At 41.6% G+C, this 70,732-nt stretch overlaps 5 protein-coding genes across 6 annotated transcripts in view; 3 read left to right on the forward strand and 2 right to left on the reverse strand.

Annotated features, from left to right (window-relative positions):
• Nucleotides 1-1,162: 1,162 nt before the first annotated feature.
• tctn2 (tectonic family member 2) lies at nt 1,163-6,219 on the reverse strand. Of its 2 annotated transcripts, none has more exons than XM_071533084.1 (18): nt 6,115-6,219; nt 5,792-5,905; nt 5,457-5,527; nt 5,086-5,287; nt 4,885-4,985; nt 4,568-4,767; nt 4,325-4,445; nt 4,068-4,215; nt 3,845-3,928; nt 3,568-3,690; nt 3,386-3,460; nt 3,177-3,275; nt 2,886-3,003; nt 2,701-2,804; nt 2,361-2,508; nt 2,042-2,185; nt 1,829-1,917; nt 1,163-1,474 (listed from the first exon to the last, which is right to left on the reverse strand). In XM_071533084.1, exons 1-18 carry the CDS (start codon nt 6,188-6,190, stop codon nt 1,353-1,355), a joined length of 2,139 nt encoding a protein of 712 aa, XP_071389185.1. In that variant the 5' UTR covers nt 6,191-6,219; the 3' UTR covers nt 1,163-1,352. The 2 variants fall into 2 exon arrangements, with proteins under 2 accessions (XP_071389185.1, XP_071389184.1); XM_071533083.1 differs by having other exon boundaries at nt 3,386-3,463.
• A 778-nt stretch (nt 6,220-6,997) lies between these two features.
• On the forward strand, nt 6,998-20,733 carry LOC139655630 (tRNA (32-2'-O)-methyltransferase regulator THADA). Its single transcript, XM_071533076.1, has 31 exons — nt 6,998-7,119; nt 7,232-7,412; nt 7,495-7,581; nt 7,834-7,861; nt 7,953-8,101; nt 8,207-8,329; nt 8,439-8,559; nt 9,544-9,689; nt 9,793-9,877; nt 9,959-10,095; nt 10,341-10,538; nt 10,629-11,358; nt 11,722-11,874; nt 12,031-12,140; nt 12,264-12,424; nt 12,509-12,678; nt 12,784-12,948; nt 13,064-13,212; nt 13,372-13,509; nt 13,600-13,704; nt 13,811-14,011; nt 14,133-14,283; nt 14,442-14,694; nt 15,050-15,286; nt 15,365-15,603; nt 15,656-15,846; nt 16,821-17,071; nt 17,202-17,380; nt 17,458-17,734; nt 17,823-18,025; nt 18,169-20,733. Exons 1-31 carry the CDS (start codon nt 6,998-7,000, stop codon nt 18,414-18,416), a joined length of 5,688 nt encoding a protein of 1,895 aa, XP_071389177.1. The 3' UTR covers nt 18,417-20,733.
• Nucleotides 20,734-22,465: 1,732 nt separating this feature from the next.
• On the forward strand, nt 22,466-29,172 carry pik3ip1 (phosphoinositide-3-kinase interacting protein 1). The gene is made up of 6 exons (XM_071533072.1): nt 22,466-22,677; nt 22,917-23,045; nt 23,549-23,665; nt 24,938-25,126; nt 25,283-25,361; nt 27,373-29,172. The coding sequence occupies exons 1-6, from the start codon at nt 22,566-22,568 to the stop codon at nt 27,587-27,589; spliced, it is 843 nt and encodes a 280-aa protein (XP_071389173.1). The 5' UTR covers nt 22,466-22,565; the 3' UTR covers nt 27,590-29,172.
• A 1,077-nt stretch (nt 29,173-30,249) lies between these two features.
• limk2 (LIM domain kinase 2) lies at nt 30,250-49,017 on the reverse strand. Its single transcript, XM_071533065.1, has 16 exons — nt 48,775-49,017; nt 48,324-48,420; nt 42,070-42,205; nt 38,564-38,673; nt 37,885-38,073; nt 37,418-37,523; nt 36,551-36,765; nt 35,599-35,785; nt 35,360-35,446; nt 34,847-34,978; nt 34,202-34,258; nt 33,822-33,887; nt 33,130-33,304; nt 32,980-33,035; nt 32,699-32,856; nt 30,250-31,821 (listed from the first exon to the last, which is right to left on the reverse strand). Exons 1-16 carry the CDS (start codon nt 48,788-48,790, stop codon nt 31,608-31,610), a joined length of 2,001 nt encoding a protein of 666 aa, XP_071389166.1. The 5' UTR covers nt 48,791-49,017; the 3' UTR covers nt 30,250-31,607.
• Nucleotides 49,018-68,943: 19,926 nt separating this feature from the next.
• Nucleotides 68,944-70,732, forward strand: part of LOC139655624 (sodium- and chloride-dependent GABA transporter 1) — an 11,438-nt gene continuing 9,649 nt past the window's right edge. Inside the window, exons 1-3 of the mRNA XM_071533071.1 lie at nt 68,944-69,110; nt 69,363-69,495; nt 70,252-70,386. Coding sequence (XP_071389172.1) covers nt 68,959-69,110; nt 69,363-69,495; nt 70,252-70,386 — 420 coding nt within the window. The 5' untranslated portion in view covers nt 68,944-68,958. The remainder of the gene's footprint in view (nt 69,111-69,362; nt 69,496-70,251; nt 70,387-70,732) is intronic.

Here is a 70,732-nt window from a genome sequence, read left to right on the forward strand (position 1 = left end):
AAAAATGACTTACTTGGGGCGGAAGTAACAAACATTACTCAGGTAAATTATAAATGGGAGGAATTAACACAAATTATTCAGGTAAATGATAAATCACTGAGCTATTTAATCCAATCTCCTCTGAATTTATCAAGTCACTTGACAATTTATCGCTGTCTTTTTGAGTTCACATGCAATTTCATCAGTGTTTTTCAATTCACATTCATTTTCATCACCTCTAAATTTATCAGTTAATTTTTCTTACTTCCACCCTTCTGAGGCTCACCTTAAATGATAAATGGCAATGTTGAATGATAGAAAGTGGTGATAAATGATGAAAATGGCTAATTTTTTTATCAAACCGCCACCATTTTAATCAAATCACTTGCCACTTGCATTTTAATCACTCTTGTTTTCAATTCACAAGCATTTTCATCACATCTAGTTTTATCATTTCATTTTTGTTACCTCCACCCCTCATAAATAGCCACTGAGCTAGCTAATCATCTCTACTGTGAAAATGGAGAAGATAAGTTCTATCGAAGTTATACTGGCCACTGATAGAGATCCATAAAGGTCAAAGAATCAAAGATTTAATTTAAATGGCGCAAAATTATTATTGCTTTTGCAACACCATTCAGATTAGGTTTAGGTTTAGCCTTTTGGGTGCCGCATACACAGCGGTCTCAACTGTAGCTTCCTATGGTTTAATCTGTAGGAGTTGTGGAGTCGTAATCATGGCCACTAGTAAGAAGGCGTGTCCACATAGTCCAGAGTACATGTGGGCGTGCTTTATGACCATATAAGGCAAAATGGGCTGGCTTTTCCTGCTGTTGTGGGTGTCATCTTGGCTCCTGCTCCACCCTTTTACTCTACTGTGCAACCTCTGGCTCCAAAAATACATGTTGGGGCCCACAAATCCCTCTACCTGGGCTTCAAACAGGCCAACAGAACGTCAAAGGGGGCGTCACAGTCACCCTGTCCATTGTTTTCTACAGTATATGGTTCGGGCACATTCATTTTTCTGATGTTTCGGAGGAAAAGTTTAGCAAGTTACCCATGGTGCCATCCCTCATCTGTAAGACGATGTTGAGGGCTTGAGCCTAAAAATTGACATCATAGACGAAAGACTTTTTATTACAAAATGGTCCACCACAATTATTTACCTAATCATTATTTACACTCTCACAATAAACATGTTAAACATTCTTATAAAAAATATCCACTGGAAAAATTGTAAGTACATTTCAGTGACATTTAAATACATCATTTTCAGTCAAGGTAGCACCAGAAGATGCACATCTCACTATCAATCCACCTGTCTTCCTATACATTTTAATTTTTTTAATCAAATTTCCTCATGATCCTGGGTTTTAGAGAGAAGCGCTGTTCCATGCCTGTCGGATTTGTCTCCATGGAGTCCCAAGAACTGAGGCAGCGAGGAAGAAGAAAACCAAGATGAGGCCTTTGGCCAGTGACTGGGAATATGGCTCACCTGGGGAGGGAGAGGAGGGGAGATATCATTAATGCTACTGTCAGTATACATCCTCATATGAAATCAGTGCTTCCTGCAGAATTGTTTTGTAGCTGTGGGGTGTGGAGGTGGTTTGGCTTGAAGAGTTTGCTCCTGGGCCCATTCTGGGAGCAGTTGCATAGGACTGGCTCTTATTTGGTTATTTATATGATGATGTATAAACAATTGTGTTGCAACTGAAATAATAATTATTTTTGGTGGTCTGAGCAATAAGTCCAGATGATGGATTTTGGAGGCAATTTCCAGCTAAATTAATGTAAAAGAAACACTGTGTAGAATACAGTACAGTCTCCTTAGGAGAGGGCAAATTCTCACCTGTGTAATACCTGGTGATGGGGAAGGCGAGCTCAGGCCAACACACATCATTCCTATCACAGTCATACTCTGTGAAGTTGATTTGAAACCTGGGAAACACAAGGTCAGAACAGAGCATCGCACTCTAGGTCAGAATCTGACAACTCATAGAGGAGTAATTTATTTGACTCAAAGCGATCACTGTTGGGACAGTCTCGTTGTTTGAAGGAGCACCTGGTCTTGGGTGGTCCTGTGTTGATAGGGATGTCAGTGAAGGTGACTGAGGAGGTGAGAGGGAACAACTGAGCCTCCATTAGGTCAACACATGGAGAAGAGTCACCTCCTCCACAATCCAGTTCCCAAGTGGACAGACTGTAACTGAAAAATGTCCATGCAACAAACATGAGGCTTTTGACTTACAGTGACTTTCATAGATCTAATGAGACTTAGGACATATAGTGACTTATAATCATCAGCAGTCTATCTGAATTGAAATTTTTTTGTACTATGCTGTGTAATGAGCATAACCACAATACAATGTCTTGACACACACCTGACTTGCAGAGCGTGGATCTCCCTTTGAGGTTTGCCCTGCACCACGCCTGTGATAATACTCCTAACATGGATATGTTGGTGGGATGGAATCTCACGGCATGAACTGGTGTTGTCTTCCACAGGCTTGCTTGAGTTCAGTGTCACAACTGGAATTTGGATGTTGTGAACAACATTAGTTGGAACCAAAGTAAAATTTGTAAAAATGTGTTTTACAAAAGTTAGAAAAGTTATTATTATTATTAACAAAGGCATGATCTGATTAGAGATCCATGGTCTGTAGTTTGAAAAGAAAACTTTGCATACATTTTTTGTACTACAATTTAGGACCGCCTACTCACAGCTTATGTTCACCCAGTCTGCCATGGTTAGCGCATCTGGGTCTCCACTCTTAGCCACATATGCTGCTGTAATCAAAGCAGCCTGGAGAGAAGCAACATTCTCTCTACAGGAGACAGAACACAATATTTTACATAGACAAATAGAGACTTGTACATGAAACATGAACTCATGCTCAGTGACTCACCTCAGGAGGTTACACTGAGTCAGATTCTGCAGGCTGACAGGTAGCAGACATCCTGCAGTTGAATTCTCCCCAAACAGAATTGGGCTCTTCTCAGCGGTGGAACAGAGTCCATCACCCACTGTTAACAGAAACAAGAGCGGGCTTTACAAGTTTAGACAGTGAAGAACACCACACCTTTTCACACATTATTCAGTCACACTGCACTATTATGTTGCATTATGCAATGAGCTTGTTATCACAATACTAATAATATTTTAAGGTCACCCTATTACCTGGCAAAATGGGTATTACCTGGTTTCCAAAGATTGATTGAGGTCCTCTCAATGGATCCTGTATTATTCTCCAATGTGTCCACAAACCCTGCAATAACAGGCCTTCCCACCTGATACCCTGGGTCATTTAAAATGTTTATATGTAAACCAGTGTAACAGGTTCCACAATGTTTCAGACAGAATATTTCAGTGCCACAAACAGGAAAAAGTGTCTAATGTTGCACTCACCTGTTTTCCCTGAGTTCGGTTCACCCATGAAATCTCCATTCAGAAACACAGCAGAATACCCAGCAGTTAACGTCACTGCTAAAGAGATAGAACAGCAAAGATAAGCCCACAATTCATTAAACACATGCATCAAGTTTTAATGGTCATCAACCAAATAATGGGTAAAAGTCACAGCCACTTACCCCTTCCATTCAAAGTGATAATCCCAACCGTGCGTGTTACTGTGATATCTGTGATGCGATTTCCTTGCCAGAAGAATTTGTAATCCAAGGCCAAGGTCACATTCTCACATACCTGCGTCTCATCTTCAGCAACAAGTTATGCAATCACAGGAAGTGAAAATGAATGAATGAATGAATGAATGAATAAATAAAAAAACAAACAACGAATTCTGAACATTCAAGTTAATTGTCAATTGAAGTTATTATAGTAATGGTAAAGATATGGTAACCTCCATACCTGGAGAGTCAACAGGATCTGTGCTTGAGATAAACTGACTTAAGTCAACGGCCACTTCATCTACCACATCCACTGTAACAACACCTGAAATAGTACCAGCAAAATGATAAACAAACAAACAAATAAATAAAGACTCGTGGAATCAAATAGCTCAAATAAAGTTACAATAGTAGTAAGTATGGAAAGTGCTTTGAGACCTCCCAAGCTATGATAAGCAACATACCCCCTTGGCCATTCTTCACTTGAACCCTCAAATCAGTTGGTGTGGTCTGTTCATTTGGGCAGGAGCGGAGCAGGGATACACACTTGACATTGAAGTTTTTCAGAAATGCCACAGGAGCGTTGTCTATACACTGTCCAGTGAGAGATTTCTGTGGCACAACAATATGAGGGGCATTAGATGAGAGAGCATTGGCAATAGACGCAACACTTAATGTAATCTTGAATAAGCTGTGATTGTGTACAAATTAATACGCATACCTGAGGAATAGTGAAATACTGATCATCTAAGGTGAAAATGGGACGTCCTTGTCTATAGAGATTAGTTGACAGCGGTGCTGACAATACAGGCCTTTGGAAGGATGGACCAGGCTTTGGTATACTGGATAAAGTAGAGTTTAAAGCATCAGATATATGTTGTGTACACAACACAAAACATCAATAAATCTCATAATCTATTAAACATAACACAAATAAATGTACAATGCTGCATTTGTCCCTCACATAGTGTCTCCCTGGTAAAAGAGTCCAAGGTAGGGGTTGTTCTCAGGTGGGGAGTTGACACATAAAAATGGAAACCAGTCCGGGGAATTTTCAGAGGCCTGGGCAGAGCACTGATAGTCAGGAGTAGGAGAAACATGGCCACCGAACGGCCCGGGGAGACAGTGGGACTCAAACAGCTTCAAATCTTCAGGGGAACAGTCCTGTTAGTGTGAATGGCAAATGTCAAGTAATACAGAGACAGTCAAACAGATATGTCTGAAAATGTCTAAAATGTATAGTGCTCTTATTGTAGAATATGTAAAGAAAGACGTGAATACCTTGTCACAGCAGCAGCGTACATCACATGCTTCAAGTGTGAGGTCACAGGGACAGGAGCCCAGTGGTTGGTACACTTGGTTGGGAATGAGAGTTTTATTGTCTGAAATGGATAGGAGATTTGAGTTTAGTATAATTAGTAGATATTGCATCATATGCATAAAATCCCACTATGATGAGATTTGAGATCCTCTTGGACCTACCTGATCCAGAGTCAGTGGGAAGCAGCAGGGCATATATCTTGGCCTGGATGAGCAGTGATGCCTGAGGCCTGCCTCCCATACAGGCAGACAGCTGGAGAGTCTCCAGCACACAAAGTGGCTTTGGACAGCAGTCTGTGTCTGTCTCATTGTCACCACACAAATGCAGGCTTTGATTCAGTCTCAGCTGGACGCGAACTGCTGTCTGGGGCACCAAGGAGGAAACGAACATTAAGTTAGAAGATAAGAGGTCTGTTTTATTACAATGTAGGACACTCTTTGTTACTGTAATAACCCAATAATTGCCACTTAGTGCAGTCATAGTATTTGGTATATGTTTGACACTACAATTCAAGGCAAAATTGGCCTCTTACCTTTCCCACCTGTTCCCTTGTGAGAGTCCATTGTGTTGACTCGGCTACACATGAAGGTGGAGAAAGGCTTCCTGTAAAAAGTAACCAAAACCATCAAATCTGCACAAAACAACAACAAATTGCGGAATTATCTCTAGCCACAATCATTGCCTTTCTCTGTCTCTCGTTTTATGGGAAGTCAAACTGGAGCATGGTGAAATCTCTGAGTTAAATATTTACAGACACATATCTTACTTCAACAAGAGTGCAACTTTTAAAACTGGTTTCCTGGCCTTCCAAAGACTGAGAGAGAAAGTCAAGGATTCAGGTTACAGGGACGCTTTAGCTGACGCTACCTGTTATATGGGATGGAGATACTGTCCTGAGATTCAGCGATATGTCAGAGGCGTTTCCAAGCAGGAATGCCGTGAGCGTGGGTCCAGTTGCAGTGATATAGGACGGCTGAAAAACTATTGAACACAATATTATGGCTTGCTGCACGAATAGTTACATAAAATCTATTGCAAATTTAAGTTAACGTAACCGTTAGCAGTCGTTACAATGTGTACAGAAACGCTGATAGCATGGCTTTCTAGCTCGGTGTTAAGTTTGCTGGGGTTCGTTTATGAGGTAAATATAAAAAAAACAGATGAATTGTACGAATCAATGAAGGTCTTACCGATGCCTTTGGTGTCGGACAGGAAAATGAACAGAAATAGAAATAGAAATTGACATGAATTAGATACGTTAGCCATTGGTTCACTTCAGACCGTCGACATATTTGTAAACTGTTTGGGATGTCTTGGCAACGAATCGTAAACCAATCACAGCCTAAAAATGTTCTCGCTCTCGTGCAGCCAGAAGGAACACGCTTATATTATAACGACCGAGAGCGACACCGATTGGTCTGGAGTGGTACTACAAGGAAACACGGACGCCATCCTGTTGTAGTGTTGTAGTGCATTGGACGAAGAAAATGTATATTCTTCGTTATTCTCCCATTAACGAACGCATCAGAGAACGGTATACCTCATGGACTCCACAAAAATGTACAACAACATTTCACATCATAAGACAGATAGACAGCACATCGTGATAAACATTAAAACACTGATATTTCAGCATAAACATGGATTTGTTTTACCAAAGCGACAATTTTGACAGCTCCTACCAATGATTCAAACTCTAATGCACTTAGACCTCCATTTACAAGTTGGGATTTCTTTAGTGTCTTATTTCTCCATAAAACTGGTTTTGGAGAGATATGTAAAGCATATAATGGGTATATTAAGTTGGATATTCCCTCAGCTTTTGATATCAGGACCCTACCAAATATGGATCTGCATATTCTTGGCCTCCCATGGCACATGGTTCAAGGTCGAGACCCCTGATCTGCTGCTGTACCTACATTGTCGCCAGGTGGCAGCAGCATCTCCCTGTAATTTTGTGTTCGCCGGTCCAGTAATAGTAGAATAAGAGTTGTGTGTCACGTGACCAGTACAACAGTACAAGTACAACGTGTGTGACAACAGCAGGATCTAAAAAGTGGATTTAATAAGACAATGTTACCGTTTGAAGATCTGCTGACAAGTCTACAAGATTGTATGATCACTGAGGACAAAACACCAGAAGATGTCAGCCAAGCACTCGAGCTCTTTATCAATAAACTGAATGAATCTTCCAGGTGGGTAACCAATCACAGCATCAGTGACTTGAACTCTTACTGTCTTGTCCTGTGCAGATAGTTTTCTTAATAATTTGTAATGTTGACTGAACGTTTATGCTTACATGAACAGGACTAGTGTGAAAAGATGTAAGGAGCGCTGTTTGGAGGAGGCTGCCCAGCTCTTGAGAAAAATCCCAGGGGCACAGCTTCATGTTTTGGAGGAGAGGCACCTGCTGCTCCTCGTCAGACTCCTCATCTCCATGCAGCTGCAGATGGTCAACATCTCTACGGCCAGTCGTAAGCTGGACCAGGTCAGCTCTATGTCTGCTCTGACTGGATTTGATGCTTAAAAGCAAAGTGACATCTTATTGAGACTTCATGTTTCTTTTACAGATGCTGCAACATCTGGCAAAGGTGGACCACCAGCTGGTTTTTAGAGAAACCTGTCACTGTTTGCACACCATAGTCCACACTGACCAGGTACAGAAGAGTCAATTCACTACTGTTTGCCAGATCTTTTTATACAAGCAATGCTGATAACTTTCACCCCGTCACTAGTTTTATTTTATGTACATTACCTTTATTTTTTTTTATCTTATTACCTCTTCTCTTTATTATCTTCTGTACTTTTTTTTACTTATTTTATTAATTATATACTTATTTTTCCCTGGTACTGTTCTGCCAGTTGCTGCTGGCCAAGGGGATTAATAAAGTGATATCTTATCTTTTCAGATATTATCTATTGAGGATCTGCAGAGAGGTTGGTGTAGACTAAAGATGGCAATATAATAGTTCTGTGTGTCACTGCTGCCATATTTAACCTTTCATCTAATTGACTTTTCCCTTTTCAGCCTGCATGTTCTTGGAGGACAGCGCTGTTGGTCGAGAGGTGTGGCGAGTGACATACCCGTCCTTGCTGAATAAAGTAGCTGAGCTGTTCCCTATTGTACTGCAACAACAGGGGTGGAGAGATGGACCACTGTGTTACACTGCTGTTAAGGTAGATGTAGAGCAGTGATGTTTGCCACAAGACTGAATCCTCTGCATTTGTCACAGATCCCTGTGTCATCTTTTGTTATTGACCTGAGAACTGTGATCCTCCCAGGTGTGTTTGCAGATATTTCAGCTGTTGCCTGGTGAAGTGGCTCCTCTGGTGTGGGTGGATCAGTGTGGGTGCCCAGCAGTGCAGAGCATCCTGCAGGCTCTTATGGACATAATCCTTGGGAAGGTCTCTGTCTAATTGACCAGTGCAATTTACCTGATTGAAATTGCAAATTATTGTTCACTTGTTGCCTTCCTTCCATCTGACCAGTCCATGCCTCTCTCCTGTGCTGCAGTGCTCCAACAGGGACACGCGCCTGCTGGCCGGCACTGCTGTGGCCATGCTGATCAACACAGCGCCAGAGAGCGAGGCTGGAGGAGCCGCTGCCTGGAGTCTGCTGCAGGTCTCACATTCAGGTATCTAGCCATCAACACTATACACATTATCAGAATGAGCAAATCAAATTTTGGAATTCACTACCATGGGGCTGCTTACCGTTCTCCACCTTCAAGGACTGGACATGAGGCTCCTGTAATTCCCCTTTTCTGAGAGATTTTTGATGCTGCTAATAAATATATATATATATATATATATATATATAAATAACCAGGCAAGTCAATTAAGAACTTATTTACTCTTGATGGGGAATTGGTCCTTTTCACGTTCTGTTTCTCAATGCAGAAGCATTGAGAAAGAGAAGAGAGAATGCAAAGCAGTCAGATTGCACCATGGATGTATTGGATTGCACACACGGGTGTTGGATGACAGTCAACATTATGAAACTGGATCATATGTCTGTGTTGTGACTGGTGCTGAAACAACCGAGTTCTGCATTGCCTGACTGGAAAATGAAATGTAGTAGTACTGTTTTCTTTGATTATGCTTCATATTGAGTGAAATATAGTTATATATGGCCTTACTGTACAGTGCATGAGCTAGATAGCCATGCAGCTGTTTAAGTAGTGAATATCTCTCTCTCTCTCTCTCTCTCTCTCGCTCTCTCGCTCTCTCTCTCTCTCTCTCTCTCTCTCTCTCTCTCTCTCTCTCTCTCTCTCTCTCTCTCTCTCTCTTTCTCTTTCTGTCTGGCAGTGAAAGTAACAGTCTTACACCTCATCACCGCACCACCCAATAACAAAAAGGAAAATTTGTGTAGTACAGCTTATATTAGAACAATAATATGCAGGGGATTGTTTGAGAAAGGTTGAGTTTTAGTCTCTCAAGTTGTGCCAAACATTATCCCCTTTCATTCCCCATGTCTTTCCTGTTTTTTTTACTCTCCAATAAAGAGTGGATACTCTCCAATAAAAATCCTGTAAAACTACCAAAACAAACTCACTGCTATAGAATGTGACTGCATGGAGATTCCTGACAGACTAGCTGTTATTCATATTATTTCCCAGAGTCGTGGCTGCTGGCTGTCGGTGGTCTCCAGGTGCAGTGCGACCCCACAGGACAGGATGGAGTGGACAGACTGGCTGTGAGCCGGGGCCTTCTGACCTGCTGCCGACCACACATCCTACTCTGTTCTGGTGTGGAAAACACAGAGGTAAATATGATTAAAACTCTCTCCAAGTACAGCATGTTTTACCTGTCTGTTGTGCTTCCCTTTATTAGCAAACAAAAATGATCCATCGCATCTGTTGTTTCAGATGAGTTTACTGCTGGGAGGTATGTTTCCTCTGGTCTTTGCATTGTGTGAGGAGAAGCTGGACTGTCACTACTATGCCTTCGAAGGTGAGTAATGTCCACAGTTTGTTTATCCATGTTTGCAAAAAATCGCAAAATCACTTGTTTAAATATTACATTATGTTGCAGTGTTGACACTATGGCTGAAGAAAGTTAAAGAGAGTCTGGCTGATCTCTGGAAGATGACAGGTGTTCGCCTTCTGCCCGATGATGGCAGCCTACAACAGCAGCTCATTCAGGTTATCTGGACCAATGCTGAAAGCCCAGTGAGTCTGATTAACTTCACTAAATTATTCTAAATCAGAAACTTGGCAAAAAACAGAAAGCAGGACCTAGATATATCCCAATCATTTCAACTTGACACCTAGCATAACGACAAAACTTTTTGTCTGAAATCTCTTTTTAACAATCTTTTTAACAATAGCGTACTGCTTTATTTCACCCATGGCTACTCCAAACACTTACAGTATTACTATTGTTCAATGATATCTTTCTTAATGTTCATTGGCAGGTAGAGGGTCTGTCAGAGTTTGTGCGCAGTGCCTTTTGTCTGCTTCTGGAGCTCTATGAGATGGACTGTGAGCAGTTTGGTGACACAAAGAAGACTCTTAATTCTACTCTGCTTCAGCGCATAACCAAACTCCCATGGGAGGCCAAAGCCAAATACGCCCCCCTTTGTGCTCTACTCCCATATTTGGGTACTGATACGGTGAGGATTAATGGTTATTACAGTATGAATAATCTAGTGTAGTCATTGGTGGTGAAGATGACTTTGATGCATGTTTCTTTTATGAATCAGGTGTTGGATCAATACCTTGAGCTACCCAATCATCTCCTGAAGTGCTTGTCCACCAATCACCTGTCACCATGTGCATCAGAGCTTTACAAGTGTCTGATGCAGCAGCAGAGGCGAGAGCTATGCGATGGCTCAGCAAAGCAAGCTCCGCCCACCGAGCTGGATCTGGCCAATCAGTGGGCAGGGCGTTGGCGGCCCGTCCTTCTTGAGGCTTTGACTTCCGAGGTGACACTTCTACAGAACAACAGCTCGACCCAATTATTACCCTGCACCTTACAAGTCTTCCCCTCCACTGTGGAGCCTCTGCTGGCCTCTCTGGACCCAGCCGCCCCGGGCCACCTCCACGCCTGGGCCTGCATCATGAGTTCCCATCGGGCCACAAGCGGCCGCTCTCCCTGGGCCCTGCAGGGTGGCTCCGCCCTCGAGACCCTTCAGCTCGCTCTGGGATCTGGGGATGACAAAGTCCGTCTCGCTGCCCTCAACCTCCTGTGCTGCAGCCCAAAGACCAAGGAGGCTCCGACCCCCGAGGAGCTGTCCATAATGAGGACATTTATTCCTCAGAACCTAAACTGCGAGTCCTCACCTTTCCGCCAACATTTCCAGGTAGGAGTGAAGAGGTTTCTGGTGCGCATCAGAGACAGCTGCTTGGCGTGTGGCAGGGGACAAAAAGGCAAAAAGAATGGAGATGCCAGCCACAGCGAGAAGGCAGAAGTTATACTGGACCAGGGAATAGGTGAGATGAATGAAAGCTGCTTTTTTACCTTTGCAAAAAAAAAGCTGTTCTACAGGACAGATTGACAGAAATGTATCATACTATACATAGTTAAATTCTGGTTTATGTATGTATATATATACCATTTGTTTCAAAAGCAGGTATACATTCTTAAATACATTATTCATTCTCACTGTATTATTAAATATTTTTCTTGTTTCCATGTACACCTATTATTTATGCTGTTGAATGTTGAATTATTTTGTTATACAGTGTAAATAAGTTTAAAATGATTAAAATCATTATGATTATTATGATCATTATTATTGTTATTAATAACATTTGTATTCCTACTTTTGAAACATCCTGTATATTTCCTTGTAGGATTTGTGGAATGGTTGGGCCAGCTTCCATACTGCTATCTGGCAGCAGGACACAGTTATCAGAGGAAGAAGACTGTGTTGCTGCTGCTGTCTGCAGTACTGGAGACCTGCACAGACACCTGGAGCCCAGACAAGAAGAAGGGGCAGCCTCCAGGTCAGTGCAGCAGCCGAGCGAATGGTGGACAAAATTTTGTCTATCCGCTAGTATATGGTGCTATGCATTATATGTGTCAGGTTGTTTATATGTGTGTTCATATGTCTTTTATAATGCTGTGGAATTTTAATGAGCTTGATAAAATCATTTTTGCAGTGAACATGGGATCTCTTATTAACTGTGCCAGACAAAGAGGACAGTGGGATTTCTTCTGCAGGGCAAAACAGCTGGTCCTCATTGGCTGTTTAGAAGATTCTACCAATGAGGTAGTGCTGCCTCAACCTGCCTCACAATTCTTCTTTATAGTTCTAAAACAGTGATGTATAGACAATACAAGGAACAAGATAAGTAGTTTGAAGATATTTAAGTAAGTGTTTTTCCTTCTCCAGATTCGAGAGCTTTCCGCAGGGTTATTGTTGCGATTTTTCCCACCCAGTTTTCCAGATGACATCACCGCTGTGATGTTTGCACGTACCAAACAGCTTCTGTGCAGCCCTCGGGTGCAGGAGGCTCAGATGGGAGCTCTGATGATGAAGGTCCTCCTCCAGAAGTAAGCTTTGCTTCCTACATACCCTCAGAATCTGGCCTGCTGTAGTTGTAAGTTATAAGCGGTTGTTAACTCTTCTGTCTGCAGATCACTTGACCGGTCCCAGGAGCGCTGGCTGGACAGTAACGTTGCGGGCGCCAGTGCAGGAAACCCCAAGACCTCCAGTGTGGTCAGATACCTGGTGAAGGAGCTGGGGCAGCACTACCTCACAGCCAAGGCTGACATGATGCTTGCTGCAAGAACCAAACCTATACATGGTGAGTCCAGAGAACAACCACATTGACGACTACCACACACAATGAACCTCAGAAGAATATTTACGTCAGATGAGATATAAGACCTTGTCATGAATTATGTTTCAGGTATTTTGAGTGCCCTTGAGAGGTGTTTGCTTGAGGCACCCAGCAGTGTATGTGACATAGTTGACCACAGTCTGGCCACTGAGCTGCTGGGCCTGCTGGAGAATATCTCTCTGCTTCTGCTGGGTGTGCTGTATGGAGCCCAGGACACTGGTGCTGATGAGAGTGGTAAAGTACCAATCGGCAGGACAGAAGACAGATTTTGGAATGAGGGATCCTACATTTCATATTCACAACACTACAGTATCTGATACGTGCTTTAAATTGCTGCATTATTTCCTAGATGCCCCGCCTTCTTTCTGTGACATGGGGAATGCCATCAGCTCTCTGATAGCCCAGGCGGCTGGGGGGAGCCATGGGGAGGGAGAGGAGTGTGTTCTGCTATCGGAGGAACACAGCCTAGTTCTCACCTGCTGCTGGGTCTCCCTCAAGGTAAAATGGAACAACATGCACCATACAGATGCATAATAAGATATCTGTGCATCTAGCAGTCCTATTTGATGGGGAATTGCAACAATCTGACAGACACTAGTCCATGCTTTATGTATATATATTCTTAATTCTTACTTGCTTCTGTTTTATCCTCATAAGGAAATAGGAATCTTTTTAGGTTCTCTGGTGGAGAGAATTCTTGCCGAATCCAAACCCACTGAGTCCCATCTAACGACGGAGGACCTAAGAAGAGCATCAAAAGTGTTCAAGGATATTCTTCTGAAATGTCGCCACTGGGTAAGAGTTACACATCCACCCCTAGGCATCAAGTCAGATCACCTCAACGCTCTCACCCACCTCCCTGAAATACATGCTTCTGTTCACCAGGGGGCAGTAGAAGGATGCTGTGTGGGCTTCACCAAGTTCTGTGCCTCCCTACTAAGCAGCAATAACCCAGAGCTTCAGGACATCCCAGCCCACATGCTGAAACAAGTGAGCTGTCATAGGCGTTCCTGTGGGCGGATACATTATCCACTGTTAACAAATTGAGAAGCTGGACTGCTGGCTTGCTGATACACGTCCTTTCCTCTCTCTCCAGGGGCTGCAGGTTCTGCAGTCTCCTCGCTGTACATCTGTGACCCGGCGGGCAGCAGGGTTGCCCATGCTCATCCTGTGTGTTGTGTCTGCAGAGGAGGCCAGTAAAGCACGACCGCTGCTAGCCCACAGCATGCACACCTTACTGGAGACAGCCAGAACACCTCTGCCTCAGAGCTGGGACCAAACACTGGACCTGCCACAGGTTCATAGACAAACTCACACAAATGGAAAATGGTGCAATGTATAACCACAAAGAGAGATGTAGTCAAACAATTATGAGGGATAATTTGTATATAATATCACATTCTCCCCATCCCTGATAGGTGTGTGCAGTTCACACTCTGCAGGCCCTGGTGCGTGGCTCTGGGCTGGGAGTAGCTGTCCTCCAGTTTGCTCCTGCTGTAGCTATCTTGTCCCTCACTCTGCTCAGTTCTCCCTGCTGGGCCATGAGGAATGCTGCTCTGCAACTCTACAGTAAGACATTAAATAGCACTGGCATATTCACCACATTTCAGTTTCCTATATACACATTTTTATACATTTATTGGATGCACTCAAACCTTTTCATTTAGTCTGTATCCACAATATGAAATATTGTTATGACCCTGATACCAATTAAAATCGGTTTCCAGGTTCTCTGTGCTCGCGAATGCTTGGCCAGCGGCCCGGTGGTGAGGAGGGCAGCCCTACCCACCATGGCATGTCCCCCCCGGCCTTCTTCTCCCACTACCCCGCGCTGCAGCCCTTCCTCCTGGGGGAGCTGAAGGGGGCAGCACAAGACCTCCAGGGCCCGTCTGGGGAGGCCAGGCTGCGCCTCCAGCCCGCACTTTACCCTGTCCTCACTTTGTTAGCCAAACTCCAGCCTGGTGTCCCAGACTTGACTGAGTGATTACTGTTTTCATGTCATTATACAATTTGCTCAGGCTAATTATTATAATCCTATATAGCAGTGGTTTTCAATCATGTGCCATTGAGGTTCACTAATTTTGTTTGGAATGAAAACCTGCAGACTCTTGGGCCTCAATGTCACATAATTGAAAACCACTGCTTGATATGTTAGCTTTATACTTTTATGAAGCAGTTTGGATGAATATATTTTCTGTACAGTGGGTTTATTGTGCCATCTGAGAAATTGTCAACAAAAGATACATCTAGTTCTTTATATGGTTGTATTCATGAATCTTCTCCATACTGAATCTGGTATGGCCGGTGATAGTCTTTTCTGGTTTTCCTTTCCCAGAGCTTTGTCAGATTTCCTGGCTCCTTTAATCCAGTTGGCAGCCAGTCCCATCTACAGCGTGAGAGTTATGGCCTCTAAGGCCTTGGTTGCCATGACTCCCCCCTCAGAGTACATGAACATCCTCATCCGACTGACAGCTGAACTGCCGGGCCCTCAGAAGCCCTGCTGTCACAACTGGCTACACGGACAGCTATTACAGATCAAAGCCATCCTGGACAGAGCTCTCTGCACAGACAGGTGAGACTTGAAAGAACTGGTTTATTCATTCATCAGACACTTTGAGGCTTTGAAATCCTTGTGTGTTTCTGTTTACAGTGCCCCTTCAGCTGACCTGTGTGAGGTGGTGAGCAGAGTGGATGCCTCGCTGTGGCTGGTGACTGGAGCTCAGCGCTGCCCCATGGTGAGAGGGGCCTACCTGGGAGTGGCAGGCTCTCTAAGAAGATTCAGCTCTGAGGTCTACCTGAACAAGCTCAGCGACACACTCCTGTGTGAGCTCCACACGCCTCAACACAGGCTTCAGGTGCTGGACACACTTTCTGCACACCCACACCTGCATATGGAAACAGACGCACACATATTTTGATGCATTATGTATGTCAACTCCACAGGTCGGGTTGTTATCCTTCCATCAAAAAGCCATCCACTTTCTGTGTGCAGACCTAAAGTGGGTGTGTCAAATCTGGGACAACTTCTCGGCAGCGAGCCCTGATCTCAGGCTCACATTGGTCACTTGGGTGGTAGATGGGCGGGGCTTGCAACAGACCAACGTGAAACAGGTTATCCAGAGGGTGTTGCAGGTGAGATATGATCTGCTCACTCGACTAGGGCATATAGAAAACAAGCTTTTCAAAACCTGCCAAACAGCTTTCAGTAAAACAACTTTGCTAGAACACAATATGAGGAAATCAAGGAAACAAAGATAGGCTGAAATATAATGCCATCTGAGGCTGAAATCAGGCTGGAGATCATGTTTTTCCACTTACACAAGAGTGGGTGTGTGTATCAGCTATTCTATTCTGTAATCAGGGAGACTTAAACAAGCATAGTCAAGGATATCCGTCTGTTTATTCTTTGCTGTCATAAAGTTCATATAGGTTAATTTAGATAACAAACTCCCCATGTTACATTCTCTCCATCCCCCAATGATGACTTTCCATATCCTGCTGAGTGATTAAATGATTCCCTGTAGCATTACAGCCTGATAAGATGTAATATATCCCCTCTAAAGGCAGAGTAGGGAAAGATAGTGACGACTGCTTATGTCGCCCAGTAATTTAACACAGCACTTGTTTACTCTTACTGCAGGTTAAATGCTTTAAAAGAAACCCTTTAGTGGGACTAGAGGAGCCTGTTTGCTCTAATCTAATTAAAATTTGATAATGTCTTTAATATGTCGAGTAGCTTTCATGAAAAAAACAATAAACTAATAAATTGTACATTGTAAGGTATAACTAATGAACAATAGCAAAAACATTGGGGTTATCTTACATTAGTGTACATGATAAAAACAAACTGGAAAAATGCTTCCTTTTTATTTCTTTGTCACTTTTCTTTCACCTTTTGATTTTCCTTTCATTGTTTTTTATGATGTGCACTAATAAGAACACAATTTTCACTTACAGTGAACAGTAAATCCAATATAGTTTTCTGATTACCTCTCTCTTTTCTGAATACCTTTAAATCTTTCATATGACCCCCAGTCAGATATACTTTCTGAACACACTGACCGTTTGACACTGTGATTAAGACTAACAGTGTTCTCTGTGTCCAGTCCAACCTATGGGAGGCGCTGTTGAGTCACTGTGTGGAATACCGCAGGACCTACCTGGCAGCCCTGGCAGCAGTGATGACTGCTGGATGTGATTCTACCTTACCCCAACATCCTTCTCAACCTGCCCCGCTGGAGGAGCCGGTGCTGCTGGAATGTCTGGAGTTGTTGCTAGGCGACCTGGAGGGCCAGAGAGGTGGACCGGAGTTCCTGTCGCAGGCCCTGTATGCTGCCAGCCTGCTGCTTTCCCAGTGGTCAGACTCCAAATTTTACACATTTGAATGTTGTCAACCTCAGTATACAATCACGTATCTTGGAAATACAAGGAACCACTACTTCATTTATCTGTTGCCCTCACTTTATTCTTATCTCTGTGTAAATCAGGCGTAAAATTTCCATGTCCCAACGCTGGTGTAGCGTGTTGGAGCGTCACCAGTCCCCAGACGCCCCTGAAGCCCTCAGGATGGCCTGCGCTGAAGCTCTTTGTCTGGCTGGAGTTCCCCTAATGAGCCAAGCCCTAAAAGAGAACAACACTTTCTCATCCATCAGGACCAGGTACCGAGAGATTTCAGATAGGGTTGTCAGTCAAATGCAAAAAGTCTAATACTTTATACAACAGAAAGTGAATATGTCTAATCTTTCCTGTGCAGGTTGATCAACACAAGCCTTTACCTGCTGCAGGACGAAAGCCAGCAGGTGAGGATGAAAGCGGCATGTTTCACCTCCATGCTCCACCATGCCAGTAGAGGAGGAGGGCAGAGGAGGGTCTATATCATGCAAGTCAACCGGGCACTGCCCTTCCTCCTGGACCTGCTGCTGGAGGAATGCTGGGACAGCCCCGGCACACTGGAGGTGCTGTTGTGTCACCTGCCTGAGCCTGACCTCAGATCTGTACTGAGGGAAGCCAAGGAGACAGGGTGTGTTACTACTACACTACACGTGTAACAACGGAATGAATGGTGTCTTTTATAAGTATTGCTCAACTGTTACTGTACTCTTCCTCAGGTGTGCCAGTCTGTATGAGCAGGATGAGGCCAATGTGTTTTCAGAGCCGTCTGTGATGTCTGCGTGTCTGCTGCCTTACCTGCTGCAGATTGCGGAAAAATACTCTGAATCCTCTGCCTTGGCACAGCGCCTGAGTGCATGGGCCGAGGAGAGTGTTGCACAGGTGCTGGACAGCCTTTCGGTCTGCAAAGACCTCCAGCCAGGTAACACCCCCCCCCCCCCTATTTCAGTGAGAATATAAGAATGTGTTCTATAAATTGATATGGTAGTGATAACTGGGATATGATGAGCTGTGATATGCGAGGACAGCTGTTCTGTGTTGGAATGAGCTTTGTTCTCTCTGTAGGTGAGACGCTGAACGCGGCCTGGCTGGCTCTTCTCATGGATTCTGGTTTCCATAGCACCCTCTGTGGCCTGTTCGCCCGGGCCGCCTTCCTCCTCCGGCTGATGAACATATCTGATGATGTACGAGCCCTCTGTGACCCTTCGATCCTACGCAAGAATGTACAGGAAGTTTTCAGCCTGCTCAGTCAGAGCGGTGTCCACTTTCCTCCTGCGGTCACAGCTGCTGTGGCTGGAGACTGCCCACTGTGAGGGAACGGAAGAGCCATTTCTGTAGACTCGGTGAGCGAAGCTGTTTTGCTGATGAGGCCCAGCATTGAATAGCCTGTGGACGCTCCAAGAAAGCCTATGACAGCTACAACCGGTCTTAGGCTTGAATGAGCTGTGCAACTGCTGATGCTGCAGTACAGTTGCACTTGGCAGGCTGACTGATAAGTTATGTAAGAGCCCACTGACTGCATCCAGCTGAATCCATGATCACATTACCTATGCTAATAAGAGACGTATTGGGCATGTCATGTGTGCATAAGAGGGGGCGGGGGGACAATGTAATATGAGAACAATGTTTTGCAACCTAGTGAAGGCCTTGTGTCTTTTGCCACAATGCTCTTGACTAGGAGTGTTTACCTCATGTTCGAAATCTCCAATTTCTTGAAGCTACTCATTGTTTGAGCCTCTTTATCCAGATGTACAGTATAGTGTACCTGTCAGTGCCAGATGAACCGGTTCCAGACACCTCAACAACCTCAGGTCTTATCACCATCAGCCATAGCAAGTTGCTCTTTCTCATTCACAGAGCAGCAGTCCTGTCCTCCTCTCTGTTGCTCATTGTTTTATATTAGCCATTTCTCAGCAGCAACAGTAGCAGGCTCAGACTGATGCAGTGATGTAATGCAACAGCAGCTGGAGAGATTGCCTGCTTGGTGCCCAGCAGGGGAATACAAGTTTTAATGCTCCATTAGAGGCCTTCTGCCTGGATAAGTGTCCATTTTCCAACCACATGAGGGCTGAAGATGATTGACTGGCTGTGATGGAGAGCTGGTGGTTGCTCCGCAACAGACCGCACACTACAGCAGTCTTACATCATCAGATAGTGGGCTATCTCCCTTTGTTAGAAATGGGTTCCTTTCAGTATCGGGCAAACATTGAACATGAAGGAACAGAATCAGTGTTGTTCACTGATCATTTGCCTTTACATTAGGACTTTTCATGACCTTTTCATTAGATGTGCATGGGTGTTGGCTGGCCATCAAGCAATGTGATAAAACAGTCTGTGTTCTTTCTGTACTGTATCATAGCCACAACTTTTTTGTCCTTGGGATATGTTATTCTGTGAGTTGGATAGATCAACAGAGTCGACTGAAAAATTTAAACAAACAAATGATTATCAATAGGGGGTTAAACAGGCAGTTAGGTTTCCAAATTGTTTTTTTAAACTTCATCTTTTCACATACTTCTTGTTTCTCTCAACTAAGGTTTCCATTGTATGTGCATGCACGCTCATATGTGTGTGTGTGTGTGTGTTACACCTTGTAATTTCAAGCATCTAGATTATGCAACAGCTATGACATGAAACCTGTATTAATGATTCATACTTGAGACTTATGCAATACATTTACCTATGATCCAATTGAAATTAATACCTCGAGTGCAATCCTATGAGATTAAGGTGTGTGTGAAAGCCAAGCTACAGGTGGTTCTTGTTCAGAACATGAAGCACAATAAAGGTAATGCTAAATAATGCTAAGCTAAAGCTAAATGAGAATGTTTTCACCCCAAATTTGAACTATGCACACTTACCCCCATTACATTTGTATGGCTATTACCAGACAGAAAACAAAATCATATATTCCAGTTTCCCTGTTAAACAACTCATTTTAGCCAATGAATTATGTTAATATCATATGAAAAATCATTTTAAAAATAAATACAAATGGGGGCTGTTTCACTACTTCAAGACAAAGGCAAGCAAAACTCATGACATGACTTATGCCCTTGACGGTTTGTAGACTGATCTGAAGACAAAGGCGTAATGTTAGTGAAAAGGCACAAGCAATTGTACATATTTCTTTATTTTAGTGTTCCTCCATCCGTCTCTACCCAAGCTGTGTGTACAGTGTGCCGTCTTCTGCTTTGGAAACTCTGCAAAGGGAGTTCATAAAAGCGAAGTAAATGTGTACGAAGCTGGAAAGTGACCATCTGGCCCTATAAAAGCCTTTGCTGTCATTCCCTGAGACTCCAGGGTTACAGCCTCTGGGCTTTCAGTAAGCCTGAGTCCTGCTAATGAAATGATTAACAATAGCAGCAGGGACCAAAGCCAAGTAGGCGCCACAGCTTTTATGATGGGTGTGTGTGTGTGCGTGCATACATACATAAACGCGCATGCGCACCATTTGGGGCATGAAAAATGTGTTTTTCCACTGATGTACTGTATCACCAGCAGCCAGTGTGACAATTAAAAATTTGAAAGAAATGCATGTGAACAGAGCAATGGCAGAAGGAAGACAACAATGTGTAAGCCTGTGAACAGAGATGGGCAAAAATAAAACATTTTTTCTTTTGTTACAAATTACAATTACTCTCAACAACAATCAAAATAAAATCCTATTGGCAAGAGGTACATTTTTGAAGATACAGAATGCACAAAATGTGTTCATTTTGTATCTTAAAAAAGATCAAATTCATATTTAAAAACTGAGATATGAACAAATATAATATGAACATTAACAAAGTGTATGCCTGTTGTCTCATGACAAGAAACACAGTGAACTGTTCACTGTGTTATTCCACATATAATGTTTTTCTTTGATATGATCGATGCAGCTTAACTTACTTTTCCTGGTTTTGATTGATCCAAAGCTTCAAAGCCTTATTAGGGTGCCCAGGAAGGTTACAGGGTGTTACAGGGTGCCACCTGCCAGAGCTGTCCACTGGAAGCAGGTAACACTGTAAACAACCCAATACAGTGTGAAGCCCATAATGAAATATCTCTGCAAACAACAAAAAGCAGATTGAAGCTTGCTGCCCTGGAAGCATACTGTTGCCTTATGTGTAGCAATTCATTTTGGTATGCCAAAAGGTATTTCAATATTTTTAAATGCAAACATATTGTCCTCGGAGTTACTATTCATTCATTCATTCATCCAATGAACCTTTACAAATAGATGAGCTATTAATGTGTGGAGTTTGCAGGTTCTCCCTCAGTTCGTGTGGGTTTCCTCCCACAGTCCAAAGACATGCAAATCAGTTGGATTGGAGACTGAATTTCCCATAGGTGTGAATATTGGATATTGTGAGTGTGATTGTGTATCTGTGTTGGCCCTGTGATGGCCTGGGTGTCTCCCTGCCTTCCACTAATGTCTGCTGGGATAGGCTCCAGTCCCAGTGAATAGAGATGAGCCATTACAGAGTGTGACTGAGAGTGCAAGATCGATGCTGTGTGTTTCTACTGGTAATTGCCTGAAAACAGGGTGAGCATCTATTTGGAAAGCAACAGAGTTGACATTGACCGAGTCACTCATTGCCTGCTCTCTGTACTGAACTCAGCCAACAATGACAGGGGGTCTCTCTCTTTTGAACATACATGCATATGGCGCACACAGAGATGGCAGCATATACTATTGGCAGCGGTCCCCTATAAGCCTGTGTGAAGCCCTGTTGCGTCAGTGACAGCCACATGGGTCAGTGACCGAGGCCGAGGGAAAACAGGCCTGATGGGGTGGAGGAAGCTTGGGAAACAGGAAGGCTGGGACAGGGAAGCACTACGCACTCAGAAGCAGCTGAGTAAAAACATCAAGACAAAAACAAGACTCTGAGAAGGAAGGTGGTTAAAATGGACACTAAAGATTCACTGTATTTTAAATAGAAAGTGAAAAGCACAGGAAATGCATAATGGCATGGAAATTAATCTGGGGTGAGGAGAGTAGTGAAGTGAGAAAGTGAGCACTGGTGCGTTTTGCAGTTTGATGGTAGAAACACTGAAATCAGTTTTTGGTCGATGACTGCAACTACAAACTAACAATCAACGAAAAACAGAAATGAATTGAATACAAATAGATGGGTCTAGACTTTCCCATCTTTTCCATGCTGACTCTTTTGACGATGTATTCGTTCTCGCAAGGCCACGTGATTTGATAAATTGCCAGATTATGTGCCAGCTACGTAGTCAGTTGATCCGTCTTTTCGCTATGAACCTGGTGAGGCTTTAGGACCTTGAAGTTTCTACTGCAAAGGGCAGGTCCTCCTCCCAGAGAGAGGCTGTTTACCAAGAAAGCCGAGCTCCGCCGCTGTGACAAAAACAAGGGCTGGGACTCCACGAGCGGAGCAGTGTGTGTGATACGGTCAGCATAGGCTCTTCATCCATTTAAAACACTTCATGCTTTAGGCAATCATCAGCGCATCATGTTGTCCGGTGTTTTTTATTCAACCCATCAGCTCTGCAAGATGTTTTTGTCTTTGCACTTTGTTTTGCTGAGCGTCGCTTTTGTGGACAGCAGCGCATCAAACGCTGAAGGTAATTTGATACAGTATTGACTGTTGTATTTAATTTCTTCTAAAATATTTACAATGTATCCTCGTATGTTATAATTTACTGTTTCAGAAAGTTGTACACAATTAAATGCATAAATATGGGCTACTGTTAGTCATTACTGCACCATTTCCTTTCTCTGATTGTAAGACATCAACATGGAGCTGGTGTTTATGTTTTTGTGCTCTCACTGAACTCACATGTTGTTTCTGTCTCTTGTCCAGACTGCATGAGGTCCAACGGTGTGCAGTACAGAGGGGAACAACGGAGCTCATCCTCAGGGCTCACATGTCTGACCTGGACCAATATCACAAGAGACTATGATGTTAAAAGCCATATTGATTCTGACACAGGTAAACACAGATGAACATAAACTTTATGATCAGATTGTGTTTCCTCTCTTGTCCTCGTGGCTCTGCTGCCTGGGAGACAAGCTGAGAAGTGATTTAAATGTCACTCATGTTGTTAGGCAAAACAACTTTCTTACATGAGACTTGTTTCAGTCTCTCATCTTTATTGACATGTTTATACAATGTTGTGATACAAATCCTACCACTTGAATGCCAATGATCTTAGTAACATGCAGTGCAACTAAACACAGAGATGTTATTTACAACACATTTTAGTTACTGCCCGCTGTCTGTTTATGCCACTGCTGGGTTATGTTATCCAGCAGTTGCCCTTTCCTTTCTTTGTGCTCATGGCAGCCTGTTCATTGTGGTGTGATGAGGTAGTTAATAATTAATGAATCCAGTGGTTTACCCAGACACCAAGATAGACAGACACACAGACAGACACAGAGAGTAAATTTCCATGGGTCATCACTAACAGACCTGTGTTGTTTTTGTCTTTGTAGGTGTTGGGGATCACAATTTCTGCCGTAACCCAGACTCCTCTGAGAAGCCTTGGTGCTACATTTCTGGCCCAGATGGGACGGTCCAGAGACAGTTCTGTTCCATTGACACTTGCAAAGGTAGGCTACTGCATGGCATGAAAACACTTCCAAGTAATAAACATTCAAATTTAAGCTAAGCTAGTGAAGATGATGGAGCGGGTCAAATAAACATCTAACTATGTGATGGCACTTTCCTCTCATCGTGATCTGTGAGATTTTTCAAAAATAATTTCTGTTGATGCTCCCGGCAATTACTTCCTCTGCCCGTCCCTGAGGAACTCCCGCTGATATAAATTGGGTTATGTGAGGAAAAAATGTAAAAGGAGTGAACTTTTTGTAGCTATGCAAATGTTCTCATTAGTCAACACAAAAATTGGTAGCCTCTCAGAGAAGTGTTTGATGTGAGTGGATGCAGCCAAGTTTTTCACTTTGATAGGTCAGCCAAAGTTTTTGTGGTGAGTTCCTTTTCAGTGTGTTTAGCACAAACAAATAATTTGCACATGGTCATTAGAGATGGATGACTGACAGGTTACTCCAGATGTGTTTTTCCCAGTTGAGAATCTTATCCTGTAGCGGGTCAGTTGGTCAAGGATAAGCCACTTTAAAAGGTTTCATCCACTTTGCCCTTTGTTTCCTTCTCGTCTCGGAGCCAACCCAAGTCAAACAATAACAAGGCCCCGGGGCTGATGGTGTCTCCAGACTGAACATTTCAAAAGCCCTAAATCTCAGAGCAGTTGTTTCAAGACACGCCCAACAACTGAGCTCATTGGCAGAGAGGAACAGTCTTCCCTTGGAGACGGCAGATAATTGGCTGCTGCCATCGATGACTTCATGCCCTTTAACTCCAGCAGAGTTAGTAAACAACAACTTTTTTGGAGGAGGAGTGCCTTAAGAGTTAAAGAGCAGATGTTGGCATCCGGCTGCAGTTTCCTGCCTCCTGAGCTAGGGGAGCGCATGGGGAGCATGTTCACCTCTGACACACTGACAAAAGCATGTGTTTACTACTCCACCAACTGTTAGATTTACTGTCCTACAACCAGATGAGAGCAGTCTCAGGACATTCCCCATGCTCTTGAGGATAACTCTGTGTCAGCTGTAATCTTATTGGACCAGCAGTAATTAGAAACCATGTGGTTTGGGTGATGCGCTTCTAGTCACTCTTCTCTATCAAATAATGTAAAAGGACAAAATTTAATCACCCCTATGTACATGTGACACATGTCAACAAGTACTGTAACACGATGTGACTTGTTGATAGTACATGAATTATAGCGTGACTCAGCATCTCCATGTGAAGTCCCATTTTGATTTTGGATGTTTACCCTCTGCTGTTGTCTCTTGTGTCTTCAGATCTGCCCTCCACTGTGGCAGCAGAGCCTGAGTCCCTCAACCCTCCAGGAACCACAGCTCACCTGGAGACTTTCGAGCCAGCCAAGTCCAGACCTGCTCAGGGAGAAGTAGCTGCTGTGCAGCCAGTTATGGGCATCAGCCAGCGGGTACGCACCGGACCCAAAAAGAAGAAGGACCTTGGCACGCTTGGTATGTTCTAGCTGATGTTACTGTTTGAAAAGATTTCCTTTTCAAACAGTGCTTCCTTTGGTTGTATGTTTTGTGTTGCTACAGGAAGTTAATGTCCTTGTGATGTTTTTGTATCTGTTTGTTTTGTAATTTTTGTATGCTTCCTTTCTTTCTCAGGCTATGTCCTTGGCATCCTCATGATGGCCATTATCATCCTCCTTGGGGTGGGCATCACATTCGGCTACTTTTACAAGAGGTCAGTATCCGAATCACAGCAAGATGCAAAGTACAGAGCAGAAAAACAACAATGTGAGCACTGAGATTTAAGACACTTGCTATCATTCGGTTTAGCATTTATATTCAATATATTCTATGCAAGAGGGACAGACATACAATATCATTTTTTTCTCCCCTTTCTCCCAATTCCACATCAAGTGACATTTTGTCTCTTTCCAGGCTGTTATTGTAAATTATTTTGAAAGTGCTATATATATTTGAAATGCTATATATCCATTTTTGAAAAATAATTGATACCTAAAATTTATCAGGCAGTATTTGAAAAACATAAATGATTTTGTCCTCAGAAAATTAACTTGTACGCAAATGTCTTAAGATGACTCCTTACTAACTAACTAACTAACCTCAATAATAACCTATAATCTCCTGTGGGTGTCGGTGGATATCTCATATTCTAAAACTCTTCATTTGTTCGTGACTGATTTGCTAGGTTAAATAAAGGCTAAATAAAAAAATGCTAAAAAATCCACCCCTGGGCTATGTTCATCTACTGTGACATAGAGCCCCAGTGTGAAATGACTCAAGGCTAACAGTCTTGTCCTCTTGTGTCCAGTGGCACAGGCAGTGGTGCTGAGAGCTTCAAATCTCTCAGGAGAAATGCCAGTGTGATTCGTTAAGGCGCGTGATAGCATGCATGTTATGGGTCTGCTGAGTGGAGGGCATCAGCTGTTGTGCCTATTCCCTATCTGTGTTACGTCACCCTAATATAACACGGCCCCATTCAGACGCCTTTGCAACAACAACAACCACAACAGAAAATGGGCAGGGGAATGCAGGAAATGAAAAGCCTGCAGTCTGTCTATTTTAAGCGTTCTTGTTTTATATTGTTGAAAGAAAGGCAAGAGTGGAGGAGGAAGCCTGGGGAGGGGGGCTGGAGAAGATTGCAGAAACATTGCAGTGATGCAATGGGTAAGGTGATGCCCCCAGTGCTGTGGATGAGGGGTTTGATACCCTCTGGCACATCACCAAATGCCCTTGCAGATCTATGTTTGGCTGTCAAATCTGATTAGCTGGGCCGCTGTCATTGTTATCTATTTAGAGAAGGTGATTATTAATGAGGAGGAGCAGTGGAAGCAGATTGAGTAAGAGGGTTTATACCTGCCCTCAGTGACATCACCCTCAGTTATGTGATGGTTGTGTGTCAAGTATGCACAGCTTAATTGTATGGAAAAAAAATGCATCACACTGTAATCACTGGAGAGGTATATTTGGATGCAGTTCTTTTAAAAGATTTTTGTGAAGACCTAGGAAAGGGCAATATCCATAGGATATAATGGCTTACAGTGATGAAACATTACTGATTACCAAAAATATGAGTCTGCTCAATATATACAATAAGAAGGGGTGGATGGTCTTGAAACTAAAATGAACCAGACCGTAGTGCGGAGAGTCTGTGATGATATGGGTTGTTTTGGAGCACAGCAGAGTTGCATAATGTGTCGCATAGAGGATAGGAGGTAGGAAGCTGTTTCACTCTGCGAGTATGTTCCCTACTTTGGCTGAGGATCAGCAGATAGCAGGCCTCACGCTGCTGCCCAGCCACTCTTTGCCTTTGACTGGTTGAACTCCTTGCCAGCTTCCCACCAGCCTGCTCCCTGTCACCACCTCTCTCTGCCACAGACCAGGCACAGCCGTTATCTACATACAGTATGCCATTTGGTCTGCACTTTTATCTGAAGCGCCTTACAGTATCATGAGTTGATACATTTTTAGCACGGGTGGCCCCCAGAGTCGGTGCCATACATATTTAGTGCCAAAGCCATTGAGCTACAAGTTAACTTAAAAGCTGCATAGCTGCTTTTAAACAGACTCAACACTGGTGGTTGATTTGCATTAAATATGAGCTTCAGTAATGGAAACCTTTGGAAAGCTGTCATAAATTAGGGCTAACTCCAGATTTATAATAGCATAATGCCTAATGGTGTTGAATAGTATTGTTGATTGTAGATCTCTGTCTGTGTTTGCTGTAGGGGCCGGGACTTAAAGAAGCAGCATGAGCAGCGTGTGTATGAGCGGGAGATGCAGAGGATCACCCTGCCGCTGTCGGCCTTCTCCAACCCCACCTGCGAGCTGGTGGATGAGACCACCATCGTCATCACAGCAGAGCACGAGCCGACCCCCGTCCAGGACGGAGTGGAGGGGGGCGACCCCCTCATGGGCCAGCAGGCCGGCACCCCAGGAGCCTGAGCGCGAGTGTAGTCTTCAAATGGGACACGGATACATTTTAGTGGACCAAAACACTCCCACCTCCTCTCCGCCCCCCTCAGATAACCTGTTTTAAAGGCCTAAAAAGGAGCAGCGGAGACTTCAACTGAACTCTGTGTCCTTTGTGTCCCCTTTTCTCTGGTTTTTCACACATCTGTGTCACAATCAGGGGGATGAGTTGACATGCAATGGACACAGATGAGGAGATACTTCACAACTATTGGAACCATTCAGGTGAATGTGATTGGTTGCATGGTGTGTACAAACATACTTGTCAGGAATACTCAGTGAGGTATTTGATATCCATATTTGATACGTTTGATATCCAAGAAAATATGGTTCCCTGTAATAACAGCATGAATATCTAGTGAAATGGATGTTGACCAATCTATGTTTATGATGGTGTGTGATTAAGAGCTGGTGTTTGGAATGGGGGAACATTCATAGCCTTTTGTTTTTCTTTGTTTTGTGTTTTCCGTGTTGAGAGTGTGCTCAGAGGTGTGGGCTGTGTGTTACATTATGAGTATGCAAGTAAGTACTCATATCCATCGGCTGTGCCGAAGGTGGCACGGATAAGAAACGTATGTACATCTGTATAAAGACTACTTTGTATTGGAGACACACTGTTGACACAGATGTGAGAATATGTGTTTCCAAAAATAGTTAGCCTCCTCTGAGATAGGACGAGGGAACATGAGGTAGAACGGATTCACTGACGACAAGAGAACACCTCCCACCCAGAAATTGCCTTAGCATGATACTTCTGAATGTATTTGTTCATCATTTCCCTGCTGATTTTTCTCTTTGTGTTCCACTGGCTGAGATAACAGGCCAGTGCAAATCTAGAGCATGAGAGTGGTCATTGGCAGACATGTGACAGGACATGCCCTTTACTTCCACAGGTTAAGGAGTGACAGGAAAAACAGAGTGCTCTCGGTTAATAGGAGAGACAGTAGTTAGTCCTCAGGACAAAGTAGCACTGCCACGACACAGAACAGATCAGCCTGGGATCCGGAAAGAACTGGACGAAGCCTGAGCAGAGCAGAACAGTCTGTGAAGTGTTGAAGGTTCTTGGATTAGATTCAGACATTTGAGTTAAGCCCTCGATGCTTCAGGGTAGAGAGGAACAGACGAGAGTAGAAGCCAGTCCAAAGTTTGGTGTTGTTCAAAAAAAGATGAATCACAAGATGAATGCATGTACATGGTTACCTATGTTTTTCTTTAGGGGCCATTTGATGTACCATGTAAAATTATAGAACTGCTCAACAAGAGACATTTAGAACATACATGCCTGATGATAGATATCACTTTACAGTGAAGATTTAAGTTGTTATGGAAGTCAGACATTACAGTCTCTTTTGTTCCATGTACAGTTACTTCTCAGTATTTTAGTCTGTTTCTTTGACATCACTCCACTTGATCTTGTTTTGTGATTATTTCAGTTGTTGGATCTGCATCACTGGTAAGCTTTGGTAACTGCTGCTCTGATTATTTTCTTCATATATGCAATGTGTCCTAAGTACTGTTGCTCATCATTTGAAATTAGTACTTGTATGTGTATGATTGGCAGATTTTTACTGCTGTGACTGAAATAAAACATTTGGAAAATCAAACATGGCCCTTTTGATGTAATATGTAACTGATTTTACCCAGTAAGTCATCCTCATTCAGCAGGAATGTAAGATGGCATCTGTAGAGAGCCATGGTTTGTGTAATGATGTTACACGCTGTCTCCCTCTGGTGGTAATTCTTCAATACAGTACTGTAGTCTGTGGTGCTACCTGAGACAGCAGGTTAAGGTATGAGGTCAAGTTTATTTGCACAAAAACACTGCAAAGGGACAGAAGAAAAGAAATACACTGTGAGGGAGACAGAGACCCGAAGGGAATTATAAAAACATCTCAACCCCAAAAGAGAAAGAAAAAAGATGATAATGACCCACAGGATATCAAAACCCAACAGCCTTGGTGCAGATAATAGTAGTGTCATCTTAAGGAAAGTGAGTGTGAATAAGTGTCTCTGAATGTCAGAGTGAGCTACACAAGTAATTGGACAGCAACACACTGACTTGGCTTCATACTCATTACCTCCGCCAAGGAGGTTATGTATTCGGTGCCGTTTGTCTGTTTGTCAGCAGGATTACGGAAAAACTACTGGCCCGATTTTCATGAAACTTCGTGGAAGGGTGTAGCATGGGCCAAGGAAGCACCCATTAAATTTTGGAGCAGATACGGATCCGCCTCATGAACAAGCCTTGGCGGAGGTCTGCGCTCTCCGAGTGCCCTTCTAGTTTTGAATGTGATGTGAGACGGTGACTATGAGGTTAAAGACACGATTATCAACTTGAATTTGAGGCAATATTCAGCCCGAGTTCAGGGTGCCGAAAGCAATGGATATAAATTATTACATTCATTATATACATACAGTACATGAAGCATTTTTAGTATAGTCAAAAAATATTTTTTTTGCATTGACTTCTGGATGTATAAAACCAATAAATGTCTCTCTCCATGTCTAATGAACCAAGCTCTATATGTTTTGAGGGAAATGCTCATCCACACAATTGCATCACTCTGATCCTGAACTGTAACTGAAGACCTACCTATTAGCAATCGTTTTAATGACATGCAAAATTGCAGAATGACAAGAAAAAGCCTGCTTTCAAAATGTTTATTTATGAAACACTACAATGATACAAATAATAGTGGTTATAACTGGTAGTCAGTACCTTGCATTAAGCTAGCAAAAACTTCAATTCTCTACAAAATGTCTAAAAATCTACAAATCCATAATTCCCATTAGAAAATGACATCCAATTAGAGCCATAATATGTACAAAATTTCTATACATTTCTTAAGAAAAATATATAAATCCAGTTTTTCTGTACAGATCGTGTTTTTAATAAGTTGCACAATGTCTTGGAGAGCAAAGCCCCATTGAACACATGGCAGGGTCACATGAATGATCACAGCAGCAAGATTAACGCTTACATGATTATGTCTGACTATGCATGATTAGGGTGGCTTAAAAAAAAGACCTATTTTAAAAAAGACCTACTACCCCATTTAAAAAAAAAAAATAAACACCAGTTGGTTAACAAAAAGATACTTGTAGTAAAACGGCCGTTTTGCTACAAGTATGAAAATATGAAGAAATCTAAATTGTGTTAATTCAATGGTCTAAGAAATGAAACAATCATTAGCCTTCTGGGTAGAGAACCATATTTGTAACCATCCTGTAAAAAAATCAGTGGTCTCTAGACTGGAAAATAAAATCATAACATTCCTCTGACATCTTGCGCCACATCTCACTTAACCTAACAGTGACCTGGGCCTCTGTGTGTTTTGCTTCCACTACTCCACTGGTCGCGCCCGTCTTCTTAATGGTAAACACAATTCCCTGCCAAGCCCTGCCCTCCGTTTACTCTGACATGTCAATCATCCAGACATGTCGAGCATCTCTGTTTTCTTTGCTGCTGCGGTAGAGTGAGTCTTCTCATGGGCAAGGACTGATCGCTGCATTCCTCACATAGCAGACATTAAGTTCAGAGCCAAGTGGAAAGATAGCAACAGGCCACAAAACAAAACCGCTCTCACGTGGGGACTCATTAAAAATATAGACAAAAGGTCTTCCACCGTCGAAAAGATTCTCATTCGTCAGGCACGGGACCACAGAAAGTTAGATATTGTTCTTGAAATACACAGTAAACATTAGTATAACCCTGCATGTCCCTGCTTTGAGGCTGGGTAGAGAAAAACTTGATAAACCAACTCTTTTCTTCTTGAAATGTGTCTCCTCCGTTGTCTCCACTCATACTGCAGTTCACTGGCGCTCTCAGAGTTAAGGCCCTGCATAGGAAGGAGACTGGTCCAGCTACCTCAGGTTATCCAGTTTCCACATGGCACAGGTTCAGTTTTTGCTCTGTTTCTCGTCCACTGTATTAGTGAAGCAGTCCAGATGGGTCAAAAAGGTAGGTTGCAGATCAAAAGCGGCACCGATGCTAGGTGCCGCTGTCCGTCACGCTGGAGCTGTCTGGAGAGGCCGCTGTTGGGGTCGCCGGCTCATCTGTGCTCTGGGATGAGGAGCCGTCTTTGGGCCAGTGAAGTCGACACATACTCTGGTGCAGTTCGTCCAGTTCAGCTGGCAGAGGGATGCCCAGCTCCTGGTTGAGGGACAGAGCTTCAAAACAGTCCTCCAGCTTCTGGAACGGCGGTCTGAGGAAGGAGCAGGGAGGGCACATGGGGGTTAGAGGTTAAAACCAGGCAGACAAGGCAGAGGGAGAAAATGAAAAAGCAATCTGGCAGTGGAGGCGTGACCCTACTCTCTAGAGAGCAGAGAATTGCCTGGATACTGTCACTCAAGGCGAAGGGGGAGAAATTTCCCACATGTGGTCATTTGGGTGATTAACACCATTTCTCCCATGAATTTCTTCGATTGCAAGACCGTTACATTTCCCTTGAATAAGATTGTTACACAGCTTTTTGTCTTGCTACAGGTTTTTCAAAAGTACTAATCCACGTACCAGGCAAAAATGATTAAACTTATCTTAAATGTCCCTTATTCTACACTTTCCAGTGTTTTATTTTATGTCTTGAGGTCCGTTCAAAGCCGTTTGTGTGGTGTCATGCACCAAAAACACTCTCCAATCCATTTTTACACGTTCATTTTCCAGCATCTCTCTGAGCCTTGCCAAGAACAGGCTGTTTCTGTTGCTGTGTCTTTAAGGCTCATTAATATTAACGATATTAACGTTCTGATTGGCAGGGAAAACTCTCAGGTAAACAATAAAACCGCTCAACAGCTTTGAAAAAAACACTTTGTTAGCCTATTATTTCTTACAAATTATAATGACCTTTGTGACGCCACAAAGTTACGGAAGTCCAAACGGCTCGTTTAGAGGCTCAGTTTTCTAACATGGATTGTGTGGATTTAGTTGGCTACCGTGCGTTTTGATACTTTTGCGATGTTTAGATAGCACATCCAACTCCTTTATAATCAAAGATGCAAGGGAAATCCTGTTTTACACGATATGGGACCTTTAACAAACTCAAATGTCAGGTATTGACCACTACAACACCACCAGACACTCACCGGTTGTCTGGTATGAGATCACAACAGGCCACAGCCAGTGGAAAGAAAGCTGGTGGACAGTCTTCAGGGAGGAACTTCTCCAAAAACTTGCCAACATTCAGGCCGAAGTCCAGAGTCCTGGGGAGGCACTCGGGGTCTGCATAGACCTGTCCAATGATCTGAAACACAGGACAGAGGGCAAAATGATCAACCCTTCCAGATAGCGGGGAGTGACTTGCACTGTAGACATACTACACCAAATAAATACAAGCTTCGAAACATTTCTTTCTAAATGTTCTTACCTCGCAAAGCACAATCCCAAAGGAGAAAATGTCCACCTTCTCATCATAGCGTTTACCTGAGATGGAATAAAGGATAGAGTAAATGCACTGACTGACCCACAGAAAGAATTATCCTGTATCCTGCAATTGATTTTGTGTCCCCCTGCTCACCATTTAGCATCTCTGGAGCCATCCAGTAAGGGTTTCCCACTACAGTGTACCGCTTCTTGCGGTCGATACGTCTGAACACCCTCTTCTTGGAGGCAGGTTTTTCAGGTGGAGGTTTCACTTTGTCCTCTACGATGAGTCGGGAAAGTCCGAAGTCAGCAACGACCACGGTGTTGTCCTGTTGAAAGATGACACTTAGAGGTTCAGTTCAGATTTCATTGAAGTACAAAGCAACATTACTATAAAAAGAAAGAACAAAGATTGGTCTGAGAATCAACTGCTACAAAATTGAAAATATCTAAAAAAAAAATATATATATATATATAAGTGGGGATATTGTTGGAGTCACCCTTAGTAAAATATTAAATGCTCTGTAAGCCCAAGGAATCTTGTGATATTGTAAAAGCTCTTGGGTTCTCTATAAGCCTTTTCTTCTGTGATATTGTTATGAGCTCACACACTTGGTCTCACAACAGCTCTTGCTTGTACAGACACGATAGTCTTGGCCAAATCAACAGGGCTGGGTTCATGTGTCACTCAACTACACTTGAGTCATGCTATAAAGCTAGAATACTGAAGGCTACGGGGAACAGTTTGAATCAGGAAATTGAACTGAGTACTTTTAACACCACCCCTTATTCTTATTTTTTGATTTTTAAATTGCATAATGGCTGGTACTGTGCTGTGTCACTTACCAGTTTAACCAGGCAGTTGTGAGAGTTGAGATCTCGGTGTATGATGCTCATTGAATGAAGGTAGGCCTAATGAAAAGAAGAAAAACAAATTATATTCTTGCACATGCGTACACACACACACACACTATATAGTATATACTGTAGGCACAGGGGTCAGTATGTGTACTGATGAGTACAATGATTTTGAACGTTTTTGGATTTATGGCTATACAGATTTTACAGGCTACTGCAGGGCCTGTCTCTACAACAAGCAACCTGAAATGTTGCACTTTGCCTTTAAATGCATTACATATAACACTTCTACGCCCATTTAGGCAGCTGAAAATGGCAACTAAAGAGGTTTCATCAATGGTAATGTCTTTGCGAAGGTGCCAACTCACCATTCCAGAGGCGATGCTCTTTGCAAAGCTGACCCTTTGCTCCCATGGAAACGGGTCCTGTTATGTCCGAGTGGAAAAAACAAACAAATGAGAAATGAATAAAATGAATAGATGCATCTTCAATATAAAAGGAGTGGTTCTTTGCATTAAGATAGAAGCTTGTTCAGGTTTAATGTTAGAACATTTCTGTAGAAGCCAAAACCCATGTACTTCAATCTACCACTGCTAGATAATCTGCAGTTACAGTAAATAGAATTAAATGATTACAAATGATTCAAAAACTGGAAGAAACAATTGGAAAGGGGAAAGAACGGCTCCCTCTGCTCATTGTTGTGGACCATAGGCTGTGCTGCACTGCTGTTCAAAAACAGCAGCTGTGGGAGGAGGGGAGAATAACCCTTGAAATTTCACCTGGGAACACTTTCGACAACTTTCTCTCATTCCACGTCTTTGCCAGTTCACATGCCAGCCAGCCCACTATAGAGCTAAGAGCCCTCTATCTGAGCCGAGTTTACTCCAGGTCAGCCCCCGTCCCACACAGCCTGAGCAGAACACAGCACAGTCTATGGCCACCGAGGTCTATTCTGTGCCGTGTTGTGGGAGAGGAAAGGGAGAGGGTTAAGTGAATCAACTAGTTTAACACACCATGTCTCTGATGAAATCCTTCAGCGTGCCTCCTTCGATAAACTCGGTTATCAAATTGAGCCTCTTGTCCTTGTATAGCACACCAATGAATTTCAAGACGTGGGGATGGTCCAGGCACCGCATTACTTTGACCTAAGGATCAGGCAAAAAAGAGAGAGAGAGAGGGAGAGAGAGAGAGAGAGAGAGAGAGAGACAGAGACAGAGAGAGAGACAGAGAGAGAGAGAGAGAAACAAATAAGTCTATCTTTGTGATTTCAAGCAGATCACCTCTGTAATCAATTTCCACGTCGGTTAAATTTTATCTGTGCAAAAAAACAACAAAAAAAACAAAGACTCACTTTTTCCTACAAGAACTAAGGCAAAACCCTCAAAATAACAAGATACAAAGAGGTAAATCTTGGAACTTGTGGCATGCGCTCAGTTGTGGGTATAATAAATCACAGCTCCATGCAGAGCCAGTGAACTCTATTGCCCCTGTGAGGAAGCCCAGGCCTCCTCTCCCACACTACTCACCTCCTTCAGGAAAGTTTTCTGGGTCTCCTCATCACAGCGGATCAACTCCTTCATCACCATCACCTCCCCTGTGGCTTTGTGAGTCACCTGTCAGGGCGACAAAACAAACAGATGTAATGCGTAACTTACAGCCAACTACACATCTGGGTGGAGTTGACTAGGACAGTAGAGTAAGAAAGTAGATTGCGTAAGAAAGATGATTGCACATGGATTAGCAGCAGTGTTGGTTAGAGGCTGACCTTGATGGCCTGTCCGAAGAAGCCCTTTCCTAGCACCTCCCCGTGGATGAGGTCACAGGGCCGGAAGATGCGATGAGAGCAGCTGCTGGAGGATCGCAAAGATTCAGAACGCCCAATGTCCCGCGTAAGAATAGGGTGCTCTTTAGGGGAAGTTGGCCCGGGGGACTTACATATGCTGTTACTGCGCCTGAAATAGAGAGGGTACAGTCAGCTGGATACCATTAAAAACAACAAAAACAAAGCTGTTTGTCTTCAGGGCATTCATCTCTTGTCTACTGCAGTCTGACTATATCATATCGCTGTTGTCGGGTGAAAATCTTGTAACTCCAATTTTGGTGATTTTAATGTGGTTCTCTGTGAGTTAAGTAAATTCTATGAACCTTGGGCTAATGAAAACCTTTAAAAACTCACTAGATAAACTACAAAATCCATGGCTGTCAAGTTGAAAACAAGGCTGTTTTTCTTAGCTCCTGAAAAGTTGACATTTTGGTGATATACACTACCAGTCAAAAGTTTGGACACACCACATTTTTCTTAATTTTTACTATTTTCCACATTGTAGAATAATAGTAAAGACATCAAAACTTTGAAAGAATACAAATGGGATTATGCAGTGACCAAAAAAGTGTTAAACAAATCAAAACTATCTTATATTTTAGATTCTTTAAATTAGCCGCCCTTTGACTTGATGGAAAGGCAAAGGCTTTGGAAAGAAATTCATACATTAGGCATCAACTTCACTATTTATATTTGTCTAAGAAACAAATTTCAAGCATTTAAGCATAAGCCTTTAGATCAAAATGGCTTTGAGATAATGAAAAACATTCATTATTCAGTACATTCAATCAGGTGTGTCCAAACGTTTGACTGGTAATGCAGAGTTTTCACCAGACAGCAGCGATATAAGCTGTTCTGTCTATAAGCTATGGCTGCTCAGCTAGCTCTAACACACCTCAAAGATCTCCTTTTCAGTGTGCCGTCGTCAACCACGTCGGTTCTCTCCAGGACGGCGTCAGAAGGTGAGGACAGGCGCATGCGGGAGGTGGCTGGCACTCCCAGCTGGTTCCGCGAGGACCCCAGTCTGAGCCTGTCCAAATGCTGCCTGACTGGATCGTACTCTATAAGCAGCTGCAGCGTCTGACTGGTGCGGTGGATAAGGTCGTCCACCTAAACATACCAATCAGAGTGAAGCATCTCTTAGAGCAAACTCAGATGAAGAGCAGAGAGAAAGAGGGAGAGCAGAGAGGTTTTGGTATCTGTCTGATTCTTCTACTACACAGACAGTAGAGAGTCTGTGTAATAGAAGAGTTTGATTAGAACGTAGCAGGACTTGACTCCAAAAACAATGGGACTCTTACTACCCAAAGGAAGGTTAATTATCAAATTGATTTATGGAGCATGACTTGAATGCAGCCGAAGAATTCTAATTGAAATCGGCATTTACAATGGAATTTTTTTTTCAGAATGTGTCTTGTGGAAAACAGGATAGGTGGGAACTTAAAAAAAAATCAAAGTAGTGAATGAATGCAGAACTGGAATGTATGTAATGGTGCTAGGGTGAGGTTATGGGAAAGAGCCTGTAACTGGAGTCATTCCAGATACCATCCTCTCCCAGTTAAAGAATGTATAAATGATGTAAGTATGTGAGGAATCTCAAGATCACATGTGCAGTTGTTCTACTGTATAATGAGCCAACACATATTTTGTCTATTACATTTAAGGAATGGACTTTCTTCTAACAGAATTGGCTTAATTAGAAGAAATTCAGATCACATATCACACATTGAGTATGAGGTAAGTGTATGAAGTATAGGCCCACCTCCTCCTCCATCAGTGTCCCCACTGGAAGGCCATTGATCTCCAGGATCCTGTCCCCGACATGGATGGCATTCCGCACCTCTGGACTGATAAGCATCCCCCTCACCCTGGGAGCAACACAGCACCAACACTAATATGTTACTTTTGGTAGTATAAGAAAGGAATGTACTTGTTTGAAGAGAGAGCTAGTTAAAGAACTGGTTAAAGAACTGGGTCCGCCACTGAACCTAGACCTAGAAAACGTGAGTGACTGTGACTGAAACACATCAAACACAACAATCAATAACAAAGACTTCCCTTTACTTGAGCTGGCAGATGTGGTTTAACTTTCCCCCCTCCCCACTGCCCTGCTATTTAGCAAACCCACAATCAGTCTTGCGTAAGGCATGACTCATGCCGTCCCTGCAGGAGAGCTAGACAGCGGTGTTCAGATGTTCAGACAAGGGTCTCTGTGAAAGAGCCACTTACTCTTTCACTTGAACACTGGCTGAGCCGCTTGTCACGTCTCGCATCACGGAGACGGAGAAGCCCCTCTTGCCGTTGGCAGCGGAGGGCATGGAGATGAGGGTCACTGTATGGGGGAGGGAGTCTAGGACCGAGTCGGGTGAGCGCTTTTCCAACATAGGTGTAAGGATCACCTGCTTGTAGCACTTTCCACTGCACACAAGAGAGGAGAGAGTGAATCACTATGTGTGGAAATGTGCTTGTTGGTAATTTACATTAAAATTAAGAGAGCCACTGAATAAAGTGAAAGACAAAAAGGTACATATTTCATACAAAAAGAGTAAAAAAAAGTTCAAGTGAAACTACGCATTACAATTAAATGTCATCCATATCACAATAAACTAGAGTTCCTGTATCAAGCAAAAACTGACGGAGTGCTCATCCAAAAAGGAGGTGTTGCATCCACATGCAGTGACACTGTGTATTCTTATTTCCTTGATATATCAGCATCTTTACCACATCTGTTCTCATGCCAAACGATTAGCCGAGATATCTGGACTGGTGTTGTAATGATGCTGACAAACCAATAAACTCTGCCAAATATGATGAGGCTGTTAACTGTCAACTGCATGTGTGGCCAACTCCTCTACAGGCATCAGTGTCATATAAAAAACAGGTTAACAAAAAGGTGCGTGTGACTTACCAGTACAGTTTGGAACGCTCAACTAAGGCGTAGGTATCCCGGTCCTCAATCACCACCTTGCAGCTCAGACACACAAAGCACTCGGGGTGATACTTGTATTCGCCGGCCACCTGGAAGCATAAACAAGCCGGGCTCATCTTCATGCTACTGTCATGGCGTACGTCCTCAAAACGGCAGTGAGTTGATATGTTGAAGATGAGCCTGCTGTGCTGAACTGAGCTCTGCTGTGCTACGCTATTCAGAGGTAGCTATGTTATGTTGCGTGCTGCCTTGAGCCCTCCTCCCGGTGACACAGTCAGTAACACCTGCTTCCCTCTCAGTCTGTCTGGAATCTGCTATGATGTCACCGCCTTCTGCAGGTCTGAGCCACTCATCTCGCTGACGTTCGCTCTTTCACACCTTCTGCAGCCAGCTCACACTCTCCTGATCCTTCTCTCTCATGAACATAGCCAACACTGCATTACGTCAATGGCTGATTTCCCTTTCTGCAAATTATGTTACACTCCCACATACACTCCCACATGGGCTGTTTTTTCGCTCTCTCTCATGCAAGATGAGATAATGTGTCCGCCTCCTACAAGCATCAAAGGATGATCACCACAGGCCATCTCAGACACATACAAAAGAGCATACAAACAAAAAGAAAACTAAAAAAAAAATGTAATGTTGATTTAAAGTTCATTTCTGAATTCAAAGTGTACATATATGTCCTACATATGAAGCTGGCGCCTGAGTGGAAAATTTAAATCTGCTCCCATGCAGGAGGCATGGGGAATATGGAGATAAGCTGAACCAGTGCAAACTGGAGTTTGATACAATGGAATCTTTCAACTGGTAAAACAAAAAAAAAACAAAAACAGGAAGGTTTCTCTTTAAACAGAGGTTGCAATCAGTTCTTTATTAGTTATCCGCAATTTCAGTTCAATGAATGAAAATCTACTGAAGTGTCTGAACCAGAAGAATTTTTTCCCATCCTGGTCTGAGTCAGAGTGCTGGGAAAGGATTCCCTGCTGCTGCAGAGAGATTAGGGTGATGTAAGCCAAATGAGTGCAACATCTCAGGAGTCTGTCTGTGACTCCCTGCCTCCAAGCCAAGAACAACACCGCCACTGACCCCAGTCACAGCCTCAGGCCCAAACAGCTAGACAGAACCATGCAAAGGCGGCAGTGCAAGGGCAAAGCAAGGACAATTAAGTAGGTCTTATTTTGACACTGCGAGACTAGACAGTAAAATGTCCAAGCAGCTTAGATAAATGAAGGCCCACGATGGAATAGAAAGTTTCTTGCTGATCATTAGAACCAGCGTTTCATCCCATAGCCTTTAAACACAACAGCAATCAAAAATATAGCCACAAGCGGTGTTGCCGGAGTTCAAGTCCATGTGAATAAGTTAAATATTTGTATGACAAAGATTGTGACATGTAAACAGATGTATGACTAGCATGCAATTATGGATGTAATTATGCACCAAACAGTCAGGACCAATCAGAAATATAAAAGCATAGAGCAGCCACGTCACACTTGTTTGTAAGGACACACACTGGATTGTGGTGTTGGAGTGGAGAGAACAAGCGAGTATGATCTCTCTGACCTCTTTATTACTGTGGTGTTTGAGAAAACACCACAGTAATAAAATGCAACTGCGAAAAAAACAACTGAAAACTGAACAAACAAACAAAAAAACACAGCAGCAACCCAGTTTCAGCCCTACAGTCTTGAACTCTTACTACTACTACTACTACTACTACTACTACTACTAATAATAATCCAGCACAAAATCAGAAATGGTTCTGCACTATTGGCTTTAACCCTTAAAAAACAAAAAAACAAAAACCTGAGCAAAAACAATAGTGTTTCAGGCTTGAACCTCTAACTAGCAGTAGCAGCTCTGCATGACTCTCCTCTGCTGATGACCCACAATGATTCTGTTTCTGGCTAAGAGGCTGCCAATTCAACCCTGCCAAAAATACTTGGCTACATTGACTGGTGATGCGAGATGCCAATACTAAATAGAAAGGGCCATTATGTGTGTTGCTTAGTGGCAAAAAAATCCTTCAGTTTAGGCTCCTAGTTAGACCAGTTAAGGCAAAATGGACCTGCTTGTGACCAGCAAGCGCTGGTGCCACCAGCATTTCATATTTAGACTCATTATCAATTAAAACTACGTAACATTTGAATTCACTGCAACACACTCCAATGTACGGGCATTTTTAAGCACAAAATGGAAAGACAAAGAAGGCTGACCAAAATCCAACTCTCTGCTACTCTTTCCACAGCAAATCTGAGAACTAATTTCTTAGAGCCAATATAAACATTCATCTGACAGACAGTCCAGGTTAAATATTCTCGACTTTCCTTAATGGAGGTGGTAGTGCTTTGTCTAAAACTGTAATTTCTTGGTTACTTAAAACCCACCTAGACTGTTTTTCAGTGCTTAAGATTACAATGTGAGATATACTTCAAAGGCGCCTTCTAGTGCTCATTGGACCCCATTTTAGGAAGTTTCTTTAGAAACTTATCAAATACTGATAGACCTTCATGTAAGCCTGAAGCTACAATCAATGTAAACTGAATGGTTTATTTTTTGTTTCATTTAAGGCAGTAACTGTGATAACTGGCAGCAAGTTCCTAGGTAGGTTGTATTTGCATCAAGATATTGAACATTATAGTTTGAATTGAAATTGACTAGAAAGAGAGACTACTGAGTATCAAACAAAACTCAGTTGGACTTGGGTAGTTTAAAATAAAGGTAAGATGATGGAAATTAGCCAGTGAAAGTGAAAAAGAGTGAAAAACAGGTATTTTCTGTTAACAGATACTTGATCTCTGAAAACCCATCAGTAACCACTGTGGTGCTGGTTGTAGGATGTGGGCAATATCTGCAGAGGTCTGAATGAGGCAAATGGATGGGCTCCAAAACCACCTCATGTTCTACCGTCTTGCCTCTAGATCCTCTGTGTACTCGGGGAAGTGAACTGTGGAGAACTTCTGTACGGAGGGGAACAGAGTGGGGCCTCAAGGGGGAAAACTAATTCACCAGCGAGGTCTCGGGCCCAATCTGCTATGTTCCACAGCAGCCCAGAATGTAAAGTATCACTCATCTGTATATGTAATCACCACAAAACCAGACCCCATGTCTTTTTATGCGTGTTAGCATTGATCTCGAATACCAGGGAGAAACTGGAACACAGAGAGCTTTGACACGCTCTTTGGGGATTCTGGTAACTTAAGTAGAAGGGGAAATTGTTGGCAATGCCGTCATGTACAATCGTATTACAGTACAGCACCCAAGCATCTTTCTAAGCACAGTATGAATTTGTTACATGAGCATGGCAAGGCACATTTTGAAACCCTGGCAAGCAAATGTAGCAACATTGAGTTACTACTCTTAACACAATGTTAAACTTTATTAGACTGAAGCCTTAAGTAAAAATGAGACAGCGGCAGGCAGAAAAAATCTTTTGGCAAAGGGTGTGGTGTGAGGACAGATAGGTGCAGCAGACTTACCATGGCAGGTCCAGTCATGAGCAGAGAGCAGCCATGGCACAGCTCCCCAAACTTCTCCCAGTAGTGTTTGCGACAGTACAGCTTTCCATCCTTCTCATAGTACCAGTTAGTCAGGTGGTCGCAGCACACAGAACACCTGCGAGGAAAACAACATACTTCGTCACCTTTGCAGGGAACAAAGGAAATGAATGGAGAAGAATGAACAGATGGGGGCTTTCAGCAGAGGCTTTTTCAACTGTAAAGCAATCGCCTTCAAGGTGATCCGGCAGAGACTCAAAAGCCTGGCGTATTATTTCAAAGGCCTGCTGACAATTTCAAGGGTATGTGAATGATATCTGAAAGGTGCCCATGAAGCGATGATTCAACTGCTCTCTCATACAATAACAGGTTGGCCTGAGCGCCTCAGTCAGGTGTCACTAAGACAGAACCAGGTAAGACCTGTGAGCTAACCCAATGCTGAGGAAGAAAGAGAGACCCACAACCAAACTAGATGACCTTTTTGTACACTTTCTCCTAACTGATACTTCATATTACAGGCAGACTAGTGAAAGGTTTTAAATGAGAGGGAGATGGTTCAGAAACCATCAATCACAGGACAGATCACACTGCTGAACACAATACTTTGAACTCCGAGGTTAGACAGGAGTGGAACATTAGCTGGAGGCATTTTGTCCAGGATGACAACGTGTACTTTTCTCTGTGTTCATCAAGGTAAACGGCATAGCGAATAGCTCCTCCCTGAGATGTGCTGGGTCTTGCTTATGCGTTGCTATTCATGCTGTGCTATATGATGGGAAGAAGTGCCAACCCAACGAGTCTACCTGGGAGTTCCCGTTTCCCATGAAGGAGAGTCTGACAAGCCTTTGTAGATAGTGAATGTGGGAAAGGTTTGGTCATTACTGCTCCACACACTACCACCAAAGGCTGCCTAAACTTCAGCCACATTCCAGCACCTTAATATGATCCAGTTGTTGGAGGAGAGGCCTAAGCACCACTTTTGACAACAATCTATAGGCTGTTAAAAGAGACTCAAGAAAAAAAATGTAGAAAATGCATGGGGTTTACGCTGCAGGGGCAAAGTCCTCAGTCAAATCCCATCAAAGCCCATCAGTCGAAGAAGATCAAGGATTGTTGCACATCAACATTTTTTATGTTATTACTTAACCAACCTGTCATTGAGCATTTTCTCATCTAGGTCAAAATAATTCTAGTAAATAACAAATGGCATGGCAGCATGTTTGGTTTTCTGTAGGTTTACTGAACTCATATATTTTTCTTTTTACAGTTCCCATACTACTATGCCTATAGTCAAATAGAAAGAGACTTAGAAAATCAGGAGTAAATTTACAGCCCTGACTTCAACACTAGAGACACAATGTTCAGAGAGAGGAATGCTGGAGCTGCCAGCAGAGCAGGCAGCACCTGCAGGCTATGAGCGTTCCCTCAACTAGCTGCACTGGTTATGCAAAATGGTGGCAGCAGGTTGGACTGCCAAGAACACAATAAATGATGAACCACTCTTTCAGAGATTATGTTACTGAAATGTCTGCAGTTCTGCCCCAGCGCTGTTGCCACATTCAGCCTGTAGAAGTTTCTGAGACACGGCTTCTTCTCTAACAGAATCAAACAACAATGCTGGAATGCATCAGATTCAGGGGATTGCTGGTCAGAGTGCAGACAGAGTAAAATTTGCACTGGATGACATCAATTACTACTGTCTTCAGTGTCTTGCCACTGCTTTGCAAGTGAATGGGAATTCAAAAGTATTCAAAAGACTAATTTCTCTTGGACTCAAGATTCAAAACAATGGTAACATAACAGGTGTGATATTATCTAATGCTTTCCAATTACTATAATATACATAGCCTAGTCTTTTCAACCATCACTTTAGTGACTTCCTGATTCACAACCATTTCTAATTCAGGGCTCTGGTCTTGCCAAACCATGAAAATTTGAGACTAGCATGCGACAGCTATGTTGATGCGTTTCCCCTTTTGGAAACTGCTCTCTGAATGCTCCAATGCCATGTCCATGATAACATTAAAAGTATTACCTCACAATTACTGTGGCAGCCATTTCAAGAGTGATCGGCCAAATGGCCAATCCAAAATATTGATTTGAATGGGAATGCCCTTTTTATCTGTTTAAGTGTCTCAGTCCACTGCTAGCAGCGACCTTTGGCTGGGCGCCATGCATCATGATGAGCTCTGCACTGCAGGTACAGTTGATCCAGGCTTATCGGCTTTGGGACAGATCATTTTAAAATGATCTTTTAGAGTGGAGTGGAGAACATATTCATGTCTCTATTGAGACAACAGGAAAGCAGAGAGTGACAACAGACAGAGTAGGGAAACACTGGTTCTGAGGCAGGGATCTTAACCACTGCATCATCTCTGGACACAGCAGTACTTAATTCTTTAACACCAAGATGCATCCATAGTATTTGTATGCTGTTTAATAGGACAAATTATGTGAGGAAACAAACACTCCTAAGACTCTGCTTTTCAGATGAAAGCAACAAATATATGAACAGGAGGAGAGTGTAAAAATGATTTTAGCCTAATTCATCATAGAGTGAAATGATGTGGGGAAGTGGAGCTGAAAGTTTGCCAACCATACAAAACACACCTTTTCCTTTCTCAAACTGCTTCTTAACCAGGAGTAATCATAATCAGTTTTACATTTTTTTGTGCCAACTCTACACATTGTCATATCAATACACCTGTTGGGCCTATCAAACAGCATGGTATGCTGATTCACCTACACAAGCGATAGACAGACGCAGGCACACGCACATTTAAGCAAGAGAGACAGGTGTGAATAGTGCTGTATTTCAACTGGTGTGTATGACACATAGGGACTCTCCAGGTGTGAAGGGAAGAACAGAAACTTCCACTCAGACCAACCTTGGCTGATCTCTGTCAGGTCAGAGTCCGTCTGGACAAACTCTCCTCTCTGCAAACGATATTATACACCAAAATAAAAGTTATCTAATGGGTAAAAACACCTGACTTCCTCCTATCTGTACTATAGGAGCTGGTGAATGGGGGGTGGGGGCACCAAACTCAGGTGGTTCTCTGAACAATGCAATGGACCCGCCTGCACAAACACTAAAAAGGTAAACATTACTCATTTCCTCAAATCCACATTCCTGCTGGAACGAATTCCTTTGTTGGAGAATACAGAGTACCAGCCTTGAAGACCTATGGAGGGAGTGTAACACTTTTCACCTTATCTCAGGGTGTGTGACTGTTGTGTTCTCAATGTTCTCCACAACGACCTCTCTCCAAGAAGCTGAGGAGGAGGGAATTGTTTTTCTGCTCCATTTATATCAAAAATAGGCTGTGTAATGAATGTTATTAGGCTAGGGGGGAAATCGAGCACTTACTAAGAGTTAGTCTGGATTTCAATCAGTGCAAATAGTTCTGAAATCTGCTGCTTTTTGTACAGAAATAAAATTAAAGTCCACATTACACAAGTTGTAAGAGGTGGCACCAACACTAGCAGAACTAGGGCTAAACAATTTTGAAAAAATATCTAATTGCACTAATATTGCAATTGCGACATGATTTGCGATATTAGAGGGAATGATATTTTTTACATCATTATTCTCATTATTAAAATGACTATGGTGTGATTTTTGCGGGGATATGTACCAAACAAAGACGTTTTCTTAAGTCTGTAGAATATGATGTGTAAGCCAGGACATCTCTGCAGCATGACAATATTTAATTTAAAATGGTATTTTGACACACATTTTGCCTTTAGCAAATATTGCGCCTCCTGCGATTTGAAAATTGCAGTAGCCATATTGCGATTTCGATAACATTTCGATGAATTGTTCAGCCCTAAGCAGAACTAGTAGTAAAAGGAAATTATCAAGTCTCTCAAGTTTTATCTCTCTCCTGTTTAATTCGTTCTCATATATTGTTGGTTAGATATTTTACTGCAGCCAAATGAAGGAGGGATGGATCAGGAGTAGTGAATAACAGCCCTTACTGCATTGCAAAATATTAGGAAATTGCACTATTATTTTTTTGTGGCCAAAAGTATCATGATAATATCACATCTATGGCTCTCCGCCATATCCCAATCCCCATTAGGAACAACCCAGGATCCATCCAGGTTTTTATTAGGGGAAAAAAAACAAAGGATTCTGCAGGCAGTGTCTGGGACAGCGAACCCACATCTCTGAATCGCTGTCTAGGAATGCGGCAGGAACACAGCGGAGTAGAGTCTGCTGTTACCTATAGGCCCAATGACAGTGCCAGGTTTACTGGAACAAGAATGACGTCACCTTATAAGAATGTTACACAAGGTAGAGGTACATGCAGGGCAGCCTGTGCACAATAGACAATAGGAACAACGCAGGGGGTAACATTAACAAGGACATTTTTTAACTTAGCAGTGTCCTCCAAATGGAGTGCAAAGATTTTTATCTGAGCAAAATAAATGCCTTGGGGAAAAAAACATGTGAGCAGTGATTTGAGTGTTAAGTTACTACTAGTGATGCCGATATTCTAACACTTGTCAGGAAAAGGCCGGTTTTGCGCCAGAGGGTTTGACCCCTGAGGGACGAACTCCAGCACACTTGGCTGATAAACAATATGGTAGTCTGGCTTCAACAAGGTTTTTTTTTCCTCCCCACAAAAATTACTTCATCTAAATGTTTTCTTAAGAGTGTAGGCTAACTGAAGCAGTTGCAGACAAAGATGATGGGATGAAGGAGGAAGCCAAAAATGTGAGGGAGTATCAAAATACAGACCAAGAGGGACAGGAGCAATGGAGAGCAACACAGCTGTATCAAGAACTTGGCTTTCGAGCTGACACGAGATGCTGTTGTGTTATTAAAGAGCCAATTATAGAAAGGCTGAAAAATCCTGGGTTATGTAAGGACAGAGTACTGCTTAAGAGACTGGCTCAAAATGCAAGAGCTCCAGCTATTTTGGTTATCGAAAATGGATGACTTATTCAATGACAAATTCCTTCTATTCTCACAGCGTCATCCAGAGCAAACTCCTGTCAATAAAATCATGGGCTCCTCGCAACTCTTCATGGCAGTGAGAACCGTGCTTGATCCAGCTACATTCACCGATTCAACCACCCCTGTTTTGTAATGCCAGTGTCGATCAGGCACAGTGAGTATTGGAAACATATTACCCTCATCAATAGGGCTGAAAGATATTGACAAAAACAATCGAATTGCAATTATTTGACAGAATATTGCAATTGCGATTTAAACTGCAATTTATATCATCACAAGTTTTTCTTGTCATCTTTTTTTAGAACTTTAAAATTGTTTAAAGAAAAGTGATTTTGTTAAAAAAATAAAAAAATAGACGTCAGTATGCAGGATTTACTGAGTTTGAGTATGATGAAAGGTTTTCATCAATATTGTACTTTATTCATGGACCAAAGATTACCCAGAGCTCTAACACACCATTTTGGATGCTCCTCTCTCTTAAGCAATTCATTTTGATTTGGAAATTGCAGAAGTTCATATTGCGATTTCCATTTATTTTTTCAATTCATTGTTCAGCTCTACTCATTAACAACACTACCATGACTCTGCCCTCAACTCCAGCCTCCCACGACAGTATTGAGCAGCATCTGTACTACTCAGTAGGCTCAGTGTATGGTTGCAACCAACGAGCACACTGTGTTTACATACATTATCTCATCATATTGGCATGTCAGTCAGTGCCCGGTCACAGGTCCACAGGTGTCTCACCATGGGTCAGTGACCCGAGCACAGCAGAGAGTTCACGTCAGCTCCAGTCCTGGCAATCATTAAGCCTTGGGAGCAAAGCCAGAATGCCTGGTCAAAGTCCTCCAGGATTATTAGGATAATTTCTCTGACTAATCTAAATTCAAGAACTAGAAACATCCCCATGCAGAGGTGACAGGGAGGAATGGCAGGAATGGCGTCCCAAATGAGGCATTTTGCACAAAAAGGCACAAAAGTGGGTAGTTGAAATCAGATCTAGGCCCATGTTTGGGCTACAAGACAGAAACTTCTGGGATTACCCACAAGGCCATTTCTAAGCACACCCAAACAGAACGGCCGAGAGAGAGGCAGCATGTTGACGAACAGAACAACCAATTGTTTCCATTTCAATGCAATCCCTCTTTCTATGAAAACAAAGCATTCCCTAAATGCCTAGGAAATGTTTCGCTGACAAACTTTCACTGACAAATTGTGACCATCACAAACCTTAATGGCATGTCTAAAAACCATAAAGTGCAAAACTTACTGAAAGCAGGCGTTGTGCCAGGTGTCTTGGAGGACCTTCGTGTGAAACGAGCCTTGAATACTTCCTCCACATCCCGCACAGTGATGTCCATCTGTACCTGTAAGAAATACATCAGTCGTCCGTGCATCCTTCACTTGTAAATTGTAATAACACTGTAGGCTAAAATAGAAACAGCTAATTTAATGTCTATTAAAACTAAGTTACTGAGGGGAAGGTCTATAAAGAATAGGTGTGTTCGACGGAGCGCGAGGATACACTCAACCAAACTGCAAAATATTTAATATGCTTGTCACTGTTTTAATAAAATATTACATCAACAAGAGCACCCATGCGCCCCTCCATCTACTCGATGAACCACGTAGCCCGCAAACGATAAAGCTACAGCATTTTCCTGCACTGAAACAATGTAAACCGTGCGTCGGATAAAGTTAAGAACAGAAACATTTCTCACCTTCCAGTTCCTCCATCTAACTGCCGAGAGAGTCGTCGATTTAGATCCTTTTACAAAGTTTTCATACTGAAGCAGGAGGGCTGTGATGCACACTTGAATGTTTCATTCTTTCACACGTCCACCCAGGACTCTCAAGCTCCCAAGTTATGTATAGCAAAGAAAAAAAGAGTCCCTTTTAGTTCGCTTCTGAGAAAAAAGTAACTCCTTTCAGACGAAGCTGCTTTCTTGCTGCTGGCAGGAGAACTGACGTAATGCAGTCTGAATTCCTGTACGGAGAGCGGAAGGGCTCTAACTGCAGCACCTGGAAGCACGAGAAAACTCGTAGGAAAACCATTTGAGGGATCCCAAACCCTAATGGTACAGCAGTGGCGCCATCTACTGCCAAATGTAGCGCACTGCACAATCACCGTAGGACGACTTGACCAAGGATACAGTGTATTCCAGTCCATTTGATTTGCCTTTAGAAGTGTGCCACAGTATGGAAGGAGATCAGTATCAATAATCTCAAATTATAATGCCCTAAGAACATGGCATCTCTGAATTGAGAATATATGGTAAATGTACCAATTCAATTCCTGGAGTTGGAATTGGAATTGAATTAGAATTTCACATAATTTAATTTAATTAAATTAAACTTACAGAAATTCCAATTCAATTTCAGTTATGTTTCCTGTTGGGGGTTTTTTTCTTCAAAATTTCAGTTCATTCATGAATTGACCCCAACTCTGCTGGTTACTAGAGTTCCCATTCTTTGGCCTTTAGCCTAAAATTGACTTTTTCAGACAGCCATACAGGTTTTCTGGTACATATTTTGTGATTGAGTCGTTCATTGCGCATTTTTGGCAGCCCTATGGCATCTCGCATAGGCATATATGGCTATGAATAACAGAGGAAAAATTACTCTGACATTCACAATAAATTAAAGGGGCGTTAGGGTTCCTGCTGTGCTGCCCAGCGACCAACAGATGGCAACACAGACTGTACTTTCTCCCAGCTCTCGGGCTAATTATTGTTGATTGTTTGCACCTGTGGTTTGAGTAAGTCACCTGGTGAGTTGGTAGTTATTTCCTCAGTCTTGAGTTCACCTTTCATGGTAACACTATAGTTTTCTAGGTCTTTAATTTTGCATGCTTGTATTTTGCCTGTCTTCCTCGGAAAACTTGAGTAAAATCCACTCTCTTCTTGGCTGCCTCCTGTGAGTCTCCTGTGTTTGGTTCCTGTTTCTCTGCCCTTTTGTCAATTAAGTTATAAGTCATATTCAATGATTAAAGGCATCTATGACCTGTGTCGACCTCTTTTGGTGACCAGCAGGAATTGCAACAACATGGATAGAGCTATCTCCTCCACCCAGTGGCCTGTATTTGACAAAAAATAATAGTCGCAGTTCACAACAGCTGAGTAAGCTAGTTTATTAGAGTGAGATCCAACAGCAACGTCTAGTGAAGAAGTAATACTGTGCAAAATACTGTAGCCTAATAACTAGAAAAGCTACATTTTCTGAAGTAAATTTGTGTGCTGGCGTAGGCCTACGTAGTATGAAGTATAAATTCTTTCACAATTGTTTACACATTAAAACTGGAACTTCAACACAATCACCAAAACCTGAAGCCTCACAAAGTTCACCCATGGTCAATAAGCCAGAGGATTTAATGGGGCTTGATGTTTTTCTTCTAGACTTTTATGCTATTAGTTTCTCTTTAAACAATCATCAACATTGAAAAGTGTGAAGGGAGAGCTGTAGTTCAGATTTTCTCACTGGGCCACAACATGTGGATGTTGCTGGGGATGATCATCACATTCACTTCAGGGTTGGTCGTCTAATGTGAAATGTCATTGATAAGGCTGGTTTATTGTTCTTGCTTTATCATTTTCCTTTCATTTCGGGCTATTATTGAGGTCCTTGATTGGACTCGGGGGCATTAATATTTAAGATATGTAGCCTTTTTGCCGTCTACAAGTGTTTAGCCTACTCCTATTTTCATCTAGCCCGCACAGCCCATCTGTGTTTTGTTTTTGTTGATTTCTGCATTGGGATTTCTTAACTCACAGGAAATTGCTTCTCTATGAGGATATATAGGCTTGTACATTTGGATACGTGGTCTATTAAAATCCACCGCTCTCCTCACGTTAACTGTTATAACTAGTGAACTGAATCCACAGGTGTAGGGCGCGCAATTATTATTTTCATTATCATTATTATTATTATTATTATTATTATTACTTTTAAATGTATTATTTTTATTTTATGTATTTTTTCTTTCTTTTTTTTTACGTGCATTTTAGCTGGAGGATGCATAGTCTGGTACAAATACAGCCTCCACACGTTTCATGTTAACTGCAATTTGTATGTTTCTTACGGAGCCCCTAAGGGGACATGGGCAAAAAAAAGTTTTTTTTAAACTATAGTTTCTGGTGCGCACCAGATAGTTTTCCGTGCGCACCAGAAACTTGAAGTTTTTTTTTTTGCCCATGTCCCCTTAGGGGCTCCGTAGTTTTCAATGCCAATGTCCTGTTTTTCAATGCCAAATACTAAAGTCACGGTTCTGACTCCATAGGACTGGTATGACGTTGGGATGACTGTAGGTTTTCCAGGTCAGTTTCTTATTTAATTGATACTGTACGGTCTGTTTCAAATTTTTTTCTATTTCTGCCTCTCCCACCATGCTGACGTTCCAAAACAGCCCAATGGACAGAAATCTATCCGTCAATAATCCTGTCCTTTTTCTGACAGATCAGTGCGGCCGCAGCTGGTGGAATTCAACACACGCGCCGTGAGCCTGTACAGGATCTGTACTTGTTGTGTTTTGTGTTTAGAGTTTTGAAAAAAAATTTCTTAGCTTCAGAAAAAGTGTGTAAGCAACTGTGAAAACTTGTAAAAGGATGTGCACTTTATACTGTATAGTGAGAGTAGAATAAATTCAACCACCTCCCTCTGGATGACCAAGTGAGCAGCTCATTACAATAAAAAGTAAGAAACAAATATAGTATAAATAAGTAGTTCCACTTTCAACACACAACATTTGTGCTATTCTCAAGCTTGAAGAGTGATGTCAGATTGAGCTCATCTTTTTTTTATTGATGTTTTTGCGTAAATCTTACAATATAGTACAGTCCTTACATGGTATAAACCATCACCATCATACAGATTTACATTACTTTTCTCAAAGAAAAACGACATAAAAAACAAACAAATAAATACCACGAGATCAGATCCTATACCTCACAGTAACCACTTACATTATAAGAAGGATAAATCCTTATCTAGATCTTGTTCCTTTCAGTTGTCATCAAAAAGTGACCCCACACCTTGGTAAAAATATCCTCTCTCTCAGCAACTCTATAAGTCACCCTTTCATATGATGCCGTGCGAAACATTAGTTCCATCCATTCATCAAAGGTAATAACAGTGGGTGACTTCCAATGTCTTAATGCAATTCTACATCCTGTTGTCGTGGCCATTCTACACCACAGTCTTTGGTATTTAGATAACCTATTATCTCCTGGTAACAGTCCGAGCAAGCACACTGCTGGAGAGTTAGGTAATTTCTCATTCAACACTTTACTCAAAAATAATACAATTTTGTTCCACATATATCTTAATTTCTCACATTCATACAACATATGTACTAATGTACCCGTTTCTTTATCACATCTCCAACAGGTGTCACTATTTCTCAACTTAAGTTTTGACAATTTACTGGGAATCCAGTAACATCTATTTAAAATTTTAAACAAGATAAGTTGTGACTGTGCTTCCTGAGAAAATTTATACCACATGGCCACTAGGTTCTTCCATGTCTCATCAGAAATATCTTCACATATATCGTTTTCCCAGCTCAATTTCAAACCTTTCAACTTGGGTGCATGAACATCCCTAATAAAATCATAAAACCTTGAAGCACCCCCTCTTCTGTGCCAACTTCTATAAAATAATTCTTGAATCCCAGTTATATGGTCAGGTGAAGTTTTAATCACTGCCCAGTGCCTAATCTGTAGGAACCTCCAGAATTTTTTATTATTTAGACTATAATCATTCTTAATTTCCTCAAAAGGTCTTAACCCATCTTCCCCGCTAAATCCCCCAATACATGAATTCCTGATTTGACCCATTCCTCCCACATGAAGGTCTTCTTATCAATTTTCAATTTTTTATTGAACCATATGGAGGCTCTTGGTGTGAGATATGGGTTAGCTCTAGTTAACTGATGTAGATTGAGCTCATCTTGTTTCTTTGTTTTTCTCCTTTGCTTTTGCCAAGATTTATATACTGTCACCTGATGCAGTCTGTGGTTGGAACGAAAACATACTCCTGGTGTAGTGTAGAGGCTAGAGCACATTTCTTCTAAACTGGTTTGATTGGTGAGTCATAGCTGTGGTGTCTGAACCCTCTGACCTGACATGGCATAAAAGTGTACTTTAGCTTCAGCTTACATGCATGATATTGGTCAGCCTGCTTACTGTGTGGGAGAAACGGGCTCCTGATCTCAGCGGAGAAACTAGACGGCGGAGAAAACGAAACTTAAATTTCTGCCTCTGTGACGCTATGATGTGCCACGTGCCACGGCCGACCAATGGTGTAACTTGATCACTAAGTCACTCAGTCAGTCAGTCAGTCAGTCAGTGACAGACATTCGCGTTTGTAGGCCCCGGCTGGCCCCGCTGTTGCGGTCCAGCCAAAAACACTGAGACATACAACATACAATACAACATTTGCATTAGCGCCAGCCAGCAAGCTATATCATGCTACTTCTTTTAGATGGTAAGTTCAGGCTCATTGATTGGGCAACAAGCAAGGCTTCTGCATGTTCCCTCATCCAGGCAGATGACAAAGGGCAGAGAAGTTATAGACAGCTGAGTAAACGCTAACAGAGATTACGAGTGGAACTGTTTGTTTTAAAAAGCTTAAAGTTTCAGAAGCCATCGAGGTAACAATAGATAGACTAACATTAGTCATCGACGCTAGTGAGCTAGTGAAAACAAGAATAATAGATGGCATGTTAAAGGTGTGTGAGCATGCATGCCCACTGGTAGGGGTATTGTGTGTACACGAGATCCATCTAACGGGTATAGGCAGAGGGAAGGATATCTATCTCATAAGCAAAGGTATAGGAGGGCGTTCACTGGCATGGTTGGAGGAGCGGGGGTACAGACAGTGTTAAAGTGAGGTTATCTATTATACAGCAGGCGAAGTGGCATTAATCTCATCGGCAAAAGGTGTGTGCTGTCAATTTGATAGGGGTTTGTGTGTGTTTAAGTGTGTGTGTGGGGTGCTTTTCCTCACAGGTTAGGGGATGTATTCAATAAATGGAGCCCATACTTCATGAAATGAGTCTATTTTATGTTTTGATAATGCCATTCATCTTTCCATTGATATATATTCTGTTAACAGATGCAACCTTTGAGATATGGTGAGGTTATTTCTGCTTTTCTGCTTTCTTTCTGCTTTGGTGAGAAATGGAAGGTCTGATACTGATCATTTCTGACATTCAGTTTGTACTATTTCCAGTCATGAGGGTGGTAGTTGCGGTTGTAACCATTTTATTATGAATTGAAGGTGATTTGCCAGGTAATGGTATCTGGAATTTGGGGCAGCAAGGGTTCCAAGATCTCAGTTTTTTTGTAATGTGGATCATTTGATTCTTGGTTTCTTGTGTTTTCAATAGAATTTGCTGGTTATGGAGTCCAGAGTATTGAAAGAGTTTGATGTAGGTTTAACGACGAGTGTCATTGAGAAGATATAGTTTACTTTGGGTAATATAGACACTTTGACTGCTGCTATCCTGTCAATTAGTGAGAAGAGTAAGTTATTCCAGCATTCAAGGTCTTTTTCAATGTTTTTGAGTAATGGAGTGAAATTCAGAAGGAGTAACTCTCAGCAGCTTGGCGGAAATATCAATGCCGGGGTATCTAATATGGCCAAATGTTATGGTAAAAGGGAGAGTCTTGGTCACAGCATTCCAGTCTGTCCCACAGAGCGACACTGTGGATTTGGTCCAGTTTATTGAGTAGTCTCAAATTTGGGAGAATTTGGAGACAAGACTGAAGATTTCTGGTAGGGATTGGGTTTTGTATATATAGTAAAATATAATCTGCATACAAACTGATCTTTATGGGTGGAATTTGCTGTTTGTATACCTGTGATTATATTGATTAATAGCTGCTGCAAGCAGTTCGATAGAAATGGCAAATAATAATAGGGAGAGTGGACATCCTTGTCTTGTGCCCCGCTGTAGCATAAAACCTGGTGAAATGTAATCATTGGAGATAACTGATGCAGAGGGTGAATGCACAGTTTTGATCCACTGAATGAATGACTCTCCGAAACTGATTTTTTTCAGGGTGATGAAAAGATATGACCAGTTAAGTCTTTCAAATGCTTTTCAAGTGATGCAATGACGGTGTATAAGTTTACGTCTTAAACGGCACATGTTGCTGGATGAGTGTCTGCCCTTTATAAAGCCTGTTTGGTCAGGGTGGATAAGATGAGACATGATTGATTCAGTTCTGATTGCTAATGCTTTACTGGTTATTTTTAAATCACAATTAATTAGGCGTATGGGTCTATAGCTAGAGGGGAGAGTTGTGTCCTTTTTGGGTTCGAGCAGAACTGAAATGAGAGCAGTATTCATGTGTGGTTGTATACTTGTGGATGACCGTATTTCACTTACCATTCTTATAAATAGTGGGGATATGAGTTGCCAAAAGTGTTCATGAAGATCCATGATTTGCTTCTGCATAATGTTAGCACAGTCCATACTTCCAGTGCAAATAACTGTTCTGTGCTCAGAGATATGCACATTAAGGGCCCTCTTGGTTTGGCCAACATAAGCAAGCCCACATGGACATGTAATCAGATAAAGATACAGAGCTGCACTGAGAAAGCCACAATTCCACAAATGCCAACAGCTGTGGATCAATTTGGTTAACAAGTCCATGTGCTTGTTGAGTTGAATCAATGACCACTGTGGTGTAGCATCTTGCACATCGCTACACACTAGAAACCTGCATGAAAAATCATCTTAAAGGAGATATATGAATTTTGTAACCTCTGAGTCCTGAGTGCGCCAGCCCTGATCTAATGTCACAAGAATTTGGCCGTCAGTGGCCAGTTGTCTTGGAACTTACAACAGTGTAAGATATGGTTATAAAACACAATCAATTAATCAAACCACATTCATTAATAAATAGATGTTGTGTTTATAAATTGTGTCTGTGGTAGCAGTCTCTGAGGGTTGAGGTGTGTATGTCACAGTCTTTGATATGTGTGTGTGTGTGTGTGTCACAGTCCTTGATGTATGAGTGTGTGTGTGCGTTCACAGTTCTTGTATACTCTGTTCTGGTTGGGCAGGGAGGGGTGTGATGGAGGCCACAGCTCCGGGAAAGAAGCTGTTATCATATCTATTATCACATCTATTATCATATCTTTCATTGTGAACCTCATTGACCCGATTCCCAATTAACTTTTGTTACAAATGTCACCCTGAAATCCAGAGTCACAAATTTACAGTCTGAACCATCCATTTGTGAAATTTACTGATTTGATAGGCTATTGCTGATGATGCTGCATAGTGAGCCCAAATTACACTTATGGTTAATAATCACGTTTTATATTTGTCAGTTGAAAGTGTTAAGGCTGTAGGCCTCAATCAAGGTTATAGGCTATTCATTTCTAAGAATGAAAGCAGTGATCTGATAGGATTACTGTGCAGGCAGATGACCCTAACTTCACCGGTGAACTTCAGACAAGCTCAGTGTCCACTCTGTTTGAAACATAACCTGATGTTTTGTTCCTAGGTTTTTTTTTTTTGTTTTTTTTTTTTTTTTACATCAGTAACACTTGTATGGGGCAGTTAAAGGTCAATCAAAATCAAATTTTAAACGACATTTAACAGATTCAGCAGTGGCTGGTAGGCTACTGGCCAGGGAAGGCAGTCACCTTTGCTCTGTTTGCTTTGGGCGCCCAAGTGCCGTTTCCAGAGATAGCAAACATATTGGAAACAGAGCACAAAAGTATAATAATAATAATCTTTATTTATAGAGTAATTTTCAAAATCCACATTACAAAGTGCTTCACAAGGGCAGCAAAATAAAACAAACAAGTCATACAATCATCAGGTTTTAAAAGAAAACAGATAAAAAACAATTTGGTGTATAAAAACCAACCAACCAATACAGTGTAGGAAAAGATAAGAATAGGAAAAGAAAAACATTTGTAAAAGACAGTTCAAAGGAAATTAAAACTCAAGTAAAAATCAGGAAAGGCTCTCCGATAAAAGTATGTTTTAAGAAGGGACTTAAAGGAGATCACTGACTCAGCCGACCGGATTTCCTCGGGCAGATCGTTCCAGAGCCTCGGGGCCCTGACCGCAAACTAGACTAGAGGGACAAGGGGCAATTAAAAAAACATTTGAAGGGTTTGTACTTTTGTCCTCTAAAGTTTATATGCCCTAAACTTATGGGCCATATTCACTACCGGAACGCCCATTTTGCAGATGTCTTTGCAGAGCTGAATATCGGCCGCCACCGATCAAAACCACTCTGAATTTCATCACGCTAACACGGAAACACAGAAAATCGGTCGGCAGGATACCCCTAAAAATGTGCACTGCGTCAAGCCAGCGGGGAATAAAAGGAATAAGACGTCCGGTTGAGAGATTTCGCCTTCAAAATAAAAGCACAAAGTTTGTAAATACTGTAACAGAGCTGATAAATATTTTCTCTGATAAATCCGCTAAAAAGTTTCCGTGGGGTCGTGGGGAGCTGGAGCCTGACTTGAATGTCTTTGGAGCATCTGAGGAAACCAGAGGAAACCCACAGAGCCACCATCCCACCCATGTAAAATACTGTGGATACAGCTCAGCTGTGTTCCTGATTTAACAGAACCTTATGAAAGGCAACTTAAAGACCAAAGAAATCTAATATTTGATGACCATCAGACAACTTGGAAGGATCTGCCATCCCAAAGATGAATTTGCTGTGGCACCACTATTCACACTTGTTATATAGGCTACTGGAACCTCCAGAACCCAGTGTCAAACCAACATAAATAATGAGTTTTGTTTATATTAAACAAATAGCTATAACAAATACCATATTGAGGCCTATCATATGCAAATATATACATATGTGCATATGATAGGCCTCAATATGGTATTTTGGAAGGATATCTTCCTCCTGGCTTTATCATGGGGCCTTATAGGTAGCCTAGCTTATGAGTTTGAGACGTTTTGCCAGTTCTTTTCCTTGCATATCTGGAAACATATGCCAATCTTACATAGGCCTTTTAATTTTCATTTAAAAAAGTATCTTTAATGATGTCTTTGCTTAGCCTGGTATCCAGCCCCTATGAATCGCAGTTTTCAGCACTCTTCAAATTTGATCATATGAATCAATCATCAAAATCAAATCAAATTAAATCAATATGAATTAACCTTATGAATCGCCATGCAAATTCGAAGAGTGCTGAAAACTGCGATTCATAGGGGCTGGACACCAGGCTAGTTTTTGCTCTCGATTGGTGCAAACCTTGCATTCACGAAGGCTTTTATTTCGGAAAAAAGATTAACCGGAAAACATATTTTCATTCCTGCACGCTTGACATTGGTGTGAGCAACCAGGATGAAAGAGGAGGTCGTCCGCAGTTATGTCACATTACACAAGACTGAACGAGTCGCTCGCGTGGGGGAAAGACGTGGTTGGCTCGTGCATGTGACTGGATGCCGGTCATAGGTGTCTTGGTATCATAGACGTTTATTTATTATTGACAACCTACCAGACGGTTGGAAAGTTAATTGTCATCTCCATGTGCATGTCTGCTTACGCTATCCTGGGACTTTTATCGGTGGATGTTTGGCTTGTCAAGGCTAATTCTAGGGAATGAACCGCGAATAATCGTTTAACCTACCTCTACATTTAAACCGGATTTGTCATATTTCGTCCGTATCTGCTCTCTCGCCTCATAGTCTCTCTGTGGTAACAATAAGATCACCGTTATATCGCATCACTACATCAGTAATAGGCTGCAATGGGAGTCGGGGCCGAAAATACAAGCTCGAATAGTACCAAGATATCCAGTGATGAGAAAGAAAATGCACTGAAACCCTTAGATTTTATTATGACTCCCGAGAGCGCGGGGGAGGCAAAGGCAGAGAGACCCACATGGAGTCGGCGCCTGGAGTTCATCCTGGCATCGGTGGGGTACGCGGTGGGACTGGGCAATGTCTGGAGGTTTCCATACCTGTGCTATAGGAGCGGCGGAGGTAAGAGTGTTGAATGGGGTCAAGAATAAAAACTGTTGTAGTTCCAAAAGGTGAGGTGCAGAGGGGTGGATGGATGGTGCTTATCAGGACAGCTTCTTCCGACTCTATGCTTTTTATTATTTTTTTTATTGTTTTATTTTATTCGCACAGTGATGATGCGAAGTGATTAAAAAGATCCAGTGATAAAATACGATGATAAGAAGAGATGCAATTACAGATAGAGAGCTTTCCATTGTAGGTCTCATATTATCCCTAGCAGCTAAATCCTATGTTGCCCATAGGATATTTGAAAGTAAATATTTGAAAGTAGGCTATTGCACTAATAGTAGACTGCCTTGTGGGGCATTTTTCTGTTATTCTTCAGAGTCAGACCCCACCCGGCGTTGGGCGGGTCTTATCTTCATAGGCAGTGGTTGAAAATAGCCTACTTATATTAGGTTTGAGCCCTGCTAAATGACTTGATCTGAATATTATTAGCCACAAAATGACTGATCTGCACATCACACATTAGATACAGTACAAGGCAGACATTTCTGACCATAGAAAAAATAGTGAAAAGAGAAATAATTGGAAATCACTGGGGGGAAAAAAACAACTTCTCTCCTATTTTGCCAAATACTCACCCTGTGGAAGCCAATGACATGGCAGAAATTTTGGGTGATTTCTAGGGTGACCAATCAAATTTCAGCTGTGGCACTTGCCATCCCAGCTACCCCTGTAGCTGCTGCTCAAGCAAAAAAGGGCATTGCCACAGCCTTGTTTCTTAAGTACATAAGGCAGTTGTTGTAAAAGTTGTTGTAAAAATATTGAATCAGTATCAACAATTAATATAATACCAGAATTACATTTAAAGACAAGACAACAGAGCTGCTTGCTTGTTTGACGGTGAAAAATTTGTTTTCCTCATAGTTGGGCAACTCGTCATACAGGTGCCTGCCTAAATAAAAGAAACATCAACATCTATCTATCTATCTATCTGTCTGTCGTTCCATCCGTATGATCCGGTTGATTTTGGTTTGTACATGTGAATAGTTTATACTAAGTGGGTTTGGAATATCATCAGAAAACTTGGTATGCATGACTGGTTTTGTATTTTAAACATGAGTAACAGATTTCATGCATTAGCTATAAGGGTTTCAGCATTTGTGGCTGAAGTGCACAGCTCTTAAAGTCTGCAGGAGTTTAAGAACAGTCATGTGCAGGATGACTGATATGGGCGACATTAATGCCTTTTCATAGAACAATGGTCTCAGTCATCATCATTACAGTTATTTCTGCAATAAGGGTGCAGACTTTAGAGAAAGGTTCATTGTCATTAGTGGTGAGTTACATGTTGGGTAGAGAACAGTCCAGAAAAGTAGACTGCAATCCATCTGCACCACATATGACGATCCATATTTTTCAATTTTCAGTACTAGTGTTTGTAAAAGTGTATGCCTCCTGCTCCACTCAACCCAGTCTGCCATTTAGTAATCCTTTTGTATCAGCTCTGAATCAAACCCATAATCTTGCATATCATCATAAAATGAAAATGATTGGTGCTTTATATTCCTGAATGACATTTTTGTATCATTGTGTATCTTGAGAGATATTGTTTGCAGATTATTTTAAAACAACCTTTTGTGGGTCTGAGGAGTGGATCTGAAGGCTGTGAGTCAGCTGAGGCTCCTCTTCTATAAATCCAACAGAGCCGACCCCTCAGTTTGAGGTGAAATATTTTCTTTTCAGCCCATGGTTAAATCTGATAAATGCAACATGACAAAGATTTTTTTATTTTTTTTATTGAGATTATTATTGTTGAATTGGTGCCCAGCAGAGTGGAATTCATGCTTCCTCATACTTTGATACCTTCTTGTTTTCAGAGTCAGGAATAATGACACCAAATGGTTTCATACTAGATCATAAAAGTAAAGGTCAAAATGTTCAGAAATACTTTAGATAAAATGAACCATCTATGTCCCTTAATAATCATACAACAGAAACATTATACAAGGAAATCTTTCTCAGTCTCTGCTGTGTCATCTTAGCCAACCGTGACTCAGCAGGGCGCAACAGGTTCAACCGTTTTGCATTTTGCCTCACTGGCATGCTATCCAGCATAGAGTTTAAATTCCATATATATGATAAAATGATAAGCACATACACGCAAAGGAAATCCAACAATTATTCAGGTGACTGAAAAAACTGGTTTACTAAACAAAGAAAGAAAAAATTAAGATGACAAAAATGGCCTAAAGGTAAAGGTACTACGTTTAGATAGTTTTGAACAGACATAGAGCCATATCAGCTCTATGAGTGGACAAACTCTCCAATCAACACTTAGCCTATCAACAACTGTCCTGGATACATAAACTCTTATTAACACTGGGACATTTGCTGTCCAAATGACAACCCTAACCCGTGAAGTTTAATAGATAACTTAAAACATCCACAAACATAATGCTCAGCTGTGTGTTTTAGTTAGCATAAAAGCAGGCTATAAAACTCTATTTAACACAGATCATCATTCATGTTAAAACTATTTTCCTGCACTGTAGTGATTTTTGAAAGAGATGAATGTCTTACTTTGATTACTGAGCTATGATTAGGGAGTCTGAGGCCTTATGTGCAAGGGGCAGCGGGATGAAATGTGCAGATACTCAAGAGGTAAGAGAGACAGCATTATGTTAGATCAATATAATTAACATATTCTGTAGCTGCTGATATTTACTCACATTCAAACCTGAGGCATGTTGACACATAGGGACATACTTAACATACTTAAACTCCGGAGGCAGCTATGATATTCTCAATCCATGTCACTTCATCTTCTCCTGTTTCAGGTGCCTTTATGATTCCCTATCTTACTATGCTGTTCCTGTGCGGCATCCCTCTGCTCTTCATGGAGTTTGCCATTGGCCAGTACACTCGACTGGGGCCAGTGCACGCTCTAGCGAAAGTCTGTCCCTTGTTGAAAGGTGAGTGACTCCGCAGGCCAGTGGCTCCTCACATGTGAAGGGGGAAAATATGTGTATGTGTCCTTGTACCTTATTTTTACATTCATGGGGAAAGTCCTGCAAAGACACAGTGTTGTTTTTTTTTCATATGAGAGCATGTATATAAAACCTGGGCGAAGCATAAATGAGCTGTGTTGGGCTCAAACAGCGATGCATTGCTTGTTGCTCATTTCAAAACTGGCAGGTGCACCCCCCCCCCCTTCAGCAATCCTCTTCCTGTGAATGATGAGTGTAACCAAATACCACTGATGTCCAATGGTCTTGTCATCCTTTTGCTTGATAAAATCAAAATAGTGGGAATACCTCCACCCTAAACCTGTCTGCAACTTCTCATCTAAACTAGCTTACTGTGAACGGACAGTGACTAACTATAAAGGAAAAAAAGCGGGGAATGGGGATAGTCGTCGTTTTTGGATAATTCAGGGACAGCTATAATTTTGTCATTGATAACTGTAATTCTATCACTGAAATTGAAATAGTAATTTGTTACACTACTTATTACTGTGAAAGGGAATACTGTTACTGTAAAGCGTTACTGAACATAATACCACCCAACATTGTAAATGATTAACCATCAGGGTTTAGAATTCCCTGTTGGTCAATATTGTATGTAAACAATGAGCTGTACATTTTTGGACTTGACGATTACAAGGCGCAGAGTGAACAAAGTATTAGGTCAGAATAAAGATGAACAGTATATGAAACAGTTCCACACACCCTGTCTTCCATGGGAGACTGTTATATTTTTTAGTTTATTTCACAGTTGAGTCTTGGTATTTACAATTTAAAGCTAGGGTAGGCAACTTAATTTTAGTGTTATTTGGCCAAAATTTCATATCACCCCATAGACCCCTCCCTCTATCTGTAATTCAAGCGCGCTGAGAGAAAATCTGGCCTCTGTGTTTGTCCCTGCCTGGGTGGGGCGCCGCTACTGCCCGTCATGCGCGTTCCCAGCCGTGGCTGGAAATCCGATTCCACCGCTGCCAGCAACAGCTTATACAGCAAAACAACCAAAAAGCGAAAGACAGAAAAAGAAAAGGAATCATCCAAGAAGGAGGCTGACTGATCGAGGAATAAAACTAGAATCAACATCGATGTGGCTTATCAAAGATGGCGAGAGCTGTGGGATTTCAAAGGTTTGAAGACAGATGCCCAGCTTGCTGTATTTCGTCTGGACAGGTAACTACCTATGTTGTTTTGCTATATCATTCTGTTTTATCTTGTGATGTGACTTATCTATTTTGTACGGAAGAGGATTAGGGCCACGTGAAAAAATTATTTGAGTTTAAAGTCAGAATTCTGAGAATTAAGTCAGAATTCTTAGATTAAAGTCAGAATTCTGACTTTAACCTCAGAATTCTGGGAATAAAGTCAGAATTCTGCAGTTAATGTCAGAATTCTGAGATTAAAGTCAGAATTCTGAGAATAAAGTCAGAATTCTGAGATTAAAGTCAGAATTCTGAGAAAAAAGTCAGAATTCTGAGTTTAATGTCAGAATTCTGAGTTTAATGTCAGAATTCTTAGATTAAAGTCAGAATTCTGAGAATAAAGTCAGAATTCTGACTTAAACGCTTAAAGTCAGAATTCTGAGATTAAAGTCAGATTAAAGTCAGAATTCTGAGAAAAAAGTCAGAATTCTGAGTTTAATGTCAGAATTCTTAGATTAAAGTCAGAATTCTGACTTTAACCTCAGAATTCTGGGAATAAAGTCAGAATTCTGAGTTTAATGTCAGAATTCTTAGATTAAAGTCAGAATTCTGAGTTTAATGTCAGAATTCTTAGATTAAAGTCAGAATTCTGACTTTATTGTCAGAATTCTGACTTTAAACTCAGAACTCAAATAATTTTTTCACATGTGGCCCTAATCCTCTTCCTTTTGATATTCTTTCAAAAGGGCATGGTCCACCACCGTACAAGATTGTTCCTGCACAAGATGGAGGCCATCTGCACAGTCAGTCCTACCTGACCCCTACTGAACACTAACCCAGCTTTGGAGGCCACACCTTGTGTCCTCTATCTTTGTACACTCAAATTCATGCAAAATTCATTATTCAGTCTTACCTGGCACTGTAAATATTACTGTTTGAGAAGAAAATCTCCCACATTTCTGTTTTGTATATAGTGTTATTTTGGAATAAAATAAGATCCTATACCACATGTCCTGAAATGTCATCTTTCATGCATAATTAGATTTACTGAAATCACATTAGGAGTAGTTATGGTATTGTGTGGTTTATGCTGTAATTGTAAATTAAATCCAGATATAAATGTCCTCATTTATTACAAGTAAAACCAAACATGAAACTAATACAAAAAAACGTACATAAAATGTGCAAATGCAGTAACAAAGTAATTGTTGCACAATCCTAATTGCAGTGAATTGATATTGCACAACCAAATTGCAGTACAGTGATGTTGCTTAGTAGTAGTGCAGAACAGTAATTATTGCAATTACACCCAACTGTAAACAAAACCTACATATTGTCCATGTGGATCAGGATACTTATCACGGATTCCTTTATACAACTTTGAAAGAGGACGGTCCCAAGATTCTCCACACCAAGTTCCATGTAAATTGGATGAATAGGAGGAGTTGCGAAAAAAGTGTTTCTTAAATAATTCAAAATGGCGGACAATGCAATATGGTGGACATTGAAAGTGATATATGAGTTGAACTCGGCACATTCCAAAGAATATAAGAACACAAGAATTTTCAGTCTACGCCACACGGTTCAGAAGTTATTGACCAAAACGTAAAGTTGCTTGTTATAGCGCCATCATCTGGCCAATGTGCATGGGCTGCCTTGCCTGAGTAGTGGTGGGCCATAGGAGCCCTTTTAGCGGAGGAAAGAAAGAAAGAAGCAGAATAATTCCAGAAAATACAATAGGGTTCCAGCACTACGTAGTTGGACCCCTAATAAAGCCAAAAATGCGATATAATAAAATATAAACAATTGTGGGGTTATGTAAAAATTTGCCTCTGACAATTTCAGCATGCTAACTAGACTGTATGTGTGGGAAATATGGGGAATTAGTATGAGAGTATGGATTAGTTAAACATATGGATTTACTATTATTTATTACTGCTTATAGTTACTTGATGCTACTAGATGTTACCGTTAACTAGATAGCAGTCACGATTGCTTATTGAAATATGGATTGTGAATTTCCAGCCACATACATGATGTGCAAATGTGCATCGTATGCATATTAACAAGTCTACAGATTCAAAGATTCAAGATTCAAAAAAACTTTGTCTATAACACAATGATAGAAAATTGTCTTAGGTTAGGAGCTCACAAACAACATAAAAACATACACCCATGAAAGACTCACATAAAATTACATTAAAAACACAAACAATTCCATACATAAATAGGAGCAGGTGTGCAAAGCTGCGAGGAGTGATTTAATGTCCTTGGTAATCACTGATTTATTGCTGGGAAAAAAACTGCAAAGTGTTTTCATTGGAATTGTCCACACACAGCAAAAGTTAAAGCAGCATATAGCATACTTTTAATTTACAGTATGCATAGTACAGTGTTCAAGTGAAGTGATAATCACATTTCTGTTTGAAGTAAAAGGCAGGGCCAGTTGTAGGAAACTCAGGATCTTAAGGTTCTACCTCATGTGTCTGACATAAAGGAAAACATCCACCCTAAAAACAAAATTTTCTTTGGGTTTTTACACACCTGGACACACACTCTCATAATACACACATTTTTCATTAGGGTGGACTGTGTTATATTTGTGTGTATTTTTCAGAAATGATGTTTTATATGCAGTTTGACTGGTGATGGTGTCATTGTTTGAATTGAAATCTGCCTTTTTCTGTTTGAAACATTGATTGTTTTCACATGATCAGTTGATGGCTGTGAACCTGTTAACCAAGAATAACAGTCACTGCTAGAATCAATATCCTTATTTGATGGCTTTAAGTTCTGGAGGTTTTAAATCTCTGGGATTGAATGAATGGCAAAAAAATTATCAAATCAATTGAAGGTTGCACTAATTGCACTTACATTCTGGACATTTGAGAATGACCTATTTGAATAACAGTTAAGTCCAATATGGGTGATTGAGTTTGTGTTCTTCCTGTCCACAGTATTTCCTCATAATTTAAAATACACTACTCTATTCAGAGCTATCCAAAGACTGAGAATTTATCTTTGACACACTAAAGTTGTTTAATATCATTATTGTTCTCAAGCAAACAGTATACATCATTATAATGCACTGCTTATCACATTATGGTTTTAAAACCTTGCATGCTAAAGAAAAGGCAGATTATGCTTTCCCAGCCTTACACACCGGCAGGGTATTTGCATAATCTAAAATCAAACGTCTCTGCGTTTGAACTGAAATGTGTGAACCCAAAGAGCACTGGCCGTCACCTGGCAGTTCATCAAACTGATTGCTGTTCAAATCAGACAAGAGTCCAGCCATCAACTGCCATCACTCCTGGGTGTGAATCAAAAATGCTTTCTCTCCTGTTCTAACTGAAGATTTTTCTCCATAGTTTGTTTTATCTCTTTAATGACAGAGATTATCTACCCGGTCAAAACGTATGGGTCCGTCCCTTGATTTATCGCTCATTTCTGCCTGGTTAATGCTCTGTGCTAAGCAAGGGGCAACAGCAGGTAGTAACTCTGTATATTCTTCTGAATAATATCCCTGTGCCAGACTGTGATATTCCTGTCATCAGTTTATTTAATGCCCACAAATCCTGCTGTACTCATAAATCAGCCAATCATGTTTAATGTCCTGCAGTATGCCTAGTCATAGTATATGAGTGTATAATTATGACACACCAAGATAAAGCAATCACTGCTTTTATTTATTTATTTTTCTCTTGCTTGGGAAACCTATTTGCCTTTGCTGATTGTCTCCTTTGCTTCTGGAAAATTGCTGATTTATCTCCTAAATTAGCAGAGGAATAGAGACGAGGCTGGTAATTGCAAGACTGGGATAGAGGTGGCAACCCTGAGCTCAATATAATGACCTCCCATGTGTGTTGAGAAGGGTTGGGCACGTGTTGCTTTATGCTGTTGTTCCCAGCTTGTTGTTTCCTGCCTGTTCTCTGTATTTATCTTTGGTGTGCAAGTATAGACATAACATATGAACATAGTGCCCTTGTACACGAGTCACTGTGGCCCTAAACTCTATTACTCTGAATCCCTTTCTTAGCTTTTGATTAAAAAAAACAACCCAAAAACCTTATTATAGATTTTTTAATAAAGAAGCTCCACTTGCTTTCATTAAACTTCCCTGTATCTCTGTGAAACAAGTTTCGGACTGCTCCTGAACATGAAGCTGAACTATACTGACTTGTTTTTGACTCCAGCAGACTGATATGTTTTGACAGTTAGAACTGAAACATCACCACGCCACTTAGAGTGTGTATGGTGCCCCAATGGAGCAGTCAGCCATTTAAGCTAGATGTGTAGAGTGGAAGAGGCAAACACAGTGATAACAAAGGAAGGAGCGCTTAACGTGGACCATGGACAGTGGTCCCAACTGATCCTGGAGCTCAGAGGGGTTAGATTGGGCTCTGTCATCATGTTGACACAGAGCTGTTTTTCGGCTGCCTCTCCTTCCATAATACCAGATAGTGACACTGGATCCAGTGGAGCACAGCATTCCAGACTTACCCCCACGGATAGAAAACTATGAAAACTAAATTTTCTAAGGCAGAATTTTTGGAATAGTTCTGAAACGCAGTAGATCAAACTTTCACTCAAAGCTTGTTTTTGAGCATTCAGTTTTGTTTTTTTTCCATAAGGGACGAGGCAGAACAGCTGTGAAATTCTCCAAAAATGGCCTCAGTGGAAACTTTATGAGTAGTGAAAAGGCCGACAAAGTTAAAATGTTGCAGAACGTCACTGAAACCTTGATATCACAATATAAAATTATTAGTATTATTGTTTTTTCAGTCATGCCAGGTTTCACAGTGTCTTATAGATAAGAAAGCAAACATTGAAAACATATCTTACCCAGGATAGGCGACCTTCCTCTAACTGGAAGGTCCCAGGTTTGATCCATCCTGTCCTTGAGCAAAACACTGAATCCCTCCCAGCTCCAGAGGCAATACTCTTTGGTTGACCCTGTGCTCTGATCTCCCTGTGGAGGGGCAGGTGAAAAAACAAAATTTCCCCTTGGCAATCTACTGTATTGCAAAAACAAGCAATACATAGCTCTAATTTAATTTCATCATATTCACGCAAACACTCATGCACACATACAGTGTGCGCACACCGAGGAATTTGAGGTAGGAGAGCAGCTTTGTCGTGTTGCGTCAAAAGAAACACAGCCAAGGATCACAAGTGTATAAAGATAATTTGAATGAGCTGCTGTACTTTGAGCTAAATTTTTCATATTTGAAAAGGAACTTGTTATATTTTCAAGACAAATGACACAGTGGAGTTTTTGCAAGTCAAATCCATGGCTGCAGGAATGCATTTTTTCCATTCCCCAAGTTCACTTTTACCTTGGGTTTTAATCTTAGATACAGTTGGCCAGTTCCAGAGATTACCCTATGGAAATTTTGTTTTTGTTTGACTCATTAAAGCACTGTCGTCCCCTTATCTTTGAGTGACATTTAGTCTATAGTCATAATTTTAATCCTGGGCCCAAATTATTTACACTCTACTATAATATGTTGAGAGAGAGAGAAGATATAACAGGTTTACGAACTAAAATAGAGGAATGATAAGTTGTGGCACTTGTGGGCACTAAAAATGACAGAATGCGCTTTCACATATCCAGATAGGGTATAATGTTAAAGGAGATCCACACACACCAGCTACCCAAGCAGTAGCACCTCTGCGCTTGTCTTACTTTGTGTCCTTTGCCCTTGGTGTCACTCTGCAGGTGTTGGCCTGGCCACAGTTGTTATCTCCTTTGTGTTTTGCACTTACCACAATGTGCTAATGAGCTGGGCACTGTACTACCTCTTCAACTCGTTCGGAGCAACGCTCCCCTGGCAGTCCTGCAACAACACTTGGAATGCCGTCGGAAACTGTTCCAGCGGTTTCCCTGGCAACGCCTCCCACCTGCAGTCAGCCAGCCAGCAGTTCTTTGAGTGAGAATTGTTACACATCCTTCTTTTTTTATTATAGAAATCATTTTTTTCTTGATGCCATGGCTATAGCTGGCTACAGTGTTAAAGTCACTGGAGGAAGAAGCCCTTACTGAAATCACATGGTGAGATAAAAGTAGCATTTACATGACAAGGGCAGAAGAAAATGTGAGGTGTATTGTTATTAAATTTAAGGATACAATAACGGGAATCAATTTATTTGTATTTTCACACATCCTGTCTTTATTTTCCCAGTTACGCGCTTCTGGAGAAAAGCGATGGCATTGAGGACATTGGTGGTCTTCGCTGGGAACTGTTTGGCCTCCTCACCCTGGCCTGGGTCATTGTGTATTTGTGCATCTTTAAAGGAGTCAAATCCACTGGCAAGGTCAGAGCAATGGCTTTCCCTTTGCGATATGTGTTTATGGATAGAGGTGATGTGATTGGATAATATGTTATATTTTTTATATTTTAATGTTTGAAAACTTGGTATCTTTTTAAGTCTTGTCACAATTAATGTTTGTAATTCAACAATATCAGAGAGGCCTTCCAAAGGTTTAACCTTACAGACAAGGAGCAGGTCCTTTAGCTGACTGCAGTAGGAATTTCTATTTAAAATGACATGTCTAAAATGAAAAGTTTGTAACTCTGGAAAATATATGCAGCATAATATTTGTATGCAGTATTTTTGCAAATGAGATACTTTGCCATTTTGTGGTGTGCTCAGTTAATGGTTAGGTATAGCACAGTTCAAAATGCACAAGATAAGCTTCAGATGCAAACAAAAATGCACGACCGACTCAGAATCAGGACATAGTAATATGAACCAAAGGGGAGTTTAAGGAAAAGGATAAAATAGTTGTTTATTTTGTACTGACTGGCATCATTCAATATACAATTTGATGTGATATGTAGTATTCTGATCTTACTTAGATGAAATTACTTTGTTGAGGCAAGATTGAGATATTGCCATGAAAGCAAATAAAATTCATCCTCACTGGTGTCACTGAATAGGCTGCAGTACATTCTCCTTCTTTTGTCATGCTGCAGTCTAAAGAACTGTAACTGAAGATGTTCATTGTAACCTAATGCAGCTAACATACCCGTTGATTAATCTCTGCTTTCCTTTGTCCGTGCCACACAGGTTGTGTATTTCACAGCCATATTTCCATACTTCATCCTGGTTGCCCTGCTTATCAATAATGTGCAGCTTCCGGGAGCCAAGAATGGCATCCTCTACTTCCTGACCCCAGTGTGGAGCAAACTTTTTGAAGTTAAGGTGAGATGGTAAATGAATAGTGCTTTACTCAGAGAGTGGCATCAACATTTAGACTACCTGATAAGATTTTGGCTACACATCAGTACCACATAAGTAAAAGATACTTAAATATGTTGAAATGGAATTATTATCTCCTGCAGTAGTTGTTTGATAAATACCACTGGTAAAAAATATATTTAACTGGTCTGCATTTGTTTAGGGGGAGCAAGGAATTTATTTAAAATATTATTGCCTCTGATAACAGGCTCCTCCTTGCTGTAGGCCCAGACTGAGCGAAGCCCAGAACTGCATGTAGAGCTAGGGAAAGAGGTCACCTCAGGAAACCACTGAGGTTGTACTTAGAAGA

Source organism: Centroberyx affinis, unplaced genomic scaffold (genome assembly GCF_046629955.1).
Source record: "Centroberyx affinis isolate AG114_WGS23_722 - 3 ecotype Tasmania unplaced genomic scaffold, CSIRO-AGI_Caff_v1 ptg002319l_1, whole genome shotgun sequence".
Classification (NCBI taxonomy): Eukaryota; Metazoa; Chordata; class Actinopteri; order Beryciformes; family Berycidae; genus Centroberyx; species Centroberyx affinis.

Excerpts from the sequence above, each read along its gene's own strand:
- pik3ip1 (XM_071533072.1), top strand. The coding sequence starts at position 22,566 with ATGTTGTCCGGTGTTTTTTATTCAACCCATCAGCTCTGCAAGATGTTT. Across the intron at positions 22,678-22,916 it reads CAGCGCATCAAACGCTGAAG|ACTGCATGAGGTCCAACGGT; the intron begins GTAATTTGATAC and ends TCTCTTGTCCAG. Across the intron at positions 23,046-23,548 it reads CCATATTGATTCTGACACAG|GTGTTGGGGATCACAATTTC; the intron begins GTAAACACAGAT and ends TTGTCTTTGTAG.
- LOC139655630 (XM_071533076.1), top strand. The coding sequence starts at position 6,998 with ATGTTACCGTTTGAAGATCTGCTGACAAGTCTACAAGATTGTATGATC. Across the intron at positions 10,096-10,340 it reads GGACCAATGCTGAAAGCCCA|GTAGAGGGTCTGTCAGAGTT; the intron begins GTGAGTCTGATT and ends GTTCATTGGCAG. Across the intron at positions 12,141-12,263 it reads TAGAAGATTCTACCAATGAG|ATTCGAGAGCTTTCCGCAGG; the intron begins GTAGTGCTGCCT and ends TTCCTTCTCCAG.
- limk2 (XM_071533065.1), bottom strand. Across the intron at positions 38,674-42,069 it reads TCATGACTGGACCTGCCATG|GTGGCCGGCGAATACAAGTA; the intron begins GTAAGTCTGCTG and ends TTATGCTTCCAG. Across the intron at positions 33,036-33,129 it reads GGCTCCAGAGATGCTAAATG|GTAAACGCTATGATGAGAAG; the intron begins GTGAGCAGGGGG and ends ATTCCATCTCAG.
- tctn2 (XM_071533083.1), bottom strand. The coding sequence starts at position 6,190 with ATGGCTAACGTATCTAATTCATGTCAATTTCTATTTCTATTTCTGTTC. Across the intron at positions 5,528-5,791 it reads ATCTCCATCCCATATAACAG|GAAGCCTTTCTCCACCTTCA; the intron begins GTAGCGTCAGCT and ends TACTTTTTACAG. Across the intron at positions 3,464-3,567 it reads TATCACTTTGAATGGAAGGG|CAGTGACGTTAACTGCTGGG; the intron begins GTAAGTGGCTGT and ends CTATCTCTTTAG.